General features: G+C 41.5%; 2 protein-coding genes across 4 annotated transcripts; both read left to right on the top strand.

The window, feature by feature from the left end:
- The first annotated feature begins 7357 nt into the window (after positions 1 to 7357).
- soul3 (heme-binding protein soul3) lies at positions 7358 to 29652 on the top strand. Its single transcript, XM_029688507.2, has 5 exons — positions 7358 to 8000; positions 18390 to 18484; positions 25120 to 25261; positions 25619 to 25802; positions 26392 to 29652. Exons 1-5 carry the CDS (start codon positions 7751 to 7753, stop codon positions 26561 to 26563), a joined length of 843 nt encoding a protein of 280 aa, XP_029544367.1. The 5' UTR covers positions 7358 to 7750; the 3' UTR covers positions 26564 to 29652.
- Positions 29653 to 45071: 15419 nt separating this feature from the next.
- On the top strand, positions 45072 to 64570 carry LOC115146437 (doublecortin domain-containing protein 2-like). Of its 3 annotated transcripts, XM_029688505.2 has the most exons (15): positions 45072 to 45505; positions 47315 to 47369; positions 52491 to 52561; positions 52650 to 52781; positions 53066 to 53200; positions 54535 to 54574; positions 54709 to 54774; positions 54903 to 55071; positions 55492 to 55598; positions 57408 to 57479; positions 57624 to 57677; positions 57835 to 57945; positions 62045 to 62155; positions 62309 to 62449; positions 63092 to 64568. In XM_029688505.2, exons 1-14 carry the CDS (start codon positions 45093 to 45095, stop codon positions 62429 to 62431), a joined length of 1659 nt encoding a protein of 552 aa, XP_029544365.2. In that variant the 5' UTR covers positions 45072 to 45092; the 3' UTR covers positions 62432 to 62449; positions 63092 to 64568. The 3 variants fall into 3 exon arrangements, with proteins under 3 accessions (XP_029544365.2, XP_064860410.1, XP_064860411.1); XM_065004338.1 differs by having other exon boundaries at positions 62309 to 64570; XM_065004339.1 differs by lacking the exon at positions 57624 to 57677 and having other exon boundaries at positions 62309 to 64570.
- The last annotated feature ends 7519 nt before the right edge of the window (positions 64571 to 72089 follow it).

Genomic DNA, 72089 nt, shown 5'->3' with positions numbered 1-72089 from the left:
GAATACACTGCCATCAGACACACATAACTGCACCACATATCACACTTTCACAAAATGCTTGAAGATATGGCTAAAGGTCAATCAGATTTGTGAACATGGTCCCTCGCTGTGTGTTGCCGCTTTCCATGTTGTCTGTTGTCTGTAGCTTGTGAGGTGTGGAAACACTTTGTTGCTTTTATGAATTTTGTCTTGCTGCTTTTTGTTCAATGTTGCTCTGTCTGTATACTACGTCTTGCTTGTCCAATGTTGCTCTGTCTATGCTACGTCTTGCTTGTCCTATGTTGCTATTGTCTATATTGTAATTGTTTTTAATAACCTGCCCAGGGACTGCGGTTGAAAATTAGCCGGCTGGCTAAAACCGGCACTTTTACTGAAACGTTGATTAATGTGCACTGTCCCTGTAAAAATAAAATAAACTCAAACTCAATGAGAGAACAGCTAATCTCAGTGAACTTTTACTCAGCAAAAACACATTAGCTGGAATCATATAGATGTCCTCGCAATTATGTGCCAGGCTGTTATTAGTGTCAGCCAATCACATCCTACCACTCATAAGGCACTACGGCTGGTGGGAGGGGGGGCTCACGATATCAGTGATGAAGACATGGATGACTCATGGTAAGGTATGCAAAATGGATAAACTTTGAGTACATCTAGACCTATCTCCTGAATGTGTTGGTATTCAGGTGGAAAAAGTCCTTCTCTGACCAAATATGGATGTAAGGTTTCGTTTCAATCAAAAGGGGTGCAATCAGAAACTGGTTGAATTCATATAGAACGACGCAAGAGAGACTAGACCCACTTGTTCTTTCCAAATCCCAAAAGCAAAAAAACGACTCTAAAAGTGTACTGGTTGGATTTAGCCAAGCTGAATTCTCTGTAATGTAACCTTAAATCAAACAATCATTTGGGTGCTTATGAATTATTTATGTAATCAATATCACAGATGTCAGAATTCACATTCAAAAGGCTCAATAATTTGACTAGAATGACTATTTAATGAGATATAGCAGGGGTGGTTGAGGGTCCACTCGATTTGAAGGCATTCAATTCAGGAAATGTACACCTTTGGAAATAAATATCTTCTACATTTCAGTTTATGGAGAAGTCATTGAAAATACATGCCCTTTTTCCAATTGCTGAATTGGAATGACAATTTACTTCTTTAATTGACCCCAACCCTGACCAGGAACTAATGGCACACTAATGTACGGATGAGGTCTTATTTCTGAGGGTGCCTAATTTAGCACTGGGCACTGTGGAGACATGCGCCAGCTGCGACTGATGCCTATTTGAATGCATCAAATAGGCTTTTCCACAAATCATTACAGAAAAGGATTAGGGGGTCAAATCAACCTTCCTGTAACAAACTCTCCCCTCGACCTTTCCAACAAGGCCAGGGTTAGATTTAGGGGATGGGTAAAATCATCTTCTAGACCTCCTAAACCCCCCATGGCTCTCGTCTCTGACTCACATGCTAGCTGTTAGCACACTACACTACTCTGTTGATGTCTGACTAATCGGTGACTAATACTGAAGGCAAGCTTGTTTTCATCCTGTTTGTAGTCTGTTTCATCCTGTTTGTAGTCGGTTTAATCCTGTTTATAGGCTGTTTTATCCTGTTTGTAGTCTGTTTTATCCTGTTTGTAGTCAGTTTAATCCTGTTTATAGGCTGTTTAATCCTGTTTGTAGTCAGTTTAATCCTGTTTGTAGGCTGTTTAATCCTGTTTGTAGTCTGTTTAATCCTGTTTTATCCTGTTAGTAGCCTGTTTAATCCTGTTTTATAGTCTGTTTTATCCTGTTTGTAGTCTGTTTTATCCTGTTTATAGGCTGTTTTATCCTGTTTGTAGTCAGTTTAATCCTGTTTGTAGGCTGTTTAATCCTGTTTGTAGTCTGTTTAATCCTGTTAGTAGCCTGTTTAATCCTGTTTTATAGTCTGTTTCATCCTGTTTTATAGGCTGTTTAATCCTGTTTGTTGTCTGTTTAATCCTGTTTGTAGTCTGTTTGATCCTGTTTGTAGTCTGTTTAATCCTGTTTTATAGGCTGTTTAATCCTGTTTGTAGTCTGTTTAATCCTGTTTGTAGTCTGTTTAATCCTGTTTGTAGTCTGTTTAATCCTGTTTGTAGTCTGTTTAATCCTGTTTGTAGTCTGTTTGATCCTGTTTGTAGTCTGTTTAATCCTGTTTTATAGGCTGTTTAATCCTGTTTGTAGTCTGTTTAATCCTGTTTGTAGTCTGTTTAATCCTGTTTGTAGTCTGTTTAATCCTGTTTTATAGTCTGTTTTATCCTGTTAGTAGCCTGTTTTATCTGCATGGTTGGGAAGGGCCTATAATTAAGCATTTCACTGTTAGTCTACAGCTGCTGCTTACAAAGCATGTGACAAATACATTTGTATTTGATCCATACCATCTGCCTTACTGGCAACATGCTAACATCAACATGTTAACAATGATGAAAAACTGACCCGGGGAAGGTGAATCAAATGCTGGGTTAAGAAGGTCCTTTATTGACAAAGATAGAGAGCCTAGTCACGTTAGAAGTATTTTATCTCTTCACAATACAAGATGGGGCCTATTGTTATGCAGGTAGAAAACATTTCATTACTTCTTTGACATTGGAAACATTTTCCGGCTTTGATAAGCCAATAGCTAGACGACTTGCAAGAGCCTTTTGTCTGTCCTCCTCCTTGAAATGCTACAAATAACTTGTGTCAAGACTGCTCCAAGCAACCAAGTGAAAAGTAACATCCGCATGCTGCTGTTCTTGCCTCCATTTGATGGGTCCTATTTTAAATCCTGCACTGAGCAGAAGTGGGACAGCTACAATCACAAAGACCACTGCCAATAGTATAACAATTTGTAGCCAAATCAACAAACGGCTATGGAGTTTTATGGAGAAGATCCCCAATACAGGGATGTATTCAGCCAAGACAATATATACAGGCTGTATAGGCTAGAGGAAATGTATTGTGTATACAATATACATACAATGTCTGTAGACAATAAAGTTTATAATATTGAGTTGCACTTGCACTCAATAAGTTGCACCCCCCCCACCAATAGCTTCCACCTGGTCAGTCTATGTCATGGAAGGAGCAGGTATTCTTAATGTTTGGCCACTCAGTGTAGTGTTACAATGATACACAGTGGGGAAGGTCAAGAGACACATATCTCTTTACGTGAATCTGCTGACGAAGGTGTTTTATAGGGCTGCGGCCACGTTGTCCAGCAACGGAACAATATAGATTGTCTGAATCTAAACCTGCTTCGTATTGAACCTGAGCGTTTACTCCTCCCGCGATGATGTCAAAACCAAACAGCCTGTTTTTGTTTACATTTGTATTTTCTTCCAAACAGTCTGTGTTTATTTACAGCCAGCTTTGTCTCACCTGCTCCTCTACCAAAGTTTTACATACAGCAGATGTCAGGACAGTTGGAGCAGAGTAACGGACACAACAAACACGACAGATAGACAATGCATGTTTACATTCCAAAGTCCATACGCTCTTACTACTGCAATCTAAGAACCACACTAGTAACCTGAAGAAAGCAGTATGGTCAGGTCACTGTGGCCTGCTTCTCGGTCATACTAGATTACGTGTCTGAGGCTTCTAATGGCCGAAAGACAGGTACATAATCTAATGCGCCTTGATTAAGTAAGACATGATTTGAAAGGAAGGAGCTCGCTGTTCGCTATGACAATGTACTTAACAACAAGACCCAGCAGAATCTAATGTTGAAATAAATTGATGAACTGATCATTTTTAGACTGAAATTCGAAAAAATAAGATTCCCCGAAAACCATATGGTGTCAGTTTCTCTTTCGTAGCTAATACAAATGACATAGTGATGGGAGAAAATAGCCTAAATCTAAAACTAGTCGCAGTAGCACACGACTCGACAGGATCCCTTTAATGAGGCATAGTGCTGGACAGACGGAGAGCCACCAAGCCAAATGTGCCAGTCTAATGACAAGTGAATAAAGGGCTAAGCAACAGGGTACGGTGAAATCAGATTACTACTGGGATTACAGGGGAAATGATTGGATGGGTTGGGGGCGGCTGGCTGGACAGAGCCTACATTAGAGTTGACAGGGGGGCTTGTTGTGTCTGTCAGTGTCCAGTGTTTAACTAAACAGCTGTAATACGATAATTGATGAAAAAGGGGTTTTCGGATCTGAGGGGATAGAAAATGGGAGGCGGGGGAGGGGTTACGACAAGCAACCTTAGGTGAGTGGGTAAGGCTGGAAAATAAATAACAACTTAAGTCACAAAAAAAAAAGACAGGAATAAAGAAAATAAGTTCTTTCATGTGCCGTAAGACAACAATAGTGCAAGCTTTCTCATTGGTCCAGTACTGATACTGGACTTTTGGATGTGCATAGCCTAGCCTATCTATCTCACTCAGTGATTAGTGACATTCTATGTACCAATAAGAACACAAGGAACATATTCCTCAGCGGTTAATGATTGGAAATCTAAAATAAGACAAAGGCCTTCAAACATTAGAAGATGAATGACTCACCATGTCAAAGGAATATGATTGTATGAGTGCAAACTGCAAGTGTGAAAACTATGACAAGCAGTGGAGATGAGTAAATCATTCATTGATCTAGGGAAGTGTTGTGATACTAAAACAGCCATGTGGAAAAGAAGAATAAATTAAGTCATTTATATTTGTCTGTCAGCAAGTATCATGTGGGTCTTGGATAAAGAGACACCTCATAAAGGGGGATGAGTAGAGAAATAAATCACAACTAGATCTCCTTATTCCCTGCAACGATCACCTTCCCTTTTACTGAAACACATTGCAAATGTATATACATTATCCTAATTATAGCCTATGTTATCCGTATAGCCTAACAAGCAGCTTTCCCATGAGTTCCGTTTCAGACGACCACCGGTTAGCAGACGGAAGTCATGAGGTGCAGGAATGGTGAGCACTGCAACCCACAGCACCGAGGCTTACAGAGCAGGCTCAGTGAAGGAGCTCTTTCCTCATTGGCTGAACAAGCGTGGAGTTGGGTGACGTGGGAGCCAATCGCGTTGCCCGTGGCTTCTTCTCCATAGCTATTAATATACAGGGGAGTCAGAGAGCCTACACACTCTGCCGGATGTCTACAATGGAGGCTGATGCACAGGATCTGTGCCATGGCCTGGGGAAAAGGAGATGATCCCCGACGGTGACATCATTGCAGATTCTGCGAAAAGCAGAAACGAGGTCAATGGGCTTCACTTGACAATAATAAATCAACTGTTTCAGGTTTGCAGCCCTACTTGGGGCCAAGTTACCCCAGATGACCACTGTGACTGACCAGCTGGTTGACATACTGTAATTATTGTCTTTACGGAGAATCCCAAACAAAAGACAATTCAATGCCAATGTGTCTTTATATCTAGGATAATCAAACTGTTGCTTCATAAACAAAGATGACATTTGAGGATTTTGACCGATTTCGAAACTACCAAGAATCACAACAGGCAAATTGCTAGTGCTAAAATCAATGAGACGACTGTCACGTCTTGGCGACTGCAGGTCTGTTTTCAACCATAATGTTATCCCCCCTCTGTGTTGAAGCATTGCTTTGTGTGCTCTGTGCACTACGCTGAAGGGTGGACTCCAGCAAGGTGGCAGGCATGGGCCCTATTGAGTGTTCTCTATGTGTCACACTACAGAGCAGATGATTATATAATGTACTCCTCCGTACGTTCCCCTACATGCCTAATGGGGTCTGCAGCGTGTTGGCAGGCAAAGCCGCGACGGGTGCTAACCCTGCTTTTTTTTCTGTACTCCCTCGCTCATGACAGTGGCACGAATGAGCGATAGCACAACACCCAAACACTGTCCTCCATTACAGTGACGTTCTCTCATGTCAGCATATTCTTCATCACTCTATATTAACCCTGTCCCTTCCCATCTCCCCTCCTCAATGGATTTAATAGACTGCCTTCTTGATAAGCATATTGAAGCATCAGCTGTCAGAGCAGCTTACCGATCGCTGTACCTGTACACAGCCAATCTGTAAATAGCCCAGCCAACTACCTCATCCCCATATTGTTATTTATCTTCTTGCTCTTTTGCACCCCAGTATCTCTACTTGCACATAATCATCTGCACATCTATTCACTCCAGTGTTAACGCTAAATTGTAATTATTTCACCTCTATGGCCTATTTATTGCCTTACCTCCCTACTCTTCTACATTTGCACACACTGTACATAGATTTTTCTATTGTGTTATTGACTGTACGTTTGTTTATGTGTAACTCTGTGTTTTTGTTTTTGTCGCACTTCTTTGCTTTATCTTGGCCAGGTCGCAGTTGTAAATGAGAACTTGTTCTCAACTGGCCTACCTGGTTAAATAAAGGTGAAATAAATAAATAAAATACAAATATCTGTCAGAAAATATGCAAGATAATTTGGAGTGAATTTCTGCTTTTTATCTATGTTGAAAGTACATAATTAGTGAGTTAATTTTGAAACAGAAGTTTTCCTTATATTACCATGAGAACATGATATTATCCACTAATAACAGTAACAATCACCTGCGACAAAACCTACTCTTTTATGGGTCAGGCCCTACTGGGTTGGAAAATCTGATATACACTAGGGGCTGCACTTCTCCCAGTTACTGAAAACGAACACCATCCGGCTCTGATTTATGTGCAAAACATTTGTACGTCATTTACTGTTTACCGGATTTTAAAACAAAATTAATAGGCTACTTGATGGCCAATAGAGGAAAACGCATAATTCTCTACATTTAATGTCAGTTTCATTGAGTTCTCTTTCCCCATAAGAGAATGCAAGGGAGTTCCACAACTTCCATTTCAAATGTCCACTCGCGAGTAATGAATAGTGAATTAGCCTACCTACAACTGGTAAAAAATTCAGTGTGTGCTGCTCGGTCTCCTCTCACTCATGTGAATCAGCCAATAGTGGACTATGCTGCAGCGCTCTCTCAACACACACCTCTCCGGCCCTCCACACCACTCACTCAGCAACAGCCGGCCTCACTGCCTGACAGTCAGCAGCAGCAGGTCACAGTGAAATATATATATATATAAAATAGAATTGCCATGCCGGCCACAGTGGAACTTAGTAGCCCAAAAACCTGCAACCCGTGACCAATAAATACATTTTCACCCGTGACATAGTTGTCAAAATAGGCAAATTGTAAGAAAATAGGAACATGGCAACCCTGTCCCAGGAAGAGAATTTGTACGCCATTGTTTTGTTTTGGTAAACGCTAGTAGTGATGTCACGCCCCCCAATAAGGCTCAACCAATCATCCGACGGATAATAGAGACTTTCCCTCCGCTATCCTACGAAAGGAAAGTTCGCATCCCGTATTGCGGTGGGAGGAGTGGCCCGGTGTCGGTCATGTCTTATAAACATCGAGTTCATTACAGTCCACGGAACGCGTCGCGCATGGACTTGCCAGGTATTTGTTTTGCCGTCTTCGACGAGTTAACAGTTATATACAGGTTTGAAATGGTTTCTGTAAATATAATATAGGTTGCACAGTTGTATAAGGAAAAGAACATGGCTTAATGCGTCGGAATAAACGTCAAGATTAGAGCAAAAATGGCCCTAAAGTTTTCCTAATTCGAATTTTTACCTGAGTCAGAATTTACCGCAACGCTCTCTGAACTACCACCAACAGCGGTCTTTATTTAGACAACAGTAGTCCTACTGTACACATTTGCTTTGGAGTACTTTTATATCTAGATAGCTGTTCCAATAGTGGAGAATGGAGACAGGTAATTGTCGTATGAATGGTGGTGGTGGACTTGACGGTATCGGTGGAGGCGGCGACGATTCCTCAAATGGTATGATCACGCTAGAGGACCTGGAATCTTTTTCGGAAGACCAGCTGTCAGATTCGGGCACTGGGAGTCTGGAAGAGGCGGGTGAGACGATCGAGGACGAAGAGCAACAAGACGGATTGCTGCGCTACTGGCAGGACGCCGCACGGGGACACCAAGTGGAAGTGCCTCGAGGTAAAGCATTTGGTATTAAGCGCGCACACACTCACTGTACATTTCGAATTGAAAAGTAATACGGGTTTTGAATGGGCAATTCGCTTGTGACTTTGTATAGACAGTATAAACAAAACGGTTCACACTGGTTGTGACAACAAAGTGCAATCTTGGCTACTTTGATTTTTATTTCTCGTTTCATCGATTGTTCTATTTTTTTGCGATTGAGATCAGATCAGCCAACCAGGTCGAACTAGAACTATTCAGGTAGTCGGTCTTCAGGGTGCCAGACCTTGTCATTCGCTCACACACACAAAGTATACTTGTTTCACAAGTCGGCATCCAGTGACAATATTAAATCATTGTCGACCCCAATGTCGGTCAATGTTGACGGCTGTCAAAACAAACGGTTACAGTGCATTGTAGGTAATTGCTATACACCAGCCAAGAAACTGGATACGTCGTATCACACCGAGCGCAAATATTAGACACTTTCACACCAAGAGTGCAAACATGCATGTATACAGTGACTCATACGGTACTATCTTGGTTAGTCACAATGTGTACTCCAATTGATTTAACAGAATGTACTTAATTTAATGGAAATCCTAGGCTGTGAATAATGGTCTTAGTGACTGACGTGAGAATTAGGGGCTTCATGTATTTGTAGCCTCCTAATATACATGTGCTTTCTTCACTTGTCCGTGATGTCACTTTGTGGGTGACCCGACCAAATTCACATAGGAATGTGAGTTAGATCTGTCAAGAGGCAGTAGATCTGTTCTTTGTGCACTATTCTATTTGATGCTTCCTGTTAAGTTTAGTTTTTGTGTCTTTTTACACCAGCTGAAAATACCAAGATGGTTGGTTATTGAAAATATTTCACAGTGGCTTAGATGGTACAATGATTGCTTGTTTTGTCACTTATGAAATTCGGAACTATTACAATTTTAGTAACTGGGAAATGGCAGAGCTTTTTCTTCATATTGCACCTTTTAAAGCCCCATTTACACCTCTGTTTATTTTTCTCCCTGTGGCTAGTAACGGTAGCATGGGTACCAGTCTGTTTAGCTAACATTCCACTCTGTCAACAAAAAAAATGAGTACAAAGACTGGATGATAACACCTGGGAAATCGTGACTTGTCAAAATGATCAATGAGGAAAAATCTGCACATCGGAATCAAAGATGTCATTCGCATCCCAATCTGTTGACCGATGCCAGTTATGTTACGTAGGGGCACCCGGGGTGGCACAGCGATCTAAGGCACTGCATCTCAGTGCTAGAGGCGTCACTACAGACCCTGGGCTGTATCACAACCATTGCATAGGGCGGCGAACAATTGACCCAGCGTCTTCTGGGTTATGGCAGGGTTTTGCCGGGGTAGGGAGTCACTGTAAAATGAGAATTTCTTAGCTGTCTAGTTAAATAAAAAAATAAAAAAGTTGTCCACGAGAGATTAGAGGAAAAACAATTAAACTACAATGCAAGGGTAGTTTTGGACCCGTTTCCCATTACATGAGGAGCCTTGGTTACTATAAATGAACAGTGGTTATTTTAGAATGTAAATCTTGGTGGGGCAAAAAATAAAAAGTGGGATGAATGCCTGCAAAGTCACTAAACAATACATGAATTGCTCTATAACGGTGACAAACGGTGCCCACAATCCGTTAGGGCCTACATAAAGCTGTCCCAACATCTTACCACTGCTACACCTGGCTATCAGCGGAGATTTGTCTGGCAACGAAACAGTTCAATCAGCCTCATTTACTGCCTTTATAAAAAACATAGCTGATATGACTGACTTGCTTAAACAAATGTGCTTTATGCCATAGTTTGTACATCGACAAGTGGATAAAAGGCAATCCGTAATTTTGATTAAGACATTAATGGGCGAGCCAGGACAGATGCAGTCAATATAACATGTTCAGCACTTTTGAAATGAACAGCGACAGAATTCAGAACATGGGCCATTCTTAGTGGGTTTAAAAAATAAAAACTGTACACCAAGTCAGAACTGTAGGATAAATAAAAGGGGGCATATAAGTAGACAATGAAAGCTCTTACAATATTCAATGATTACATTTTTCAAAATGAGGTTAAAGGCTACATGTGCACCACGGAGTCAGAACAGTAACATGAGGTGAAAACAGACAAAAGTATTAGGGTGAGGCACATGGGCTACTAACAGCTTATTACACAACATACACTTATGTATACTGTAGCTAAGAAAGTAATACTATCTCCCTGGCATATTACATCATTAATGCAGCAGCATATAACACATTTTTGGACTCACCTTGTTGTGATGTGCTCGCTTGAACAGGAAGGTGGTGCTGCGGTCCTTCGTGGGCAAAATTGTGTCATTAAATAGGCTATTTATAATTCTGATTTTGATTTTTTTCTCAGTCTGAGCTCGTTTATTCCCAACTTCCCAGTTGCAATGCTTGCAGTTAGCCACTGTCACTGATTCCTTCCCAACTAGTTGTGTAATGTTTATGTCTAATGGTCGATGAGCACAGATACGTTTTATCTATCATTTCTCTTCATTATTTCTCTTCATATGACAAGGATTAAAAAAGATTTGCCAGTAGATTGTCGAATTGATTCATGGTGATGACTGCTAGCTAAGATTTTGCAAGTAAAATGTTGATGTGATCTGTCCAATCAAAGCTACTGTACATATAATGTGATTTGATGTCATTTCATCTGTGGCCATTGAACTTGAGCCTTCTTGGAAGGGCACTACTAATGTAACTCTGTGGCAGGAGCCAAAGGACTTGAATTTTCGATGTCTACCCTTACTACTTGACCGTGACGTAGTGTCACCATGAGGGACAGAACACTAAGCCAATCACGGAACAACGCTCCTATTTTCTGCTGGCTTGCCCCACAAACCACTGAGCTAGGCTGAAACATCTGCATTTTGGAGCTGCCTTACACAAGAAAACAAAAGAGACCATATTTGTATATGGCTTTATTAACTCCATTATATATATATATATATATATATATTTTTTTTAAACTTTGTTTGCAAACTGATATGTGACTTGCATTAATGCCAAAATAACAGGCAATCCCCATCTGCCCTAAATAACTTGTCGCCACTGTAAATGAACGACTGGATTATGGTACTTACAACTAGGGCCGGAATGATACTCGTTAATATTGTGGCAAAATAACCAAACGTGCAGATTTCACTTCTTTAGGAAAACAGCCATAATGTTGGAAATAAAACAATTGTTGTCATCCAGAGTCACATGTATTTATTTTCCAAGCCGTAGTTTTTTTTAAAGGACAATAGGGTTTGGTCTGCTTCGTGTTTTTTGTTTTTTTTGCGATACTGGTATTGCCACAGCCCTACTTTAAACACTAACTGAAAGCATAAACAATTGAAATATTGAACTTACTCCCTCGTTAAAGAAAACAAATATTGAAAGCAATGTTTCAGGCTCTGTAAATAGCTTAACTGTTTCCTACCCTACCTCTGGGGGGGGAAATTATAACCTATACATTCCAGAATACGGAATCGTCTGAAAAATGACATATTCAAAACCCCCAGGTTAAAATAAGACACTTACGTTTACAATTTTACCATGGAGAATGTGAATATTTTGGCCTGAATTTAAAGCCCCTGCCCGAGGTTAACAAGAGGCAACACTGAGTGACCCAATTAACCCTAAGTCTAGAATGCAGATTGCAGCGGACTGAATGTACATACACGTAGTCTGGCTGGTTGAACTGCGACCAGATTTGCACCCAGAATGCCTCTGCCCGGTGCAGAGTGGAAACGGAGGCCAGTTGTACCTGACCTAATTCTAGGGCCTCTGGAATGCAGACTGGGTGTGCATCAGGCGGCCAGCCGCAGCAGAGGACTGCAAAATGTACACCCAGACTGTGTTTTCTATGTAGCTGTCCCCAGAGTAAAGTCTCAACCTCTGAGCATTACTAGTACTAATGGTGTTCAAGAAACTGAACAAAAATATAAATGCAACATGTAAAGTTTTGGTCCCATGTTTCATGAGCTGAAATAAAAGATCTCCAAATTTCCAAAAAGCTTATTTCTCTCAAATGTTGGCCACAAATTTGTTTACATCCCTGATAGTGAGCATTTTTCCTTTGCCAAAATAATCCATCCACCTGACTTGTGTGGCATATCAAAAAGCTGATTAAACAGCATGATCATTACACAGATGCACCTTGTGCTGGGGACAATAGAAGGACTCTCTAAAATGTGCAGTTTTGTCACACAACACAATGCCACAGATGTCTGAGGTTTTGAGGCAGCATGCAATTGGCATGCTGACTGCAGGAATGTCCACCAGAGCTGTTGCCAGATAATTTAATGTTAATTCTCAACCATAAGCCACCTCCGTTGTTTTAGAGAATTTGGCAGTACGTCCAACCAGCCTCACAACCGCAGACCACTTGTAACTGCACCAGCCCAGTACCTTGACATCCAGCATCTTCACCTGTGGGATCGTCTGAGACCAGCCACCCAGACAGCTGATAAACTGTAGGTTTGCAAAACGTAAGAATTTCTGCGCAAACTGTCAGAAACCATCACCGGGAAGATCATCTGCGTGCTTGTCGTCCTCACCAGGGTCTTGACTTGACTGCAGTTCGGTGTCATAACCGACTTCAGTGGGCAAATGCTCACCTTCGATGGCCGCTGGAGAAGTGTGCTCTTCACGGATTAATCCTGGTTTCAACTGTACCTGGCAGACAGCGTATATGTCATTGTGTGGGTGAAGGGTTTGCTGTTCACAACTTTGACATCAGTGTCCCATTGTAGTGGTGGGGTTTTGGTATGGGTAGGCATAAGCTACGGACAACTAACAATTTGCATTTTATCTATGGCAATTTGAATGCACAGAGATACCGTCATGAGATCCTGAGGCCCATTGGTACGACAATCATCTGCTTCATCACCTCCTGTTTCAACATGATAATACACAGACCTATGTCACAAGGATCTGTACACAATTCCTGGAAGCTGAAAATGTCTCAACAAGTATTGCAATACTGGTTTCGTCCAGGCCCTAGTTCTAAGCACCATAATTCATTTACAGTAACCCATGTAATGGGAAATTTAATGTCACCCATTGAGCATGTTTGGAATGCTCTGGATTGAGTTCCCACCAATATTCAGCAACTTCACACAACCATTGAAGAGGAGTGGGACAACAATTCACAGGCCACAATGAACAGTCAGATCAACTCTTTGCGATGGAGATGTGTAAGAGGCAAATGGTCACAACAGATACTGACCGGTTTCTCATCCAAACCGCCTACCTGTTATTTTTGTAAGTATGTGACCAACGGATGCATGTCTGTATTCCCAGTGATGTGAAATTCATAGATTAGGGCCTAATTTATTTAAATTGACTGATTTCCTTATGAACTGTAACTCAGTGAAATATTTGAAATTGTTGCGTTTATATTTTTGTTCAGTGTAGCTACTAGGTTTTCACTGGAGTCCAGTATGTTCAGCAGGACACTAGTAAAACATATGGTTGTTATTGGACAAATCCACAGCACCTCCCTAGTTGAGTTGAAGTAGGCTAGTGTCAGAGCCACAGGGTAGAAATTAATGCTATTTTGGTTGGTGTAGGCTGCTGAACATTGAGTGACGAGGACTGATGAATGATGTTCTAGGGTATGCTGCTTAATGAGTTCTGGTTAGACTGGGTCTGGGGCTCCCGCTTGTTCCCTCTCTCTTCTCAGACTAACTAATTGCATGGAGCCATCGTTGGGGCATTCTGACTCAACGGATTAGCTATAGCTTAGTCTGCTCTGTTTGAGGGAAAGCTTGGGCTAATAAATCCGGTCCTAAAATACTGTGTGGGTTAACCTCTTTGCTCACCCTCCCTGCCTCTCGTGGGCTGTGAAGCACGTTCAAGGTTTAGTTAATTTAGTACCATCGCCTTGTGGCCATTGTCACTACCACCCGAGTACGACACGGACTGTGGCCATTGTCACTACCACCCGAGTACGACACGGACTGTGGCCATTGTCACTACCACCCGAGTACGACACGGACTGTGGCCATTGTCACTACCACCCGAGTACGACACGGACTGTGGCCATTGTCACTACCACCCGAGTACGACACGGACTGTGGCCATTGTCACTACCACCCGAGTACGACACGGACTGTGTCCATTGTCACTACCACCCGAGTACGACACGGACTGTGTCCATTGTCACTACCACCCGAGTACGACACGGACTGTGTCCATTGTCACTACCACCCGAGTACGACACGGACTGTGTCCATTGTTACTACCACCCCAGTACGACACTGACTGTGGCCATTGTCACTACCACCCCAGTACGACACGGACTGTGGCCATTGTCACTACCACCCAAGTACGACACGGACTGTGGCCATTGTCACTACCACCCAAGTACGACACGGACTGTGGCCATTGTCACTACCACCCAAGTACGACACGGACTGTGGCCATTGTCACTACCACCCAAGTACGACACGGACTGTGGCCATTGTCACTACCACCCAAGTACGACGACACGGACTGTGGCCATTGTCACTACCACCCGACACGGACTGTGGCCATTGTCACTACCACCCACGTACGACACGGACTGTGGCCATTGTCACTACCACCCAAGTACGACACGGACTGTGGCCATTGTCACTACCACCCAAGTACGACACGGACTGTGGCCATTGTCACTACCACCCAAGTACGACACGGACTGTGGCCATTGTCACTACCACCCAAGTACGACACGGACTGTGGCCATTGTCACTACCACCCAAGTACGACACGGACTGTGGCCATTGTCACTACTACCTTAGCGAAACACTGACTGCATTTTGATTTGCTCCACTTTATACCAACAAAGTGAAATATTACGCTTATTGACCTTTCTGATTAAAGGTTAGGCTATATACTGTTGTAGGCTATAGCCTAGCACTAGTATGTGATCAATCCCTCTTCATACATTTCCATGGTAAGAGTGACAATAACTCAGATTTTTCACTTTAAAATACACTACTAGCCAAGGTTTTAGAACACCTACTCACTCAAGGGTTTTTCTTTATTTTTACTATTTTCTACATTGTAGAATAATAGTGAAGACATCAACACTATGAAATAACACATGTAATCATGTAGTAACCAAAAAAAGTGTTAAACAAATTAATATAAGGTTCTTCAAATAGCCACCATTTGCCTTGTTGAAAGCTTTGCACTATCTTGGCATTCTCTCAACCAGCTTCATGAATGCTTTCCCAACAGTCTTGAAGGAGTTCCCGCATATGCTGAGCACTTGTTGGCAGCTTTACCATCACTCTGCGGTCCGACTCATCCCAAAGCATCTCAATTTGGTTGAGGTCGGGGAATTGTGGAGGCCAGGTCATCTGATGCAGCACTCCATCACTCTCCTTGGTCAAATAGCCCTTACACAGCCTGAAGGTGTGTTGGGTCATTGTCCTGTTGAAAAACAAATGATAGTCCCACTAAGCCCAAATCAGATGAGATGGCGTATCGCTGCAGAATGCTGTGGTAGCCATGCTGGTTAAGTGTACCTTGAATTCTAAATAAATCCCAGACAGTGCACCCCCACACCATAACACCTCCTCCTCCTCCATGCTTCACGGTGGGAAAGACACATGCAGAGATCATCCGTTCACCCACACCGCGTCTCACAAAGACACAGCAGTTGAAACCAAAAACTCTAATTTGGACTCCAGACCAAAGGACTATTTTCCACCAGTCTAATGTTCATTGGTGTCCTTTTAGTAGTGGTTTCTTTACAGCCATTCGACCATGAAGGCCCGACTCACACCACCGCTCTGAACAGTTGACGTTGAGATGTGTTTGTTACTTGAACTCTGAGGTATGTATTTGGGCTGAAATTTCTGAGGCTGGTAATTTAAATGAAATGTATTCTCTGCAGCAGTGGTAACTCTGGGTCTTCCTTTCCTGTGGCGGTCTTCATGAGAGCCAGTTTCATCATAGCGCTTGATCGTTTTTGCGACTGCACTTGAAGAATGTTTCAAAGTGCTTGAAATGTTCCATATTGACTGACCTTCATGTCTTAATGTAATGATGGATTGTCAGTTGTCTTTGCTTATTTGAGCTGTTCATGCCATAATATGGACTTGGTCTTTTACCAAAAAGGGCTATATTCTGTATACCACCCCTAACTTGTCACAGCACAACTGATTGGCTCAAATGCATTAATTTGTGTAATTTCTTTCCTTCTTAACTTAAGGCACACCTGTTAATTGAAATGCATTCCAGGTGACTACCTCATGAAGCTGGTTGAGAGAATACCAAGAGTGTGCAAAGCTGTCATCAAGGCAAAGAGTGGCTATTGGAACGATATAAAATATATTAACACTTTTTTTGGGTTACTACATGTTTCCATGTGTGTTATTTCATAGTTATGTCTTCACTATTCTACAATGTAGAAAATAGTAAAAAATAAATACGTTTTTGAATGAGGTGTCCAAACTTTTGATCAAAAAAACAATGATTGCAAAGTCAAACAAACCATACAAATCTATGCACAAGGACTACTTGTAACAACTTCCACTGAAAAGTTTACAACAAACATTTACTTGAACCGTAACGGCAAAAAATCTAATTCTCTTATCGCAACTTTGTGTCCGAGTCTGTCACTCTATTGTGGAATTGTCCTAATCTGACAGTGTGAATAATCCCTCTAAATCCCTATTGTGCGGCTTTCAATTAGGCTGGTTACAATTCTTACAGTAAATAAGAAGCATTTTAAAATGGCCCTGATGGTAGAATATTCAGGTGTCGATGGCACCGTCAGCTCCGAGAGCCAGTACAAGGGTGCATGTAGCATACCTCAACTTCAGGCTCCATAAACAGGAAAACGTCAGCCATAATAAAAATGAGCCATCTAGATGTGGATTTCCCTAGAGCCATTGTTAGTGGTTATGTTGACATTCCGAACTGATCCCAAGAACTTAGTACGACTCAGCAATTGGACAAACAATGCATCAACAAATACACAAAACAGCACTTGAATCATTTGTCTAGACATTTAGCAATGGTGCTAATCCCCAGATATATCTGGTCTGCTAGTCTTCTGTTTTGCAAGAATGTTCTGACTACCCTAAGACATGTAAATAATAATCTCAGATGTTTGGTTTTGAGTTAGTTTCTTACCCCCTCATGGGCTGGAGGTTTGACACCCTGTAGGTCATATGTTCAGCACCCCTGCCCTAGATCCAGGCTAGTGAGACTGAGTCAGATACTGATGGTAGTATAGTGCAGGAGTACTCCAGTACTATTTGAGAAGGTCCTGTCGCACAAATTTCCTAGGTGGCAAAGGTCCAAATGGGTAATGTAATTTATCGGCCTAGTAACAAACCCCCAACCTTGCAACCCGTGTTACTGTTTTAAGTTAATTTCCTGCAATTCTATGCATTCTTCTGTCTTATGTGTGTTTATATGATACCAGAGGTTGAAACTTGACCAAGTGTAAATAAAATAAGATTTAAAAAATAAATGGTACTATGGTTTCCCATCCTTGGATTCCAGGGTATTTTTAATAACTATTATTCATACATTCATAATGGCTCTGTTTGATATCAGCGTGGGTAATGCCTACTGCAGCCAGAAATGGACATGGTGTGACCGACTAAATAGCAGGGCCAGAGGAGAACCGATATTTGTCCAGTTGGTATTCAATGCCAAGGAAGTATAGCCTACATTCATTAGTAGTCCTGCTGAATGGGAGAGGTGGGCAGCTAGAGAACAAAGCCCCTTGACGACAGATATAACGGGGAGGAAAGTCAATGGAATTTGTCATTATTAAAATTGAAGAGGTGAAGTTGTTGCTTGCTGTGTTTACAGAGAAATAGTGCAGTAGAGTAATTTCATGGCATACTGTTGGCTGTGTGTGTCTACCTTGGGCAGCTTGGCATCCCTCCCCTCTACCAGAGTGACATTTATGAGCACTGACAAACTGGCACTGTGCCCTGGCTGACATGACAAAGCCTTTCTCACGCCATCGCCAGGAGAAGCTGGCTAGTCATGACTTATTGGAGGAGATGTAACACTATGTATAGTCTTTAGACTGAACACTATCGTCTATAGACTGCAAGAGGAAACCAAGACTTCTTGTACTTCAGTCATGCCACAGGGGTCTACATTTGCCTCGACTAGTTTGACCTCTATTAGGCAGGTTGGAAGATAATACCAGTTTTTCCTGAATCTATAGAGCCCAAGTCAGGAAATGTAAGACTATAGCATTGTCAACAAGCATACAACCCCTGGCATGTTGTTGTACTTGAAGGTCCCCAAACCTGTGAAGTTTCCAGACTACGGCGACCCTACCTGAACCTCTTGATTTAACTCAATAGAAATTAACCCATTATTTTTGTTTTTCCTCACCAAAACAGACATGGCTGAGCCCATCCAGCAGATTACCAGCAACAACAATGGCCAACACGACCGGGAGCAGGTGCCCTTCACCCTCATCGCGCGTAAGGAAAAGGCAAGTCTATTATGGACTCATTCACCAATGTCTACTCTGCCGGCCAAGCAACAAGACTTTGGGCGGAATACCGTATATCGGGGTATTTTGGAATACCAACGTAATGATTTTCAATATCTAGGATGTGCTAAGTAAATGCTCTGCATTTGGTTTACTAACTTGCTAGCTTGCAATATAAAGCTTCCTGGTTACAGCAGAGACGGATCAATCCTCTCCTGTAATCAAGATTCCTACGGTCTAATATTTGTTTTTTGCGTGCAGCAAACTGAGTAACCTTTTGAGAAAGTTGTCAAACTTTATGAGCTGGGTTAGACAACCTTGCAATTTGTTCGCTTGTTAGCATTTAGCTAGCATCTGCTATGGGAATTCCTTAGTACTTTGTTAGCATAATTGTTCATTTTTAGATTGGAACAAAATGGCAGCCCTTGTGTTATACCGTATTAAAAAATCTGGATACCACCCAACCCTTACTAAGACTCATTGTAAAATGTGTGGTCCTATTCGCTTAATTCACACACCACAACACGTCACATCCGGCTGCACTAAAATGAGGCTAGTGGGGGAAACCGAGACCAGAAACCTAGGCAACGCAGTCAAACATGTCATACTGCTGCGTCCCTGGATGTCATTCCTGGAGTCATGTCGAATTAACTTTCCACTGTTTCCACAAAGACCCTGCGCTACAACGCCAATGGGTGGTGAAAATTGATTGATGTCGGGACACACTTTAAAGGTAAGATTGTTAACGTTGCTGCTTAGCTAGCTAGCCAGCTAGGCTAACACTGCCACCAGTTAGCTGAGAATGGCTAACGATGGCCAACTTAGTAGCTAGCTTTGCATCTTACCAATATAGCTAGTTCTGAAGCTTGACAACTACAGTGGATGAATATTTCCCTACATAGATAACTGATAACACTAAAGTGTGTTCAAAACACTTTGTGGACTCATTTTAAAATACAGTATGTGGGAAAGTGATTCAAAGGGAGCAGGTTGTGCAGACTGTGTTAACCTGGATGTCCACTCCAAAGCCTGGTAGGAGGACCATCATCAGAAAAGCTGCAGGGTAGGCCTATCTAGCGTATGTTTACCCTGAAACTAGGTAGACTTCTTATTAATCAACCGTAATGTATTTTTCCTGTGTTGCCCGTCATGGCAAGGAGGCAGATGAGCTAAGGTAGTTGTCTATTATGACATGCATATTTTCTGTAATTTTTCAATAGTTCATTGTCGATTTATGTAACCTAACCTTATATATATATATATATCTATGCGCATTGACTCACTGGATGAGGGCCCGGCTTGCCAAATCATGCTCAGGTATAGACTTGCTATCTGAACTTCATTAGTGTTTTTTGTGGGTTTGAGGTATTTGGTTTAACCTGTCAAGTTCCCAATTACAATCTTTCACAATGAATATTCAGTTTCTGCCCTGTCTACTCTAACTTGCATGGCCTGTATGTAGAGTTTGTCAGTTTCACTAACAGAAAAGGAACTCCCAAGTATTACTTTGCATGGCCTGTATTTGAAATAGAAGCTGTAGAGCTGATAGTATTCATTTTAAAAGCATTTTTGCCTTTTCACCTTGCAGTTCTGGCGACGAGGTGGAGGCAAGCGTACCCTAACCATCCGTTATGATCAGAATCCTCTGCCTGTGGCGGAGCCGCTTGAAGAGACACGCAAACCAGTTCCTCCTGCAACTCTTCTAGTGTGACAACAAGAAAGTCATGTTTTTTTTTTTTACACTGGATTTAGGGTCTACCGTACTCTAAAAGCAGAAACGGATTAACACACACGTAGACTTGGCTTTAGAGCTTAACCTTAATGGATCACTGCTTTCTCTTTCTGTGCTGTGTTAAACTGGACTTCCTTAAACTGGAGTTAGCTGTTTGTTTCAATGCAGCACAGTCCAGGAGGATGCGTGTCACCTGGGTGAACAACTTGTTTTCCTCTTTTAACGTCATTTTAGGATCCCTTTCAGTTTGGCCTCCAAGGGGAACTGTTCATGAGCTCATGTCCCTTTGTTTCAGGAACACATTTCCATATACCAAAGTAATACTGGACTGTACTGAAATGCATGTGCAAAGGCCTAGCTCAGAAACACTAACTATACTGAACAAAAATATAAACGCAACAATTTTTTTTTTATATACTGAGTTACAGTTCATATTAATATAATGATTAGGCCCGACTCTATGAATTTCCCATGACATCCATGCAGCTGTTGGTCGTAGATATATAAAAAAAAATGGGCCTCAGGATCTCGTCACAGAATTTTTGTGCATTCAATTGTCATCGATTAAAATGGATTTGTGTTCGTTGTCTGGAGCTTATGCCCTCTCATACCTTAACCCTTGCCTACACCATGCCATACACATGGTCTGCCGTTGTGAAGCCGGTTGGACACGCTGGCAAATTCTCTAAAATGACGTTGGAGGTGGCTTATGGTGGAGAAATGTAACATTAAATTCTCTGGCAACAGCTCTGGTGGATATTCCTGCAGTCAGCATGCCAATTGCACGCTCACTCAACTCGACATCTGTGGCATTATGTTGTGACGAAACTGCACATTTTAGAGTGGCCTTGTATTCTCTACAGCACAAGATGCACCTGTGTAAAGATCATGCTGTTTTGCTTGTTAGCAACCTGTATACAGGGTCAAAATCAGACAAGGACATCACTAGACAGTCAGGGATTCTTCCTCTTCTGGAGGGAGATGATGGCCAATAAACACTTCCTTATTAAGGACCTTCTGTCGAGTATTAAGGCGTCTTTGTTAATCCCACCATTTTTTTTAGGCCCAAACTGGGCATTTTAGCCATGGTGATAATCTAGCCCTGGATCATGACTCCCGATTCATTACATTGGACGAAGGCGTCTTCTGTACAGGGGAGTTTTAAGAGCCCCGACGCTCGGTCTCAACATTAACATGCATCACTTGCAGGATGGTTTTGGAAGCATAAGGACCTTATCTAACTTATCAGCGACAGATCAGTTTAAAAAAAAACAAAAAGGTTACATTGATACCTCTTTTTTTTTATAGAGTTCCCACACAGCCATATCTCCATGTTACAGTGTGTGTTTACGGAAGACAAATTAGCTATCTAGCATGCTCCGAACACTTGTGTAACTGAAGAAGGCCGGCAGAAAGGCGTTACAGTCTGCTGAAACTGATCCCGTCAGTTAAAACAGTAAGTGTAATATTTATTTAGCATTTATGAGAGTAGAGGGCATTGTTTCTAGAACCGTATCGCAATTTGGAATCAATTTATTTTTAGATGGAGTGTTTGTCTGTTTTGGCTCCCAGAGCCAGTCTACCTCTGAAGATCCTTTTGGTCCTTAATAAATCTTCTGAAGGATCGGCGTTCCGTCAACAGGACAGTTGTAAATCATGCAGCGCGTTGTCAAAATCGCAGATTTTAGAGAAACAACAAATGTCGGTACACGTAAGTCTTCTATCGGCTGAAAGCTTCAATTCTTGTTAATAACTGCACTGTCCAAATACAGTAGCTATTACTGCGAAAAAAAATGCCATTCTATTGTTTGAGAGCTCCTAACAAAACACATTAATGCGATAGGTTTGATAAATTCACCTCTGAAGGTGAAATATGTACTTACATTCTGAAATCTTGCTCTGATTTATCATCTAAAGGGTCCCAGAGATAACCTGAAGGTCCATCTAGCATGCATGTTCGATTTTGTATTTCCACTCGTTCAATTTGCAAAGAAAATAATAAATCTCACCCTACACGTTGTTTCAATGAGTCTAATCATATTTATCTATTCCTCAGAGATCCTAGAAGGTAACAAGACTTCACTATTTAATCAGGGGTGTAGCATGTCCTATAGGACACCATATTTGGTCAGAGAGCGACGCCTTCATGGCACGCCGATGACGCGGGCGGCCATTACTTGAACAACTGTATCCTCGTCAAACAAAGCTAGCTAGATAGCCAATGAGCTGGGCTTTAAGGGAGTGTCCGGAAACCATGTATATGTCGTAAAATGTAGCTACTAAGCTTGTAGAACAGCATTCCTTTTCATGTTGGACAAAAATTCTAAGGATATTCAGAGTTATGAAAACTGGTTTGGTTTGCAAATGTTGAACTTATATGGTTACTAATACTTGGGAAAGCTAAATCAAAGTCCAAGTATACAGATTTGACGATATTCTTGCAGAAAAATGGAATATGAATGAGACTGTCTCCTTCACGATTTGCCAAAATGTACCTGGGGACTTCACACACAGTCTTGTTGTTCACTCATAAGTCAAGTTAGTCATCTGAAATTTTGCACATACCCTGCTATCGGAATTACAACCAGACTTTTGGCTAGAATTATGACCTTTCTCTTGCATTACAAAGATGGTGGTAGAAAGACCCTTTTTTTTCTTCTACCAGATCTATTGTTATATTCTCCTACATTCACTTCACATTTCCACAAACTTCAGTGTTTCCTTTCAAATGGTATCAAGAATATGCATATCCTTGCTTCAGGGCCTGAGCTACAGGCTGTTAGATTTGGGTATGTCATTTAGGTTGAAAATTGGAAAAAAGGAGGCTATGCCTAAGGAGTATTGTAATGGAAGCCTCCTTGAGAGTACTTCTTGGGCTAGGGATAATCTAGAAAATGTACATTTTATAAATGTTTACATAAAATAATGTACTTTTTAGTTGTATAACCTATTCATTAACCCATACAAAAAAAATCAAATGTTTGTACTCTAATAAAGTATGATAAATTCATCCTGCGTAGCTGTCCTTTTTACTTGCATAGAGCTAGTATGAAATGCTGGAAAAAGAAGAATTGCCCAACTTTCGTTTCATCTTTCCCCACTTGTCTGCATTTAAAGTTTCTCTCCAGCTGATAGTTGTTGCACATCAAAGTCACACAATTTGGTTGCTGTGATACCCATTTGATAGTGGTAATTGTGAATGTTTTATTTTTTATTTTTTTATGTTTCAAGGAGAAAGCACCATCTGCATTTGAAGTGAGGTATGGACAACCCTCGTAGCTGTTCTGATCTGGCCATTTAAAAAAACAAACAAAAAATAGGACATGAGAAAGTCATGATAATGATGCTTTCCTCCACCACCTATACATAAAGGTTGATGGTAATGAAGGGGATGACTAAAATGGCAACTTAATTTTGTCATCTGAGAACTGATTACGTTCTGTATTTTCCCCAAGGACTGAATACCACTTTTGTGGTTTAAAATCCTGGTCGCAGCGCCAACTCCTTTCCACTGTCAATTACAGCTGTTTCTGTTGAGACCTGACACCAAGGCTGACTAGTTGTGTTTACAATATGATGAAAGCTGATATGACTGGGATTGCCATTTTATTTTGGATGGGGAAGAAGCAATCCCCTCAGCCAATTCAATAAGCCTCCTAGTCACTTGGTGAAAGTATATATTTTTTTAAATGGTCTGATTGGCTTTCCTCAAGTTAGGGTTTGGCTGGAGTGTAGTAACCCTACACTCCAGCCAAACAAAGGAGAGCTGTGTTATCTTTTAATGTCTGTGTCAATCAACAAATCCCATACTAAGAGCATGATCGCCATGCTGGCTCCTCACGGTACATCTGTTGGTATACACAGTTACCAAATCTTGTCAGTGGCCACTTTTCTATCCAGTTTTCATGTGAGTAAAGTCATACTGTAAAAAAAAAAAATCACGACAGCTGTGATGTAAACAGGAAGTTTCAGTACAATTGCATATATGCCGACATTTGTTCATTCGACATGGTGGATTATTTTGGTCTGTAAAATGGTGTCGGAAACACAAATACTGAACGTAACATGTTGAAAGTAAACTTGTGAGTCACGCGATGATATGGTGTGTGTGGTCCTCCCACTACGACTCGGGGAAGCATGCAGTTTATTAGGCTACAGATTAAATCAGTTATGATGAACTTCACAGGGTGGTGAAGCTTGATGCTCCTTTCCAGTAAATATTGAGGATCTTATTCTGGTGACATGATGATCGATGCTTGTCTGCTGTTTTGACAAATGTAAGATCAATCACATTTAATTTATAAAACACTTTTTACGTCAGCCGATGTCAAAGTGCTTTACAGAAACCCAGCCTACAACCCCAAACGGCAAGCATTGCAGGAACATGGTGGCTAGGAAAAACTCCCTAGAAAGACTGGGAACTAGGGAGGAACCAGGCCGAGGAGTGGCCAGTCCTCTTCTCGCTGTGCCGGGTTGAGATAACAGTACATGGCCAAGATGTTCATAGGTTACCAGCAGGGTCAAATCATAATCACAGTGGTTGTAGAGAGACCCATCAGTAGAGTTGAAAATGTGATGGAAACCCATTTAACTTGTATTTGTTATTTGGTACATGGGAATTTAACAGTACATAAAAATAAAAAAGTTTTATGTTTACTGTCATCACGCACAGCCTTTTATCGGCAACAAAAATAATGTTTGATGGAAACATCCCTGGGGGGAAATGCTAATTTCATGTAGATTTTACAATATTTGCATGAAATTCTGTCGCTAATTGAATGGAAACCTAGCTACTGACGACTGAATCTATTAACATGCTGAAACAAAGTGGTTGTTGTTACACTGCATTAGGCGTTATTAAATGCTTAGGTAGTGACCCAGTGCTCTGTTTGTGTGTACACAGTGTGGAGACATGCTCTATGAGAAGAGACACTATGAGAAGGCCCACTGGGCGTGTATCACGGTTCATGAGGACACCTACGAGCAGAGCATCTGTTACGGCTTCATGAAGCTCATGAGATACATCTGCCAGCAGAACTCCTCAGGTGAGCCCAAAGCAGCCTTCATAGGAGTCATTGGGCCTATATTCTTCTAACATTATCCTTGTTTATGTAACAGTATAACTTTAGACCGTCCCCTCGCCCATACCCGGGCGCGAACCAGGGACCCTCTGCACACATCAACAACAGTCACCCACGAAGCATCGTTACCCATCGCTCCACAAAAGCCGCGGCCCTTGCAGAGCAAGGGGAACCACTACTTCATGGTTTCAGAGCAAGTGACGTCACCGATTGAAACGCTATTTAGTGCGCACCACCGCTAACTAAGCTAGCCGTTTCACATCCGTTACATTTAGCCAAGTCTAGTTCAGACTCCTGACTCTTGGTTGTCCATGTCCTTAGGTAGCTATCTGGGTATGACCATCCCTATCCTGACTGTGATCCGTACGGACGAGAACCACTCTGTCTTGTCCAGGGATGTCACTGTGGCCTACTACCTTCCCACAGAATACCAAGTCCAGCCACCCCTGCCTTCTGACACTGAAATAAGCATTGAGGAATGGCCTGCCACCATTGTATACACAAGGTAGAAGTTTGGAATTATTTTGCTCTGCTTGGTCAATTTTATGGCAATACAATATGAAAGTAGATGAATTATAAACTTTAAAAATTGTAATCATTACTGGAACCACTGTCAGTTTGAGGCATAAACAAGTTCAGTTTCTAGTAAAACGAGTGAATTTCACATTTTTTTCGGCCTACAGTTAGTCAAGAAGTTAGCTTGCTGGTTTTCGGGTTTCCCAGAACCAAATTTCATGTACGTAACTAGCTAGCTACTCGATTAGATACAAACATTAAGTCAGTCACGTGAGGCTATTTAGCTAAAGTTAATGACATTATTTCAGTCGGTTAGCCACTAATACTTTTATGCTAGCCACCATGTTGATGCATCCTTCTTCCAAAAATGACAGTGGCTACAGTTTTGTTTTAAGTTAGCATATTGTTTTGGACAATCTCAAAGCGAGTTTTTCAAAAGCCTAGTGAATTTACATTCAGAATGAGAGTAAGGAAGTTATAATGACTCCAGTGTTAGACCTGCACCTGCAAACGCACACCTCCCTTACTTGAAATCAAATCTCATTCGATTCCTATGTGCCCTGTGTTCTACCCTCCAGGTCCTTCACTGGCGCCACAAACGAGGTGACCATCATTAATGAGATCAGCGCCATGGCGGAAATGCTGGACTCCCCCGCCATGCATGTGAATGACTCGTTCATCGTGGCCGGCTACACCAACCCTGCGGTGGCGAACCGACAGAATGAGATTTGGTTCCTTGAGCGGCCTTGAGGGTCAGCCTAACCTTGGCCCATCCTCCTAAACCTGACCCACCCAACACCCCCGTCCTTATCCCATCCTACTGATTCACCCCTTCCTGCTCTAGAGAGAAGAGACTTAGGGGCATGGCTGAAAAGGGCCCTTATTACTAGTCCTGTGCGAGGCTGCATCCTTTGGGTCCATGAACACCTTTACGATAGGGCATCTAGTCTAGATATTTTACTCTGCTGTTTTCCTCACATAGTTGGGGTTTGACATTCACTTCTTTTAGTCACTTGTCATTCGGACAAGTAGGACAGATTTTTCATTTTACTTGTCCAAAAAAAGAAAAGAAATGGGCCGCAACACTATTTTTTACATCATTGTATGATGCAAGGAACCACTTTACAAAATAAAATGGAGAATCAGACAAAAAATGTAGGAAACCATCTATCTATTGGCTTCTTTGCCTGTCTCAAAATACAAACACTGCCCCTTTTTAAGGCTCTCCTGGAGGATAGTTGGCCACCCTTCGCCTATAAAATATTGCAACGTTACAACTACAACCAAATACTTTGTCTTCGTAAAATAATTCCCTTTGCCAATAAGGTAGACTACGTCAAAGCAAGGTAACTAACAAATATGGGTTATCTTTTGACCGCGTGTGAGTTATTTGTCAATGAGGCTATTCTAATAATATTTTGAACGTTGTCAGAATGACATGGCCAATGTTTAATAGAGAGGGGAATCCCAGCTCACCAACTGTCGATGCATTTCTCAACTCACAATGTTGAGCGCTTGATAGGTTTTACAACAGGGTTATGTAGCATTGCTTTACTAATGCACCCGTTCATCAATGTTGCACTGGAGTGCCAGTGACATGACATAAATGCACGCTGAATAGTTAGTTACAGAGAACTAGCCAGGCTAAACAAGATGTTTTGAATTGGCTATGTAGTTTTAGTCTGTTGTCTGTCATTATTAAAGGTTACCTCGCTGCTATAATGTCTGTCCATGGGCCTGCTCACCCACAGGTGATTCACACACCATGACTTTTCCAGGATTTTAATGACCGTACCCTGTTTGCTGACCAAAATGAGCTATAACTGGGTAAAAAATAAACTAGCAAGGAATATCAACAAATGTGCACACGCTCGTACCTGTCAATGCAATACAATTCTACTCCGATGCGAACAGTGTGCAAAACATCGCATACGGGGGACACTTGTTTGATAGTGATTTGTGATATTTTTTTTACTTGTCCATTCGGACAACAAATCTATATTCTGCTTGCCCAACTTTTTATTTTTATTTTACTTGTCCTGGACAAGCGTTAATGTTGAGCCCTGATAGTCTTGACGACCTCCGAAGGGTGAGGAGTCATGTGACGTTTACTTGATGTTTTGTGAGAAGTGGATGGATATTAGAGCCATGCCTCTAGAGAGTTGGGCCAACTGTTAGGTTGTAAAATATCTTTCTAATTCTAGATATTCAGTGACATAGCGTTGTTTAAATATTCCCCATGTCATTTGAATGGGGACAGAGCTAACATGGCTGCCATAGAATGTTGAATATTGTTCTAAATTCTAGACAGTGACATGGTGTTTAGATATTCCCCATGTCATGTGAATGGGGACAGCTAACATGGCTGCCATAGAATGTTAGTGTCATGTAAATGCATCAATGCAGAAACCTCAATGTCCCATCTCTCTAAATACATGGTTCTGGTGGATCCTAATTATTGCGCCAGTCACACTGTAAACCTTGAAGAACTGGAATCCTTACCAGGTTATTATTAACAATCCTGAACGATGACTGCTATTCCAGTCTGCTTTAGGGGGGGATAAGTGCAGTCTTCACCATGGTAACTACCACCGTTTAGACAATTTACTGCGATAGGAGGGTGGATTTATTCGTTATGAAGTGTAAGTAAATTGTGTCATTCTCTTTCTGTCAATGAAAAACACTGAACATGACACAGACACCGGATAAATTAAACAGCCAACAGTCTGAATGTATAAGCATGGTGAGACAGAGAAAATACGTATTACTACAAACCAAAATCACTTACCTTTGTTGTATGACAATCGAGCAGCTATCTACAGCGTACTACACTTTTCTATGCTCTGAGAGTCAATGCATTCCTCATTCTTAAAGCCATGATGTTCACAAACGACCTAATTCTGTCTCTTTACCTAATGTTCCAATCCAGACATTGTTTTGTGTCCGTGTGTGTGTACTATTCGCAAGTTACCTGACACTGCTGACGAGAAACGAGTAACATTGAAAACAGAGTAAAAGCATGGATCAGTGTGATGGAACTGCCTATCATATACACGGTTATATTTGTTTATCTGAGTAAGAAAAGTGATTTATTAGTCCACAGCATTAGGGTTCTATACCCCATTTTAGTGAAAATCCATTAAAGCTCAAAATAACGAGGTATTTATCTTCAAAATATTTTGTAATGAAACCAATTACTAAGAGGATGAATTTAGCATAAGGAAAGTGATGTATCAATCTATTTTGTTGACTCAACAATATAGGAAAGTTCAAGCTCTATCAGTTGTTTTAAAGCAGAATAGGCCATTATTGCTCAACACCGGGCTGTATAATGAAGTAGCTGTGACTACACCAGTCACAGTATGTCAGGTAACTGTACTTTGCCAAATAATCACTGTGTAAAGTCTTGTTCAGGAGATCATCTTTCTCATTAATGACCAGTCATAACCATTATTTGACCATGTACCGGATTCAGCACCATGTAAACAAACAGCATCTCAATCACTTAAAATCGCCAAGTCCAGTCTGAAAGTAGTTCACAGAACCTGTCGTCCCCATGACTTCATGATCAGTGTAGTGATATAACGCGCGCCTTTTAACCGAGTTGTTTCAGTGGTGGTTAGTCTTAACTGTTTGGCCTCTGCAGCTTTTTACACTTTAGGTTAGTTGTTTTCCTGCCTGTAATCAGAGCTGATGTAGGATGTAACGTTAGTTCTCAATGTGATGTAGACACCACGTAGGATGTAACGTTAGTTCTAAATGTGATGTAGACACCACGTAGGATGTAACGTTAAAGTTCTAAATGTGATGTAGACACCACGTAGGATGTAACGTTAGTTCTAAATGTGATGTAGACACCACGTAGGATGTAACGTTAGTTCTAAATGTGATGTAGACACCACGTAGGATGTAACGTTAGTTCTCAACGTGATGTAGGATGTAACGTTAGTTCTCAATGTGATGTAGACACCACGTAGGATGTAACGTTAGTTCTCAATGTGATGTAGACATGTAACGTTAGTTCACGTAGGATGTAACGTTAGTTCTCAATGTGATGTAGACACCACGTAGGATGTAACGTTAGTTCTCAATGTGATGTAGACACCACGTAGGATGTAACGTTAGTTCTCAATGTGATGTAGACACCACGTAGGATGTAACGTTAGTTCTCAATGTGATGTAGACACCACGTAGACACCACGAGGATGTAACGTTAGTTCTCAATGTGATGTAGACACCGAGGATGTAACGTTCTAAATGTGATGTGAAACGTTAGTTCTCAATGTGATGTAGACACCACGTAGGATGTAACGTTAGTTCTCAATGTGATGTAGACACCACGTAGGATGTAACGTTAGTTTAAATGTGTTCTAAATGTGATGTAGACACCACGTAAAGGATGTAACGTTAAAGTTCTAAATGTGATGTAGACACCACGTAGGATGTAACGTTAGTTCTCAATGTGATGTAGACACCACGTAGGATGTAACGTTAGTTCTCAATGTGATGTAGACACCACGTAGGATGTAACGTTAAAGTTCTAAATGTGATGTAGACACCACGTAGGATGTAACGTTAAAGTTCTAAATGTGATGTAGACACCACGTAGGATGTAACGTTAGTTCTCAATGTGATGTAGACACCACGTAGGATGTAACGTTAGTTCTCAATGTGATGTAGACACCACGTAGAATGTAACGTTAGTTCTAAATGTGATGTAGACACCACGTAGGATGTAACGTTAGTTCTCAATGTGATGTAGACACCACGTAGGATGTAACGTTAGTTCTCAATGTGATGTAGACACCACGTAGGATGTAACGTTAGTTCTAAATGTGATGTAGACACCACGTAGGATGTAACGTTAGTTCTAAATGTGATGTAGACACGTTAGTTCACGTAGGAGGATGTAACGTTAGTTCTAAATGTGATGTAGACACCACGTTCTAAATGGATGTAACGTTAAAGTTCTCAATGTGATGTAGACACCACGATGTAACGTTAGTTCTCAAGGATGTATGTGACGTAGGATGTAACGTTAGTTCTAAATGTGATGTAGACACCACGTAGGATGTAACGTTAAAGTTCTCAATGTGATGTAGACACCACGTAGGATGTAACGTTAAAGTTCTCAATGTGATGTAGACACCACGTAGGATGTAACGTTAGTTCTCAATGTGATGTAGACACCACGTAGGATGTAACGTTAAAGTTCTAAATGTGATGTAGACACCACGTAGGATGTAACGTTAGTTCTAAATGTGATGTAGACACCACGTAGGATGTAACGTTAGTTCTCAATGTGATGTAGACACCACGTAGGATGTAACGTTAGTTCTAAATGTGATGTAGACACCACGTAGGATGTAACGTTAGTTCTCAATGTGATGTAGACACCACGTAGGATGTAACGTTAGTTCTAAATGTGATGTAGACACCACGTAGGATGTAACGTTAAAGTTCTCAATGTGATGTAGACACCACGTAGGATGTAACGTTAGTTCTAAATGTGATGTAGACACCACGTAGGATGTAACGTTAAAGTTCTAAATGTGCACGGAATTGGAGAATGCTGAATGATTTGAACTGGGTGTCCGCCATGACTCCAACACGTCTAACTAACAGACTGGTCCTTTGGGAACAATTGGAGCGAAGGCAGTTTGGGGGATTTTTGCAAATATTTTTCAGTGTTTTTCGTAAAAGTGTGCTGTACAGAAAAACATTTGAAATGCAATGACGAAAGCTACTATGGATTTCTTGATTGTTTTTGTTAATGTTGTTTCCTTTAAGAAATAAAAATGATATTAAATCTGTGGGCCTTTGTGTGATTCTAGCAAGGATGGTGGGAATAGATATTTCCCTATTAAAATATACAATCCTAATAGTAACCTTGACTACCATTTTATACAAAAAAAAGTTTCCTTAGTCAAGTCCAAACATAGGAAAACAGATCAACATCTGTGAAGTCTGGCTTTGAACCGATATGGTGCCAGTGAGCACAGAAATGGCACCAGACTACAAATGAGGCTATTGAAACCTGAATGTTTGGAGGCATGAGGTTACTAGACCCCAGCTCAGTGCTGTGCCTGAGGGAGCAGGAATCACCAGAGGGAACATCCTGAAAAATGACCCGATTCACACCCACATCAAGTGTGTACATTTCTTTCACGAGATCAAAATGCATAGTCTACAAAAGAGGGCAAGGGGCACACCCTTTTTTTTCTTGGGAACAAATATTCTTCCCCCATGACAAGGGAACAATTGGGGGCTCAGCTACAATCAGTTACACAAACCCTAACAAAAGGGAACCATGCACCATTTATCACCATACCATATCAGGCGGTCACATGGATATTATGCAATGCCCAGGGAGAGGCAAACCTATGTAGGTTACACCAGTTGCCCTCAACATTGAGTAAGACAATGAAGGAGATGCTTGCTGAGGCAAACCTATGTTGTGGCCATGGCATCTTGTCTAGACCATCATCCAAGAGACTTCCTTACAGGGAAACTAAGCCGGCCACGCTCAAATAGATCTTGCATCTATTTGAGAAGCTAGACTCAAAATCTAATTTATTTATATAGCCCTTCTTACATCAGCTGATATATCAAAATGCTGTACAGAAACCCAGCCTAAAACCCCAAACAGCAAGCAATGCAGGTGTAGAAGCACGCGCTGCAAGTCCCGCCTATCCTATCTCATTGGTTTTCACGAGCATACAAACCCAGGAGAGATTCATCAAAGATAACTAAAAACTAACTAGGTTTCCCCTTTTATCGCTGGAGTAGAGAAACACACAACTCTGTATGACTCCGGGTCAACATTCTGCAAAGAACCAGGAAAAATATCTAAGACCATAGCAGTGGAGGCTGGTGGGAGGAGCTACACGAGGACGGGCTCATTGTAATGGCTGGAATGGAATTAATGGAATGGTATCAAACACAAACATATGGAAACAACATGTTTGACTCCGTTCCGTCTATTCCATTTCAGCCATTACAATGAGCCCGTTGTATAGTACCTCCCTCCTGCCTCCACTGGACCATAGGCGTGTTGGGTTAAATAACAACCCAGCGTTCATCTCCCGACTCAAACTTAGCTAGCTAAAAGTCTATTGAATGTTTTGTGTGTTTCGACCCTTCCCGAAATGAATATAATTGATTCATAGTTGGTTTTAGTATTTCAACCTGCGTGTCATGATCACATCTGGTGTAGATGGACAAAAATCAACATGCGCATGATGGCGCATACAACTGCGTGGCCGGTTTGGTCAGGGTGTTAAGAAATGCAGCACTTCAGACTAGAGTTGGTGCACTAACTAGGGCCTGTTGTTCAGCAGCACCACAAGGGTCCAGTCTCCTCCTGGCTGATTAATTTCTCAGATTCCCCTAGCAACCAGTCACTTCAGCTCCAGTGGCTTGATGGCTGTTGACAGTGGTTGAGGAGTAGTTTATAGCCCTATAACATCTTCTCCATTTTAGTTTAAGGTTTTACTCTAAATTCCCCCCTCCCTTTTTTTTATACATAAAAACAACCAAATTGGACTTTCTAAGTCCACAATGCTTAAACCACATCGGGAGACCCCTTTTGAGGTCTGGGTCAAATCAAACATTGTAATATTTGGTTGTAGATACCCTTTAATTAAACTGTGCACCAGTCAAACACTTGTTTGGTTAGTGGTGTTTCTGTAGAAAACGTGATTGCAGAGCTTACTAAACAAATCGTCACTGAATTTATGCAAATAATCACAATATTATTGATTGATGTATTGATTGTTACAAATAATCATGATCATCATTCTGCCAGGTAGGCTATGCTTGTAGTTAGCATTTAACCGAGAAAAGCCTTTCCATCTACCAGAAGACGATTAGCATTATCGCTTACTGCTACACAAAACTCACAAACACGGGCAATACGAATCACTGATGCATTTTGTTAATGTCTTATGATAATCTTGGACAAATTAAAACACTTGAATAAATTCAATAGATTTAGTTGATTTCAATACAATTTTGAATATTGTTGAATTATGTTTTAATGTCTGGATTCCGTGAATCCATCCAAGTTCTCCACATGGCACATTTTATAGGACACTTGTAATTGCTGGATTTGGGACTTTGCTCTCGAGCCAAAGCATTCTACTACTCCAGCCATTTAAAACAGAATAGTGAGATGGGTGCTACAGTACAGAGGCCTCCACTCCAGGGATTAGTCTCTAATGAGTGAGCACTTCAGCGCACCGTGAACTCATTTGCACTTAGAAAGAATTGTTTTAATTTATTTTACTAGGCAAGTCAGTTACAATGACGGCCTACTAAAAGGCCTCTTGCAGGGACGGGGGCTGGGATAAATAAAAAAAATATGACAAAACACACCACAGCACTATATAAAGAGAGACCTAAGACAACGGCATAGCAAGGCAGAAACACCACATGACAACAACATGGTAGCAACACAACATGGTAGCAACATAACATGGCAGCAGCACAAAACATGGTACAAACATTATAGGGCACAGGCAACAGCACAAAGGCGAAGCAGCCACAACTGTCAGTAAGAGTGTCCAGTGCACCCTGGGATGTAGATTTTTGTTATATCTTTAGAATGAATTATAATGAATTAAGTCATGTCACACAGAAGGAAAATGTACTTCCAAGAAGCGGAAAAAAAAATCCTGCAATGACACATTTCAGCCACAAGATGGAGGCATACCAAAACAAATGTCATGTCCCAGGGTCAAAAGGGAGGCCACTCCTTTAATGCAGGGTTCCTTTAATACGAGCATACAAACCCAGGAGAGATTCATCAAAGATAACTAAAAACTAACTAGGTTTCCCCTTTTATCCATGGATTAATCGTTGGAGTTGGAGAAACACACAATTTTGTATGACTCCGGGTCAACATTCTGCAAAGAACCAGGGAAAATATATAAGACCATAGCAGTGGAGGCTGATGGGAGAAGCTATACGAGTATGGGCTCATTGTAAAGGCAGAATTGGAATTCATGGAAACAACATGTTCCATTCCAGCCATTACAATGAGCTCGTCCTCCTATAGCTCCTCCCATCAGCCTCCACTGGTGCTAGGATAGATACCTGGCAATAGGCGTGATTCCCTAGCCTCGTCAATCTCCACACACCTGACCAGCAGCGTGGGGCAGGTGTCTTGAGACAGGTCGTTCACCAACACCTGAGCAGTGAAGAAGAAGATGTGCCTGGACCTCCATAGTGCCCGCCTCTGCAGTGACTGAGCGCTCCGTGGTGGACAAGGAATGGAAATGTCAGAGAAGACCCTGTTCAAACATGTCTTATATCCTTACCTCGGCCCTGTTTAAACACTTAAGATACATGTGTTGCAATTTACCTGTCAACTCAGCCTGGTTTTATAGACTAGACATAACATAGTAAACGTAAATTCAGGACGCTCAAATTAGTATGATAAGTTACCTCTGCTGATGAGCTGTCAAGGCTTGGGAAGTCATTGTAATATGTTGTTCTACTTGAGGTTGTCCCTGTGAGGCTATTAGTGTTCTCAATATTTGGTATAAGTTGTTGTCCATAGCTAACTTATCAGCCTCGTAAACAGTAACTACCATTAAAACATAATGATCATCAGCAGCAGCTTCCTCAATATGTCTCTGCTCACTGTCAGTTGTGGAGCCTTGACCAAATTCACCCCGCTGAGAGTTATAGGGGGTGGCAAAGTTATGTCATTCACCTTCCGACTCTAGCCTGTGAATGCTGCGCTGCGGTTTGAGGTTGTTTTTCGCCAGCCCAACAAACTTACATTATTCGTTTTTGACTAACCTTTTGCGGTACTGATGCACCGCAAGTCATTTGGTTTGTCCCACTCATTTTCACTTGCGGTGTTGATTTCTAGCAAGAAGCCGTGCGGTGTCATAACGAAAATGGTAAACAATTAAATATATAAATAAGTACTTCCGGGGTCGCAGGTAGGCCTAAAAATCGCTTTAAATAGTTTATGAAAAAACATTTAGGTTTTCATGTCTTGCTAATACAGACGCATTTCCAACTTTTAATAGTTTTTTTTTTTTTTTTACAAATTTCACTGGGGACTTTTGTTTTTCAGTACATGTGGGCTGGGACACTGGAAAATAAATAAAAAGTTGGTTAATTTCCCACAAATGTTGACGTTAACACGTTTTCATGTAAAAGCAGCTAGCTAAGCTAGATGTTTAACCAGCTAGCTAGGTAAATCACAACGTTTCCAAAATTGTTGTTCCTCCTCTGCTTATCGTATGTGTTGTCTTGCTGTGCATATTGCTGTTAAGCAGCTTCAAAGCTACTGTTGTTAGTTAGCATTGCCAGCAGGGACTGTGTGGGGAGTGGGTGGTGTCCACCCACTGCTCAAATGGTTAAAACGCACTTTGATGATGAAATGTAACTTCCTTGTGTTATAAAATACATTTTACCAAGACAAATATGTTTATTCATGTTCTTAATCGTTCAGAGGCGTCTTTCTTTAACACAGCACATGGAATTGTTTTATGATGGTCATACAGTACCATGGATCATTTAGCTATTTGATTTAGAATTTTAGGACCCCTGTAGGTATCACATTTTAAAGTATTACATTTGGACTGTAGTACTATAGCTCATAGAAACAAATTTAAAAACACATTCATTAAATGGCAAAACAGACAGCCCCCCTAAAATCATAAGGTGTAAGGTTTTGAAGTCTCTGTCCTATATCTAGGAGATATAAGATAGCTAAAATAATTTTGTTTTTTGGACACATTTGTTGTTACAAAACTACCTCTGTACTTCCATAATTTTTTTATACCTGGTATGACACTTGTGATTGTCGTAGACCAAAACGGAGAACACCATCATGTTTGTGAGAGTAGTGGGGTCATATTAGTTTGTAGCCCAAATGGTTCAGGCACCACAGACAGAAGTTGGCACATTGGCGGTATAAACTAAAGATGAGTCCCGTGGGGGTAGTAGAGCAAAACTGGCGTTTTCGTGAGAAGACCGATTTTCGAGATGTCTCCTCCTCTGACAAACAGCACTGAAGCTCTGCCACTTTCACGCAGATGCGGACGGCCAACATAAAAATAGCGGAAGGCCGACATGCGGATATCTCCAGCTTAAATTGACGGCTTTTGATGGGGATTCTTTTATTATGTTACTTAGTTTGACACACGGTGGATCAAAATACTCTTTTAAGCACCGAGCTCTGTAGGTTTCTCCAAACCTTTGAGTATTTTACATTTTGTGGTTCATTGTCTTCAAAGTTGTTTACACGTGTCGCAAAAAGGAAAATTAGAACCATGACATGAGCTGAATTAGGAACAAAAATATATATGAAACTTGCAACGATTTCAAAGATTTTACTGAGTTACAGTTCATATAAGGAAATCAATCAATTTATATAAACTCATTAGGCCCTAATCTACAGATTTCACATGACTGGGAATACCATTTCATACCGTCCCTGGGGGGGGGGGTGTGTCACTTGAGTGGGTTGAGTCACTGATGTGATCTTCCTGTCTGGGTTGGCGCCCCCCCCTTGGGTTGTGCCGTGGCGGAGATCTTTGTGGGCTATACTCGGCCTTGTCTCAGGATGGTAAGTTGGTGGTTGAAGATATCCCTCTAGTGGTGTGGGGGCTGTGCTTTTGCAAAGTGGGTGGGGTTATTTAAGAGCGTCTGCTAAATGACTTAAATGTAAATGTAAATGTAAATGTTATATCCTTCCTGTTTGGCCCTGTCCGGGGGTGTCCTCGGATGTGGCCACAGTGTCTCCTGACCCCTCCTGTCTCAGCCTCCAGTATTTATGCTGCAGTAGTTTATGTGTCGGGGAGCTAGGGTCAGTTTGTTATATCTGGAGTACTTCTCCTGTCCTATTCGGTGTCCTGTGTGAATTTAAGTATGCTCTCTCTAATTCTCTCTTTCTCTCTTTCTCTCTCTCGGAGGACCTGAGCCCTAGGACCATGCCTCAGGACTACCTGACATGACGACTCCTTGCTGTCCCCAGTCCACCTGGCCGTGCTGCTGCTCCAGTTTCAACTGTTCTGCCTTATTATTTATTATTGGGCCATGCTGGTCATTTATGAACATTTGAACATCTTGGCCATGTTCTGTTATAATCTCCACCCGGCACAGCCAGAAAAGAACTGGCCACCCCACATAGCCTGGTTCCACTCTAGGTTTCTTCCTAGGTTTTGGCCTTTCTAGGGAGTTTTTCCTAGCCACCGTGCTTCTACACCTGCATTGCTTGCTGTTTGGGGTTTTAGGCTGGGTTTCTGTACAGCACTTTGAGATATCAGCTGATGTACGAAGGGCTATATAAATACATTTGATTTGATTTGATTTGAATACAAATATGCATCTGTTGGTCAGAGATTCATAAAAAAAAGTAGGGGTGTGGATCAGAAAACCAGTCCGTATCTGGTGTGACCACCATTTGCATCATGCAGCACGACACATCTCCTTCGCATAGAGTTGATTTGGCAGTTTTTTTGTTGTTGAATTTTCCCCTTTTTCTCCCCAATTTCGTGGTATCCAATTGTTGTAGTAGCTACTATCTTGTCTCATCGCTACAACTCCCGTACGGGCTCGGGAGAGACGAAGGTTGAAAGTCATGCGTCCTCCGATACACAACCCAACTAAGCCGCACTGCTTCTTAACACAGTGCACATCCAACCCGGAAGCCAGCCGCACCAATGCGCCGGAGGAAACACCGTGAACCTGGCCACCTTGGCTAGCGCACACTGCGCCCAGCACGCCACAGGAGTCGCTGGTGCGCAATGAGACAAGGACACCCCTACCGACCAAGCCCTCCCTAACCCGGGCGACGCTAGGCCAATTGTGCGTCGCCCCACGGACCTCCCGGTCGCGGCCGGTTACGACAGAGCCTGGGCGCGAACCCAGGGACTCTGATGGCACAGCTGGTGCTGCAGTACAGCGCCCTTAACCACGGGAGGCCGATTTGGCTGTTATTTGTGACCTGTGGAATGTTGTCCCACTCCTCTTCAATGGCTGTGCGAATTTGCTGGATATTGGCGGGAACAGGAACACGCTGTCGTACACATCGATCCAAAGCATCCCAAACGTGCTCAATTGGTGACATGTCTGGTGAGTATGCAGGCCATGGAAGAACTGGGACATTTTCAGGATTAGGTACAGATCGTTGCGACATGGGGCCATGCATTATCATGCTGAAACATGAGGTGATGGAGGCGGATGAATGGCATGACAATGGGCCTCGGGATCATCTCATCACGGTATCTCTGTGCATTCAAATTGCCTTCGATAAAATGCAATTGTGTTCGTGTGTCCGTATCTTACGCCTAACCATATCTTAATCCCACAGCCACCATGGGGCACTGTGTTCACAACGTTGACATCAGCAAACCGCTCGCCTACAAGACTCCATACACGTGGTCTGCGGTTGTGAGGCTGGTTGGACGTATTACCAAATTCTCTAAAACGATGTTGGTAAAGAACATCTTATGTGGTAAAGAAATTAACATTACATTCTCTGGCAACAGCTCTGGTGGAGATTCCTGCAGTCAGCATGCCAATTGCATGCTCCCTCAAAACTTGAGACAACTGTGGCATTGTGTAGTATGACAAAACTGAAGATTTTAGAGTGGCCTTTTATTGTACCCAGCACAAGGTGCGCCTGTGTAATGATCATGCTGTTTAATCGGCTTCTTGATATGCCACACCAGTCAGGTGGATGGATTATCTTGACAAAGGAGAAATGCTCACTAATAGAACAATAAAACAAATTTGTGCCCAACATTTGAGAGAAATAAGCTTTTTGTGCATATGGAAAATTCCTGGGATCTTTTATTTCAGCTCATGAAACATGGGACCAACACTTTACATGTTGTGTTTTATATTTGTGTTCAGTATAAAAGGCTTTGAAAATGAAAGGCTGGTATGAGCTCATTGCTCCAATGATATTTCATAGAGATGTACTGTTTTTGTGAGAAATCGTTGAAAAAAATAAGTTATTTCTAATGAATATTTTAGTGTATACTAAAATATGAAAATACTACATGTTATGTCTCATAATCAATATCCATCTTACCTCTATATTGTTTTTTGTCCTGCGGATTCGAGAAGACAAGTTCATCGGGAAAGTGAGCCTGTCAGGTAGCCAGTATCGTTAGTTCTTATACAGAATCCAGCCTAGTTCACAGATGCAATTTTCCAGATTTTTGAACACGTTTTTTTTCCTGTCCTCTATTGTTTTAGTCACCCTAATTCTGGCCTCTATTGTTTTAGTCACCCTAATTCTGGCCTCTATCGTTTTAGTCACCCTAATTCTGGCCTCTATTGTTTTAGTCACCCTAATTCTGGCCTCTATTGTTTTAGTCACCCTAATTCTGGCCTCTATTGTTTTAGTCACCCTAATTCTGGCCTCTATTGTTTTAGTCACCCTAATTCTGGCCTCTTTGTTTTAGTCACCCTAATTCTGGCCTCTATTGTTTTAGTCACCCTAATTCTGGCTTCTATTGTTTTAGTCACCCTAATTCTGGCTTCTATTGTTTTAGTCACCCTAATTCTGGCCTCTATTGTTTTAGTCACCCTAATTCTGGCTTCTATTGTTTTAGTCACCCTAATTCTGGCCTCTATTGTTTTAGTCACCCTAATTCTGGCCTCTATTGTTTTAGTCACCCTAATTCTGGCCTCTATTGTTTTAGTCACCCTAATTCTGGCTTCTATTGTTTTAGTCACCCTAATTCTGGCCTCTATTGTTTTAGTCACCCTAATTCTGTCCTCTATTGTTTTAGTCACCCTAATTCTGTCCTCTATTGTTTTAGTCACCCTAATTCTGGCCTCTATTGTTTTAGTCACCCTAATTCTGGCCTCTATTGTTTTAGTCACCCTAATTCTGGCCTCTATTGTTTTAGTCACCCTAATTCTGGCCTCTATTGTTTTAGTCACCCTAATTCTGGCCTCTATTGTTTTAGTCACCCTAATTTTGGCCTCTATTGTTTTAGTCACCCTAATTCTGGCCTCTATTTTTTTAGTCACCCTAATTCTGGCCTCTATTGTTTTAGTCACCCTAATTCTGGCCTCTATTGTTTTAGTCACCCTAATTCTGGCCTCTATTGTTTTAGTCACCCCAATTCTGGCCTCTATTGTTTTAGTCACCCTAATTCTGGCCTCTATTGTTTTAGTCACCCTAATTTTGGCCTCCTACAAATGTAAAAACTCCAATAACCTTTGAATGGATTATGATAGAGACATGAGGTTTGAACCATTGACCAATTATCCATTGGTCAAAAGATGCGTTTTTGATTGGACACCCTACACCTAGCTAATTGTGTTTAAGCTAAATGACGTTACAATGTTGTAGGCAGCAAACCTGTCATGAATGAATGCTCTGCCTAAATGGTCTGGATCATTAATGGCACAGACGTGCACAACATGACACTGGAACAACCGAGTTGCAGGTTCAAGACCTGTTCCCCTCTAACGTTACAGCGGTTATTTTCCCAGCATTCTTTTTTGGAGGGAAGCATTCCCATTTGTATTGGGGTTTGTGAGGGAGGTGACCACCCTGTATGACTGTACTACGGCCTCTGAACCGTCATGGCACAGCAGGTAGTTAGCTAACGTTCCTGCAATGCAAGGTTTCTGATTCAAGGTTTCTGTTTTCCCCTCAATTGCCTCATTAATGACAAGTTGTATCACACCTGGTTCTGTATTTAAGTGTTTCAGTGATTACCTGATCCCACAGGCACACACTCGTGAATATTTGGTGAGATAAGAGATCCACTGTTTGAAGTTTGAAAACAGTGTGGGAGATATCGACAGAGACGTGAACCATTTAGATTGGATGGGGAATATTATTCCCAAACCTCATTTCAAAGACTTTGTAAGTAGGGTCTGCCCTTCTCCCGAAGACCATGAGTTCTGCTAGTCATTTCTGCTCAGTTGGTGTCTCTAACCAATGTTATTGTACTCTACCAGCAGGATGGCACATCTTCACCAAAACACAAGGGAAAGAGGCACCAGACATGAGAAGCCTGGAACAGTCTGAGTTTAGATGTGAGCTACATTACAGCCATTTTCAGAAAGGTAAAGTCTGTGTGGGTGCGTGTGTGTCTGTGTGGGTATGTGGAAACCCAAATGTTTGAGAGATGTCTCTCTCTCTCTCTGATCCTTTATTGAATTTATGCTCATTGTTTTTATTGAATTTATGCTCATTGTTTTTATTGAATTTATGCTCATTGTTTTTATTGAATTTATGCTCATTGTTTTTAAGTTATGTAAGTTAATGAGTTGCTTCTCAATGTATCTGCCTTCTCCCATGTTCCCAGCAGTGGCGTAATCTGGCCATGGAGATGCTGTGGCTTCAGCATCATTTTCATTGAGGGAGATGATAAATATTGAATACAAAAGAAACAATGACATTCTCTCTCTCTCTCTCCCTCTCTCTCTCTCTTACAGTACCTGTCACTGAAAGAGAGACTGAATATTTCCTAATTGCAGAAGACCAAGGAGAGGCTTTTGCTCTAAACTGGACATTATTTTCTCATACTAACATTTTCCCTGTTTGGATTAAATCCCTTTACTTTGTTTGAAATTATGTAAGTAAAGTTAAGAACGTACCATAAGTTTAGTCCACAGCTAGTTTGAAATGGAGCTGATGGAGCTCTCCAATTAGTAGGGGAGAGTGGGGTAAGTTGAACCAAAGCCACCCCTGTTTCTAGGAAACCATACATACTATTAATCATGTAACCACATTTTTAGAAAGAGGTCATCATTTCATGGAGTCTGTGAAGGAAGAAACCACATGGAAAATGTGGTAAGTAATTTAGGCCCAAAATACAGATTTTCAAGTCAAATGAATTGATTGAATTATAGGTTTCATGATGTTTTTATCTAAACCAAAGTAGATCATTTTAAAATACTTTTGTACATCAGTTGGGGCCTCTATAAGCTACAATATGAGGTCCTAAAACTAGCATGAAAGTGCATCCTTGTAGCTGTGTGGGCTAATATAGTCAAAATGTTTGTCCTTGGGTAAGTTGAGACAATGGCCACCATACCCCATACAAATGAGGATTTCATTTAGTCAGTTTATGCATAACATGTATAGTATTTTTGCAATGTGTCATGCATATGAACTACAGATATGTTACAGAGCAGACATCATAATGTCCCATGTTTATAAACATAAGACAAGCAGGGTTCTAGCCCCTCTTGAGTTTCTAGAGAGAGCAGACAAGGAAGTGAGAGAAGGGAAGAAGTCCATTTGAGAACCAGCAAGGGATGTAAATAGACAGAATGACACTGAAGAGGGACATTGACGAAAAAGAAAACAAACATGTATCTGTGTGAAAGAGAGGCTATGACAGAGTAGCAGAGGAACACAAGGTCTTATCTGAAGACATGGAGTCTGAGCTGTATAAAGAGAGGCTGTGACAGAGTAGCAGAGGAACACAAGGTCTTATCTGATGACATGGAGTCTGAGCTGTATAAAGAGAGGCTATGACAGAGGAGCAGAGGAACACAAGGTCTCATCTGATGACATGGAGTCTGAGATGTATAAAGAGAGGCTATGACAGAGTAGCAGAGGAACACAAGGTCTTATCTGAAGACATGGAGTCTGAGCTGTATGAAGAGAGGCTGTGACAGAGGAGCAGAGGAACACAAGGTCTTATCTGAAGACATGGAGTCTGAGCTTGATAAACATATGAAGAATCTTGGGGACCAGCTGCCTACGAATTGGCACAGCGAAACAACATCCCTGTCCCGGACAACTGGTTAAGAACTGGAAGGTTAAGTGATATTGAACAGAGAGATCTATATCTGAATGTAAGCATGCATTTAAGATATACAATACATCACACCCCCATTTCATGAATTCAACTTTGACTCACCATCAGCATCACCCACTGTCACAGGACACCATCACCCATTTACCACAAGGCATATCAACTTACCCCGTGTGATATACTCCATACCCCATATAGCAAGAGACCACATTTTTTTGCACCAGCTATGTTTTCAAAACTGTTATGTTTACATATTTCCAGGGATACACGACATCTTGAAATATATGTAGATATCTTTGGTACATATTTCCTTTGAGGTAGTGATGCTGAATGTAAAAAACATCTCAACATACCCCACTCTCCCCTACCTTTTGTATATCTCAAAATGGTCCGTATGTTGTCCAGGAGGGCAGCCACGTGTGTTTCGAAGCAGAGGATCACTGATTTGAGCCCGGTATGGGGCAGTTGGAGAGTGGAGGAAGTTAATCTGTTAGCAGCATACTAACCCCCGTTACAGGGGTGCCTGTGGCCCGGATTGGCAGCTGGGCTCAGCTCAACGCCGGGGTAGCGAGTTTAGAAGGTGTGAGTGTCATAGAGTTAAGAACTTACCGTAAGCTCACTCCACATCTAGTTTGAAATGTTGCCGATGTAGCTATCCAATTGGTACCTTTTGTTTAGCACAAACGGTTGGTATGTTGTCAAATACACACGGTCAAATTAAATATCAATTTAATAAAGATTATTTTTGTAAGTATCCATTGACAAAATTTGCTAATGTTTTTTTTTATACTAGTTAATACTGTTGTTGCTACAGTACAAGTGAGGTTCCTCTATGTCACTATAATTGTTGTCTGTATAACTGCATTTAACTATGATGATCTCCATTGTTTTCAAAGAAGTTATGGGAAAGATTCAAGGGAACTCCCTGCCATAACCAGTTTATCTCGGGTGATTCACACAAATGTTTCACAGTGAGAGCACACACTCAACACAATCATTTAAAATAGTGCAGTAATATTATACAACATACTGTTCCTGTCTATGTGGGTATCAAAATAAACACAAATGCGGCATGTGCTTTCCTGACAGTCCATACAAGGTCAAGGGAGACTGTTTGAAATGGATGTATGGAAATGGTATTCCTAGACCCTCTTGTTCCCTCCCAGAGCATTAACTTCTATTGCAGAAGGGTTATCCCTGAGATTTTACTGTAAATACTACAGAACTAGCAGCCATTAGGCTACACATGTGAATTCAACAGGCTTTCGAATAGTTTCAAAAATATATGTAAAGATGATGCATAGGAGTTTTATGGTTTTTATAATTTATTCAGCTTACAACACTTGCATCTTCTGTCTCTCGCTCTCCCTCTTTTGTTGTCGTTCGTTGCTGCTAATGGTTTGGCCCACAAAGCCAGTCATTGCTGGCTCTGCTGCCATGGCTACCAGGAAATACTCTCGGCTGCCAGAGAGTAGTGTGTGGAGGAGAGAGAGAGAACGTGACAGTCCAGAGCTATGAGAGACCACCACACAGAACACAACAGATTAATTAGAACAGGTTTGAGTAGTAGTGGTAGTAACCAGAGCAGACAGGGACCGGAGACGGCAGACAGGAACCAGAGACGGAAGACAGTATCTGGAAAAATGGCTTACTGTGGGTCAGCAACCCTCCTCCTGCCTCCAGTCAAGAGTGTGATGGTCTACAGGAACGGGGACCCCTTCTACTCCGGCAGGAGGTTTGTGGTCAACCATCGACAGGTGTCCACCATGGAGGCGTTTCTCAATGACGTGACCCACTGCATTCAGGCTCCGCTGGCCGTGAGGACCCTGTACACCCCCCGGCAGGGTCACCGGGTCAGGGAGCTGCATGACCTCCAGACCGGGGCCCAGTACGTGGCCGCAGGCTTCGAGAGGTTCAAGAAGCTTGAGTGAGTAGCCTATCAGGTAGAGTTGTCTAGATTAGAAAGGGCATTTCCACCACTTTTCCACAGTTTCATTATCTCCAGCACAATGCCAGTGTCTAACATAAGTGAAAATGCGATGACATCATCAACATGTAAAACATTTTTAAAACAGTGATTTTCAAACACTGAGATTCGCGGTGATGTGAGTAGCAAGAAAATACTGGTTAGAAACTGGCAAAAAAAAAATCACAGTTTTTCTACTTTTAATCCTACCCTATCATATCACAGATCATGCTTTTTTAGGACCTTCTCAACTTTTTAACCATATATCATAGAAACGCACCATTTTCACATAGACACTGGTACAGTGATGGAGGTAATGAATATGAGGTTGAAAAGTGGCGGAATTTCCCTTTAAGGGACTTTTAAATTGTTCAGATATGGTCCTATAGGGCTACCATGTACTGTATGTTTGTGTAAATGTCTAGATATGATGTTGTCAAAATATTTTCTTCGATATTTATTGCTGTGTGCAGTAGATAAATGTAGATAGTAACCATTATATAAATGCAGTCAGTAATACAGTCGGTTATACAGTCGGTAATACAGTCAGTAATACAGTCGGCAATACAGTCGGTTATATAGTCGGTTATACAGTCAGTAATAGTCAGTAATACAGTCAGTAATACAGTCGGTTATACAGTCAGTAATACAGTCGGTAGTACAGTCAGAAATTCATACAGTAATACAGTCAGTAATTCATACGGTAATACAGACAGTAACACCGTCGGTTATACAGTCAGTAATTCATACAGTAATACAGTCAGTAATACAGTCGGTATACAGTCAGTAATACAGTCAGTAATACAGTCAGTAATACAGTCGGTTATACAGTCAGTAATTCATACAGTAATACAGTCGGTAATACAGTCAGTAATACAGTCAGTAATACAGTCGGTAATACAGTCAGTAATTCATACAGTAATACAGTCAGTAATAGTCAGTAACACCGTCGGTAATACAGTCAGTAATACAGTCAGTAATACAGTCAGTAATTCATACAGTAATACAGTCGGTAATACAGTCAGTAATAGTCAGTAATACAGTCGGTTATACAGTCAGTAATACAGTCGGTAATACAGTCAGTAATACAGTCAGTCAGTAATACAGTAATCAGTCAGCAATACAGTCAGTAATACAGTCGGTAATACAGTCAGTAATACAGTCTGTACAGTCGGTAATACAGTCGGTAATACAGTCAGTAATACAGTCGGTAATACAGTCAGTAATTCATACAGTAATACAGTCAGTAATAGTCAGTAACACCGTCGGTAATACAGTCAGTAATACAGTCAGTAATACAGTCGGTAATACAGTCAGTAATACAGTCGGTTATACAGTCAGTAATACAGTCGGTAATACAGTCGGTAATACAGTCGGTAATACAGTCAGCAATACAGTCAGTAATACAGTTGGTAGTACAGTCAGTAATACAGTCTGTAATACAGTCGGTAATACAGTCAGTAATACAGTCGGTAATACAGTCGGTAATACAGTCAGTAATAGTCAGTAATACAGTCAGTAATACAGTCAGTCATTCATACAGTAATACAGTCAGTAATCCAGTCAGTCATTCATACAGTCAGTAATTCATACAGTAATACAGTAATACAGTCAGTAATAGTCAGTAATACAGTCAGTAATACAGTCAGTAATACAGTCGGTAATACAGTCGGTAATACAGTCAGTAATACAGTCATGTGTTAAGCTGTGTCTCACTGAGGATGACATGTGAACCTTTATCATGTCTATTGTTTCTGTTTTTTCATGCAGTTATTTGAACACAGGGCTGAAGAAGCAGCCTGTACCCATGGGAGAAGGAGCTCGGGTAAGCTTCAATATGGTTTTCTGTCTCTGTCAGCGGTACAGTCCGTTACTCATTAATCTAACCTATCTGGGGTAGGACACACACACCCTCAAAATCAGGTAGATCTGAACTGGTAACAGTTGTAACAGAGAACAGGTTTTCTCTCACTGCGCAATGGTTGTTATTTATTTGACCACACTTCATATTCGTTGTGTTTAAATTTGGATTTCGATGATAGACCAAAGCAATAGCATAGCATTGATTTTCAGATATGTGTCATCTGTAAATAATGGTCCTCAGCACCAACACAAACTCACAGAGCATGTAGACCACACATCAATAATAACAAATCAATGTTCTGTTCCGTATTCAGTCTTACAGTGTCTCGTGTCATCCTTGGCCCATTTCAATAGATCTCTTGTTCATCATCGGATACATTCATATAAGGAAGATTGATTTTGTGTTAATGAGATCATGGACACATAAACCCATTTCAAGCGCAGCATCTCAATTGCCGTTCACACAATGGAAAGTGCTTGCTTTGTATTCAGCCCAAATGGCTGGCGGGATGGATAGAGATTAATGTATTTCATTTTCAGCTGTGGAGCGTGTAGTGATTCAGAGCAATATCATAGTCCTATCTTTTACAGCAGTGGGCTAAATCAGGGTCACACGGAGTGTTTCTTGGTAGTCTTAAACAAATCTACTTTGAAACGAAGGTATAAACCTCACACACATGGTTATGGGCTTAGAAAAAAGAAGACACCTGTACCATATCAGATATAGAGTTGAAATGTAGAACATTTTGAGTTTGCAACCCAATATTACACTATACATCACAGTTGACTGAAATATATCAAAACTGTTTGACATAGAAACAAAGGTGAAAAAAATGTGTTAATTTGGAAATTATGAAAAATCTGAAAAATATTCCACCCATGAGGCCACTACAGGGCGAATTTGTCATTTGACTGCAGGAAAGCTGTGAACAAACATTCTCCATTGTCTGACTGAGACCAGAAGGGCCACCATAACTAACCCATCAACATTCATATGAAATAGTAGAAAGGCCATTGTGTGGCACAGCTATCGTTTTGCCATTGTGTGAGTGCCCTGTCTGTACTGTACGCTCATATGGTGTTGTATATTAGCAGAGACAGAGTGATTTTTACAGCTAACAACAAACATTCTCACAACTTTAGAGGACGTTTCCTTAAAAACTCAGACACACCGGTAGGATTGTTAAACGTTTGACTGCCGACAGTACTTAGCACCTCTGTACAGTGTCAGAACTCTCTCTTTTGTGTTAAAAAAAATATAGAGATTTTTTATAACTAGGCAAGACAGTTACTTATACCGACGGCCTACCTGGGAACAGTGGGTTAACTGCCTTGTTCAGGGCCAGAATGACAGATGTTTACCTTGTCAGCGCAGGGATTCAATCCAGCAACCTTTTGGTTACTGGCCCAAAGCGCTAACAAGGCCTTGGAAGTCATCAGCCAATCAGCCTTGTTAAAATACTCCAAAATACAAGGTGGCAGTAGCGATGTTTGGCAATGCATATGTGTGGGTATTGCTTATGGTCTAGGTCAAAGCTATCTACTCTAATGTTGCTATTTTGTAGAACGCCCTTGTTGATACTAGCCAGATGCCCACAGCTAGATAACTACCTAGCAAGATTACGAAGAAACAATTTAATTCACTCTCCATAATCCCATACTGCCAGTGACAGCCCATATCCAAATATTTAGCTAGTTAGCTAACGTTAGTATATTCGCTAGCTAGCACAACAACAGACAGGCGTTTCATGAAAACTAGCTAATTCATTGTTATTTACTTAGAATGTCAATACTAGCTACAGTGGTTAGATAGTTTGGAGGAAGTATTTAGTGTTGTGTGCATTGCATCTCTGCACTTAGCTAGCTACCATCCCATATAACCTACATTGCATATGAAGTTTGACTGGCACATCTGTGAATGTACGGAGAAACAATCCTATTTATAACTTTTTTGTCGTTGTCTCTTCCATGTGGGGGTTCGTGCTGTCTGATTGGCTCAAAATCAAGTTGTTGGCCACTGACGAGCATTGGGATTCGACAAGTATCGACGCTACCTAGTCGGCACCAATGACGTGTACAAACCCTGAAGCTATGTTAGGCCATTGAGAGGCTTTGAAGCCACCAGTTGGCCATATTGGCACTTCCTAGTTGGAGCAGTCCTCCATAGGAATGAATGGAATTCTACAGTATTTCAATTAAATGTTTCAAGAACAAAGTTACACTTTAAGGAAAATGTTTTTATACATATATCATTTTAAAGTATGCATTGGCATGTCTGTTATAGATTACACGTGTCAAAAACTAATGTAGACATGAATAAATGCCTTTCTATATCTTTCAAACAATTATTATTATTCTAAAACATTTTGGGCTCTTTTTCTCCCAAATTTCATGATATCCAATTGGTAGTTACAGTCTTGTCAGATCGCTGCAACTCCCGTACAGACTCAGGAGAGGTGAAGGTCGAGAGCTATGCATCCTCCGAAACACAACCCCGCCAAGCCACACTGCTTCTTGACACACTGCTTGCCTAACCCGGAAGCCAGCCGCACCACTGTGTCAGAGGAAACACTACAGATGGCGACCGAAGTCAGCGTGCATGCGCCCAGCCCACCACAAGGGGTCGCAAGAGTGCAATGGGACAATGACATCCCAACCGGCCAAACCCTCCCTTAACCCGGATGACGCTCTGTCAACAGTGCGCCGCCTCATGGCTCTCCCGGTCGTGGCCAGCTGCGACACAGCCTGGGATCGAACCAGGGTCTTTAGTGACCAATATTTTTTTTACAATTGAGGAGGAGTACCTAGATGTCTGTGAGGTGACTTCACAGCGTCCCACTGTCAGTCATCCAGGGTTTATCCACGTCATCGGTCAGCACACAGCAGATACCCCTTGTTCTAGCAAGAGAAGGAGCAGCCTCCCACTGTGATAAGTACCTATCGGTAGTCTATCGGCAGCGAGGTTCTTGGTGTGTTTCATGCTTGAGAGTCTCATTGGGTCATTACCTAAAGTTTTCATAGGAATGTGTCAGTGAGGTGCAATGAATAAATAAGAACTTGTTCTTTAACTGACTTGCCTAGTTAAATAAAGGTTAATTTTTTTTTTTTTAATAAATAAAAAAGAACTGTTTCCAGGAGACCATTTCCTCAAACAGAACTTCGCTGCACTCGCATTAACATCTGCTAACCATGTGTATGTGACCAATAAAATCTGATTTGAATTTACCCAGAATGTGTGTGGGGGGGAGGTGGGGGGTCTCTATCCAGTACACGCACTTGCTTGTGCAAAAAAAACTATTTATAGGCCTAATAATAAAGACGCCATTTAAACAGGCAAAATGTATTACCTTTTAATGTGGCATGAACAGAACCAGTCATGTTATTTTCATCCAATTGTCAAACAAATCACAAAAAGTAGGCTACCTGTGCATGTGCTTCTTCTTTTTCTTGAGTGTGTTTTTAACAGAGCTGAGATGTATCTAATGTCAAAACATGCTAAATTGGTTCTCAGGAGGTTTTTGTCAAACATCTGGGGAACACTACAGGTAACAATACAAAAACATTCTCTCTCACTAGAATTGTTAGCTTGGTAACTCTGTTTAGAGAACTAAGTCATACAGTGGCCCCATCCTGTGTTTATAAGGTCTCTGAACAAGCCTGGGCAGGCCTGATTCCCAGCCTACTCAGCCCTTTGCTGCCAGCCCCATGCCTACCACTCTGTTTAAATACAAAAACAACGTTGCATAGTGCCACTTCAAATTGGAAACATTGTAGAAACATTTATTTTCTAGCTGTGGTTGGATTTTGTTTGAAGTATTGATTTATTCTTATATTATGTGGTCAGACACAATGAGTGATTCATAGGGCTTGACTTCATAGGGCTTGAGTTTTTTTTATAGGGCTTGACTTAATAGGGCTTGACTTTATAGGGCTTGACTTCATAGGGCCTGACTTCATATTGCTTGACTTTATAGGGCTTGACTTAATAGGGTTTGACTTCATATTGCTTGTCTTCATAGGGCCTGACTTAATAGGGCTTGACTTCATAGGGCCTGACTTCATAGGGCCTGACTTCATATTGCTTGACTTTATAGGGCTTGACTTAATAGGGTTTGACTTCATATTGCTTGTCTTCATAGGGCCTGACTTCATAGGGCCTGACTTCATAGGGCCTGACTTAATAGGGCTTGACTTCATAGGGCCTGACTTCATAGGGCCTGACTTCATATTGCTTGACTTTATAGGGCTTGACTTAATAGGGTTTGACTTCATATTGCTTGTCTTCATAGGGCCTGACTTCATAGGGCTTGACTTAATAGGGCTTGACTTAATAGGGCTTGACTTCATAGGGCTTGACTTCATAGGGCCTGACTTCATAGGGCCTGACTTCATAGGGCCTGACTTCATAGGGCCTGACTTCATAGGGCTTGACTTAATAGGGCTTGACTTCATAGGGCTTGACTTAATAGGGCTTGACTTCATAGGGCTTGACTTCATAGGGCTTGACTTCATAGGGTTTGACTTCATAGGGCTTGACTTCATAGGGCTTGACTTAATAGGGCTTGACTTAATAGGGCTTGACTTCATAGGGTTTGACTTCATAGGGCTTGACTTAATAGGGCTTGACTTCATAGGGTTTGACTTCATAGACTCTGGATGTAATAGAAAGGTCAGGGGAAGTTTTGTGGACAGAGTGGCTATATAAAGTTTAGGTATTCAATGAAGTGGAGCACTCAGTCTGTCTTTGTAGATACAGTATGTTTTTGGCCAAGATGATGATGTGTGTTGCCATGGACACAGCCCTCTGACTGATAAGCTATAATAATCATAATCATAATCATAATAATAGATCATAACCGCTTATTGTGAAATGTCTGTGGATGTTCTGTTCTGAAATTAATACAATTGGTATTTACTTTGTTTTGGTAAATTATAGCAAATGGCACACTTGTTATCAATGTTTAATTTGGCATTCACTGATCAGAAGAAGTGGTATTTCTTTCTTGTATTTTTTTCTGACCGACAAATCTATCTAAAACTACAGTGCAGTATTATTTTGTCATGTCATGTCTTTCTTTCCTAGGCAAGATTACTTCACAGACCGAATGTGTCAGCAAAATGGAGAAAGTATATTCCTCTACCCTGTATCATACAGTAAGATTCCCTGTTAACACACTCCCATTCATCATCTCAAATACTACACACACAGAAACACACGACGTATTTGCGTGTTCCTTTACAGTGTTTTCCGCAACGAAGATCTTCGCTGCTCGCCATTCCGTTTCATAATTCCCAGGACCTGGCAGCACGACCTGGATCAGATCCTTGGTCTAGTCACAGAGAAGGCCAGTTTACGCACTGGAGCAGTGCGCAGGTCAGATCCGTACACATACACACCCTCATACATGCATATATACTGTACATACGCACACACTGACACACACACACCCTCATACATGCATATATACTGTACATACGCACACACTGACACATACACACCCTCACACATGCATATATACTGTACATACGCACACACTGACACACACACACCCTCACACAGCATGTTTGACCTATTAATGGCAGCCCAATGACCCCTCAGGTACACAGATGACAGTCTCTCTGACCCCATTAGTGACCCCTGACCCTGTGACCCCTCAGGTTGTGCACTCTAGAGGGAGTAACTGTGTCCAGTGCAGACGAGCTGGTGAGTGGCCAGTTCTATGTGGCTGTGGGAGCAGAGAGGTTCAAGAAGCTTCCCTACGTGGAACTGTTGGTTCCTAAAGCCTCTGAGAGGTATGGATGGAATTATCCTAGTACAGAGATTGTTAGATAATATGAAAATAGAACAAACAGCTTTTAGGCAGCCAAGACAGAAAATACTTTTATGAACTCACTTGACTCCCCGCCCCCCTTACTATCTCTGACTTTTGCTGATAGCTACTTTAGTGAAGAACAATTTACTTACTATGACTGAGATATGTGGTTGTCCCACCTAGCTATCTTAAGATCAATGCACTAACTGTAATTCGCTCTGGATAAGAGTGTCTGGTAAATTACTAAAAGGTCAAATGTAAGACTGTGTGGGTATTATATTCTAAAGATATATTGGTCTCAATGGGACTCCCTGCTAAAATAAAGGTAAAATAAATATAATATAATATAATAAACATAATGAATATAATATGAAATTATATAATATAATAAATATCATATATTTTAATATAATATGATATAATATTACATAATAAATATAATATGATATAATATATTAAATACATTATGCTATAATCTGATATAATATGATATGAAATAATATAATTAATATAATATCATATATTTTAATATATTAGAATATAGCATGATATGATATAATATAATATGATATAAAAAAATACATATGATATAATATAATTTTTATATAATATGATATAATATAGTATAATAAATATGATATGATATAATATATTAGAATATAGTATGATATAATCTGATATAATATAATATATTTTAATATAATATGATATAGTATAATAAATAAAGTATGATATAATATAATATGATATAAAAAAATACATATGATATATCATTTTTTATATAATATGATATAGTATAATAAATATTATATGATATAATATATTAGAATATAGTATGATATAATCTGATATAATATAATATATTTTAATATAATATAATATAGTATAATAAATAAAGTATGATATAATATAATCTGATATAATATAATATCATATTATTTAATATTATATGATATAATATATTAGAATATAGTATGATATAATATAATATGATATATTTTACAATAATATGATATAATATAATAAATATGATATGATATATTGGAATATAGTATGATATAATAAAATACATACATAAATATCATATAGTACGATATAATATAATATTATATAATACATTGAATATGATATGAAATTCTATAATATTATAAATATAATATGATATCATATATTTTAATATGATATGATATAATACATATGATATAATATATTATAATATGTTATAATATAATAATATTATAAATATAATATATCATATGATATAGTATAGTATATGATATAATATAATATGGATTTCTATATAATATTTTCCAGAAATTACCCTGGAAATAGAAGACTGTCAAGGAGATATAAGGTAAGCTACTGTCTGTCTAACACCTACTGTAGGTCTAGCACTTCATAGTCTAATATTTTGTATATTTATTTTGGTCTGTAGGACAATTGATCTTGGTTATAAAAGTACACCTTGTCTCCCTTTGTCTTGCTCAGGGCAGGAAGGCAGCCAGTGGCCCTGAGGACAGTTACAGTGACTCTGCTCTCCTGGACTCTCCAGAGGTACTGTCAAAAAACTTTAGTGGAAAACAAAGTTTCTTATTGGACAAGTCCAAGTAGTCCAGCCCGGTTTCAGTCTGTTTTCTTCCATTTGGTGCCTAATGAACACGACCCTGGTGTTGTGGTCCCAGTCGGATGGGCGGAGGGTGAAGTCCACTGGGGATGAGGTGGGGGAGACGGCTCTCCCATCCATCCAGAGGAGACCAGTGAAGGAGGAGAGCTCTATCTTCTACGCCAAACCAGTGAAAGTCCGAGTGAGGAACAGAGGCCATCCCAGGCCTCCACTAAGGACTGGACCAGGTAGGAGCACACAGACACACACTCCAATTACCTGGGGGCCAGTGTCAGACTTGCTGTTCTCACTGAGGACCTGAATTTAATAGGAATTAGATACCAGAAGGGGAGCCACAAGAAAGCAGCTTGTGGGTCTGGTGTGGCCCCTGGCATATGGTCTGGTGTGGTCCCTGGCATATGGTCTGGTGTGGCCCCTGGCATATGGTCTGGAGTGGCCCCTGGCATATGGTCTGGTGTGGCCCCTGGTATATGGTCTGGTGTGGCCTCTGGCATATGGTCTGGTGTGGCCCCTGGCATTTGGTCTGGTGTGGCCCCTGGCACATGGTCTGGTGTGGCCCTTGGCAGTGTGAAATATTGCATTCATGATTGTGTCGATGCACATTTACAATGATTGATCATTCATGTTCATGTTGGTGTGTGTTGTAGCCCAGGCCAGTGTGTTTAGAGCTGTACAGAAGAAGAGAGAGGAGGTGCAGGGGGCTGAGGAGGTGCTGGAGGATGAGAACACAGCAGTAGATGTTCCCGTTGACCAGGTAGGCCGACACCTCATTCTTTCCCCCCCCACTCTTTTATTGTCCTCTTACCCAAAGCTCTCCCTTCAAGCCCTCCACTCTGAGATCCAGCTCCTACCCTCAGGTAGGACTTTAACAGCAACAGATACAACAGATACGAACACTCCTTTGTACCCACCACCATGAACATGTTAAAAAACCTCATAAGGATGTTGTGAATTTTCGCAGCTTTTTGTTAAAAATCGCGCAACATTTCAGCGCCCTGCTATTCATGCCAGGGATTATAGTATATGCATATGATTAGTATCTGTGGATAGAAAACACTCAGACGTTTCCAAAACTGGTTAAATCGTGTCTGTGGCTATAACACAACGTGTTTAGCAGTAAAAATCCCTCGAAAAACTGTTCTCCAAAAACACAAAAAATATATTACTCCGCCAGTCAATGTATTGTTAAAGACGAACGGAAATACATCAGGCCGTAATGTAAACGCCCACAGCTTCCACACGATGTCGCCAGTGCTGGCATTTTGAGCAGACTTAATCCTTGGTTCTAATTACGTTTTACCCTTTCCTGTTTCAGTTTGTCAACAGGAAGTTATTAAAATGGGAAAGATGGCCGTTGATTTCCAGACTAGCTGCTATCGAATACAAATCGCCCCGTGATGAATTGTATAGCTAATTAACGTTTATTAATACCTAAAGTTGGGTTAGAAAAGTAATTTGAAGTGTTTTGTAAAAGTATATAGGCACCTTTTGTCATTTTAAAAAGTGACGTTGCGTCTTGGAAAACAGAATATTCCTGGATCAGACCGGTCTTCAGAAAATTACATTTTGGCTATACAATGACGGATTTAATCGGGAAAAAGACCCAACTGGGATGTTTATGGGATATATAGGAGTGCCAAGAAAGAAGCTCGTCAACGGTAATGAATGTTTTATATTTTATTTCAGCGTTTTGGGTAGCGACGGATAACGCAAAATCTGTCGTTTTAGGTGACGTTGCAGTATTTTGAGGGTGCATGGTATCAGATAATAGCTTCTCATGCTTTCCCCGAAAAGCATTTTACAAATCTGACTTGGTTGATAGATTCACAACGAGTGTAGCTTTAATTCAGTACGTTGTATGTGTGTATTAATGAAAGTTTGAGTTTTATCAAAAACTATACGTGGCGCACTTGAAATTTCCGCTGATTTGATCCCCACAGCGGGAGCACTTCTCTAACAATTAAACACATGGCCCTGGTATGGAAAGGGAATCAAATGATCCTGATTTGGATATGCACTCTATTGCCTGAAATTGCATATAACCAGGGGCGCAACTTTCACTGGGGACGGGAGGGACATGTCCCCCCCCCCACATTCTGAAATAGCATTTTTGTCACCCCCCAGTTTTACCATTGGAATGTGATCCAAAACGAGGCAACGGTTTCCTTCAGGACCATGCGAACGCCTCCAACAGTCGGTTGGGCTGTTTAGAGTGTTTATCCCCAGGAAAAAATAAAAAATAAATACAATAATTATAATTAATGCCCCCCCCCCCCTTCATATAATGTTTCTGTGTACTTTGTGGGGTATTGTTGTTTTTTTTTACTTTTTGTATGTGCTCTAAGTTTTTTCATCATATTACCCCTGCCTATAACCAAATGTCCTTCTGGGTTACAATCAAGTTTAAATGGTTCTTTCTTCCCTAGTCCTTTACCAGTGCAATGGGACCATTTTCCATGTATCTCCTTGAAATAATGTATATGAGGGTTATATGTAATGTGTTGAGGTGTGGATTATAGATAAGCAAACTTTAGTATTGTGGTGTTGTGTCTTTATCTTTTAGAGAGTAGCAGAGACAGTAGAGGACGAGGACCTTATTGGGAGAAATCCTCCTCATTACAACAGCCAAGATCAGGTGTGTATCTGTATGGGATAGTCTCATTCCTTGAGTGACATGAGGTTTTGTAGAAGTCGCAGATTGTTTATCATACATGTTTATCGAGGATGTATGGTTGGTAGTGTGAAGCCACGAGAGCTTCTTTGTATTGTTCTCCTCTAGATTTTGACCAAGTCTACAAAAGATCCCCTTCCTCACCCAGAACACCCAGACAAGGTTTGTCTGGTCGAGGATCATCGCTCATGATTTGCCAAATCATTCTCAACATGTTTACCCTACTGAGATATGCTGTTACATTTACATTTGTACATTTTAGTCTGCTGTTACATGATAGAACCACTCAGATAATTGTGATTTTCGTCCAATCACAAAGTTGGAATCATCGACTGAGAAAGACAGGAACTCACCTGAAAATACCAGCTCTTCCATCTGCAAAGAGGATGACATTGATGGGAGCCCTACGCTTGATACAGAAATGCCACAGGTACAGAAGGCTTTCATTCATTAAGTACAGTGCAATTATGAAAATAGCTCATACCTTTCACTACTTTGGGGCTCACCTGTCTGTCTGTAGTTAGAGACTGAGGAAAATGTGTATGTGTGCTTGCATGAGAGAGAGAGAGAGAGAGAGAGAGAGAGAGAGAGAGAGAGAGAGAGAGAGAGAGAGAGAAACAGAGGGAGAGAGACAGAGAGAGAGAGAGAGAGAGAACAGTGATCATACCGTGTACACTGAGTGTACAAAACGTTAGGATCACCTTCCTAATATTGAGTTGCACCCCCTTTTGCCCTCAGAACAGCCTCAATTCGTCTTGGGGAATGGACTCAACAAGGTGTCTAAAGCGTTCCACAGGGATGCCGGCCCATGTTGACTCCAATGCTTCCCAAAGTTGTGTCAAGTTGGCTGGATGTCCTTTGGGTGGTGGACCATTCCAGAAACACACGGGAAACTGTTGAGCGTGAAAAAGCCAGCAGCGTTGCAGTTCTTGACACAAACCGTTGCGCCTGACACCTACTACCATACCCCGTTCAAAGGCGCTTAAATATTTTGTCTTTCTCATTCACCTACTGAATGGCACACATACACAATCCTTGTCTCAAGGGGTAAAAATGATTTAAACGGTCTCCTCCTCTTCATCTACACTGATGGAAGTGGATCAATAAGGGAGCATAGCTTTCACCTGGATAGTCAAAAGCCTTGTTCACACCGCAGTCTTTAATGTTCAAATGCATGTTTTGTTCCAAATCCGTTTCGAACTACTGATGGTCTAAACAGCAAGTTACAAGTGACCAAATCAGATGTGTGTTCAGACAGCAGTCATTTGCTGACAAGGCTACGCTAGTTGTCATAGTAACAACGGGTATGTGCGCAGTGGTGTAGGCTTATTGGTCGTGGTGCTCGTGCTTCCTATCACTCAGAAGTTACAGTGGGGCAAAAAAGTATTTAGTCAGCCACCAATTGTGCAAGTTCTCCCACTTAAAAAGATGAGAGGCCTGTAATTTTCATCATAGGTACACTTCAACTATGAGAGACAAAATGAGAAATTCAGAAAATCACATTGTAGGATTTTTAATGAATTTATTTGCAAATTATGGTGGAAAATAAGTATTTGGTCAACAACAAAAGTTTCTCAACACTTTGTTATATACCCTTTTTTGGCAATGACAGAGGTCAAGCGTTTTCTGTAAGTCTTCACAAGGTTTTCACACACTGTTGCTGGTATTTTGGCCCATTCCTCAATGCAGATCTCCTTTAGAGTAGTGATGTTTTGGGGCTGTTGCTGGGCAACACAGACTTTTAACTCCCTCCAAAGATTTTCTATGGGGTTGAGATCTGGAGACTGGCTAGGCCACTCCAGGACCTTGAAATGCGTCTTACGAAGCCACTCCTTCGTTGCCCGGTCGGTGGGTTTGGGATCATTGTCATGCTGAAAGACCCAGCCACGTTTCATCTTCAATGCCCTTGCTGATGGAAGGAGGTTTTCACTCAAAATCTCACGATACATGGCCCCATTCATTCTTTCCTTTACACGGATCAGTCGTCCCGGTCCCTTTGCAGAAAAACAGCCCCAAAGCATGATGTTTCCACCCTCATGCTTCACAGTAGGTATGGTGTTCTTTGGATGCAACTCAGCATTCTTTGTCCTCCAAACACGACGAGTTGAGTTTTTACCAAAAAGTTCAATTTTGGTTTCATCTGACCATATGACATTTTCCCAATCTTCTTCTGGATCATCCAAATGTTCTCTAGCAAACGTCAGACGGGCCTGGACATGTACTGGCTTAAGCAGGGGGACACGTCTGGCACTGCAGGATTTGAGTCCCTAACGGCGTAGTGTGTTGCTGATGGTAGGCTTTGTTACTTTGGTCCCAGCTCTCTGCAGGTCATTCACTAGGTCCCCCCGTGTGGTTCTGGGATTTTTGCTCACCGTTCTTGTGATCATTTTGACCCCACAGGGTGAGATCTTGCTTGGAGCACCAGATCGAGGGAGATTATCAGTGGTCTTGTATGTCTTCCATTTCCTAATAATTGCTCCCACAGTTGATTTCTTCAAACCAAGCTGCTTACCTATTGCAGATTCAGTCTTCCCAGTTTGGTGCAGGTCTACAATTTTGTTTCTGGTGTCCTTTGACAGCTCTTTGGTCTTGGCCATAGTTGAGTTTGGAGTGTGACTGTTTGAGGTTGTGGACAGATGTCTTTTATACTGATAACAAGTTCAAACAGGTGCCATTAATACAGGTAACGAGTGGAGGACAGAGGAGCCTCTTAACCTCTTGCCTCTACTTGGGACGCTTGCGTCCCAACTAGAGCTCTGGAAATGCAAATGCGCTACGCTAAATGCTAATAGTATTAGTTAAAACTCAAAAGTTCATTAAAATACACATGCAGGGTATCAAATTAAAGCTACACTCGTTGTGAATCCAGGCAACAAGTCAGATTTTTAAAATGCTTTTCGGCGACAGCATGAGAAGCTATTATCTGATAGCATGCACCAATACACTACAACAGAAAAGCACAGCAGGGGACGTAAACAAAATAATTAGCATTTCGGCGTTACACAAACCGCACAATAAAATAGAAAACAGTCATTACCTTTCACCATCTTCTTTGTTGGCACTCCTAGATGTCCCATAAACACTATTGGGTCTTTATTTCGATTAAATCGGGCCATATAAAGCCAAGATATCGTTATATGTAGACTGTGTGATAAACGAAAAAAACAGCGATTTCACAACGTAACGTCATTTTTTAAAATTCAAAAAGTAGACGATAAACTTTCACAAAACACTTCGAAATACGTTTGTAATGCTACTTTAGGTATTAGTAAACGTTAATAAGCGATAAAAATCATCCATAGGCGATGTAGAAATCATTAGCTGTCGTCTTGGAAAAAATTTCAGGAGAGAGCTCTTCCGGAATGATCTGGGCGGAGACCGGAGGTAAGTCGTGCCCCTCTTTCGGTTCAACCAAGAATCAAAGATGATTCAATTCACAAGACTCTAGCTAGACAACATGGGGATGCTGTGGGAGTTGAATGCTCGGTCTTATCTAATTCGGCTCACTGTTAACAAATGCTGGAAGTGGCGCAAGGATATTTATTTCCATTTTCTGTGATCAGGTTTTCCTGCGCTTTCCGATGTAACGCACGTTATGTAATAGCCACAGTCGTGATTTAACCAGTTTTAAAAACGTCCGAGGGTTTCCTATCCACACATTCTAACCATATGAACGTACTATATTCCTGGCATGAGTAGCAGGGCGCTGAAATGTTGCGCGATTTTTAACAAAATGTTCAAAAAAGTAGAGGGTCGACTGAAGAGGTTAAAGAAGAAGTTACAGGTCTGTGAGAGCCAGAAATATTGCTTGTTTGTAGGTGACCAAATACTTATTTTCCACCATAATTTGCAAATAAATTCATTAAAAATAATATAATGTGATTTTCTGGATTTTTTTTCTCATTGTCTGTCATAGTTGAAGTGTACCTATGATGAAAATTACAGGCCTCTCTCATCTTTTTAAGTGGGAGAACTTGCACAATTGGTGGCTGACTAAATACTTTTTTGCCCCACTGTATGTAGCAAGCTAAGGTGACAACAACATCGTCATGGACGTTTCCCAGTTGCTTTGAATGTTTCAAATCACAGTGTAAGAACACTATGCCTCAAACGCCTCAAACGATAAGATTTAACTTTCAAAACGAGTCCTTTTTGGCTAGCCACAGCAGTCAACTAGCTAGTTAGTTAGCTGTTTAGCTTTCTAGCAAATAAATCAGATTTGACCGTTCAGACACAAGTCACATGGCCAGGAATCAGATTTGTATCCGACTTCAAACCACCTACAAATGTGGCATGAAATATCCAATTCCATGTGCTTTTTGGCTGTTCAGAATGCAGGAAAATGAACAGATTGGAATCGGATATGCCAATGTGAACATGGCTTATGTCATGGAAAGAGCAGGTGTTCATAATGTTTTGTACACTGATGGTGTGTGTTCTTGTGCGATATACACTGATATAGTCATTCACTACCACACTGAAGATGTTGGATACATTTTCATGGTTTACATGTTCTTCGTCTAACAAAGGCCAACACATCCCTGGGGCTCTATGAAATGAACTCTACCGCAGGTCCATCTGTCCACAAAAAAGAAGACGCTGCCTTAGAGAGTTGTGTGTCTGCTACTGATACACCAGAGGTACACACACACACACACACACACACACACACACACACACACACACACACACACACACACAGTTATTCAGTACAGCATGAATACATAAATACAGAGACGAACACACTCAATGTCTAGAAATGAATTCTGTCTGTACACTCACCCCTATTCAAGGAGCCGAAGACGGAGCCAAAGCCAACCACTCCACACTCAAGGGCTTCTTCGTCATCAACATCCTCCGCATCTCAAAGTTCTCCGACAAGCGGGGGTATCCAGGGAAACCGTTCAAGTATTTGATCAGGCTCGATTGAATAGGTGAATTTAAACAGGGGCGCAAGTTTGGTTTTAGAAGTGGGGGAGGGGACAAATTATTATTATTTTTTTTATCCAGTCGGAAAAACACTCCAAACAGCCGACCCGACCGCTCGGAGGCATCCGCATGGTCCTAAAGCACACCGCTGCAGGTGAAAGTTGCGCCCCTGGATTTAAATGATCATCCTAGAGTGGTACTTTGACCCCTAATAAGCTTCTTTTTTTTTTAAACCTCCAACCTCCAACTTCGGTCTGGATGTGTCAATTTTAGTTCATACATGCATAATCTATGAGCAGAATTACTCTCAATGTGCCACAAAATCCCTAGTTTGAAAGCGACAGTTTTCTGGAAGCTGTGCAGCACCATTTGACCTACATTTACCCCCGTGTGGGCCAGCACCCTAGCAATTAGAGTTTCAACCAATGAGCTTCAGCCCATAACCATTTGAGTGACAGCTAGCAAGACGCACACATACACAGCGTGCACATATCTTCAGGTGATGTAGTACGCCATTTTCGGGGACCACTTTTTGGCTCGTGGGCGCAACTTTCAGAACTACTGGCTAAAAAGTATACAAAAGCACCAGAGAATCTCATTAAAAGAAAATATATTTTGGCCCGGTCTGATTGTTTTTCTCTTTTAAGGGAGTCCTCATACCCTCCACCAAACACCGTAATGAAGCAGTCCAGTCCCTCCACCAGACACCGTAATGAAGCAGTCCTCATACCCTCCACCAGACTCCGTAATGAAGCAGTCCTCATACATTCCACCAGACACCGTAATGAAGCAGTCCAGTCCCTCCACCAGACACCGTAATGAAGCAGTCCTCATACCCTCCAGAAGACACCGTGATGAAGCAGTCCTCATAACCTCCACCAGACACCGTAATGAAGCAGTCCGGACCCTCCAGAAGACACCGTAATGAAGCAGTCCTCATACCCTCCAGAAGACACCGTGATGAAGCAGTCCTCATAACCTCCACCAGACACCGTAATGAAGCAGTCCGGACCCTCCAGAAGACACCGTAATGAAGCAGTCCTCATACCCTCCACCAGACACCGTAATGAAGCAGTCCAGTCCCTCCAGAAGACACCGTGATGAAGCAGTCCGGTCCCTCCACCAGACACCGTAATGAAGCAGTCCTCATACCCTCCACCAGACACCGTAATGAAGCAGTCCTCATACCCTCCACCAGACACCGTAATGAAGCAGTCCGGTCCCTCCACCAGACACCGTAATGAAGCAGTCCTCATACCCTCCACCAGACACCGTAATGAGGCAGTCCAGCCCCTCCACCAGACACCGTAATGAAGCAGTCCTCATACCCTCCACCAGACACCGCAATGAAGCAGTCCGGTCCCTCCACCAGACACCGTAATGAAGCAGTCCGGTCCCTCCACCAGACACCGTAATGAAGCAGACCTCATACCCTCCACCAGACACCGTAATGAAGCAGTCCGGTCCCTCCACCAGACACCGTAATGAAGCAGTCCTCATACCCTTCACCAGACACCGTAATGAAGCAGTCTGGTTCTCAGAATGGGCCTGTGGCTTATGAGGAGAGCGGAGGAGAGTAACAAGATCATTGTTTCTATAATCTACCGTCTATTGTTTTCATTAGTAAACTGAAAATCCAAAATGCAAATGTATTCTTTATGATATTGACATATTTTACAGGATATACTGTGGTACAGTAATCAGGTAATCTATGTAATGTTTCTTTAAAATTTAATATTCATGACGCACAATGCTTTTACTTTGATGGAAAGCGGCAAACATATTGTAAACAGGAAGAAGTATTTTTGAGACAATAAGAGAACAAGTAGGATAGGGTTCTGTATTATTCCGTTATAGAACACATACAATGAATGTAAAGTATTCTGTTTTATCAAAATATACTTTAATATCTAATGGAAATATACAATATGAAATATTTCATCTTACAAAAAAACTACCGCAATGTCCTCTGTGGTTGTACAGTACAAGCATTTGGACTCAAATAATTCATATGCTATTATTTCTGAATAAAATGTGCAATACAACAGTAAACAGAATACAGTTTTTCCCACAAAATATACACTACCAACATATCACTTTGCACCTAACACTTTGCAGTTTCATATCAAAATAAGCTCTTTACATACATAAAAAAAAATACGATGTCATGTTTGTGATCTAGATGCACAGTAGCAGCATTGATTAAAACAACTGAACTCCTGTTGGTCCGTTTTCCCAAACCAACACATTGACTGTGGTCTTCTGCAGTCCTATAGTGTTTCTATGGGCATTCACACAGCATGGCATCAGAATGACTAGAATAGTTGGCTGGAATGAACCCTAATTGAACTCACAGTAATTATAAGGTATGGGATTAGCCACAGCACTGTGCATGCTGAGTTCCCGCTAAATTCATTTACATACTCATTCACACAATGTCCAATCCCTACTGCCTGGTTGGCAGAGGCCAGGGTTGTGGCAGAGGCCAGGGTTGTGGCAGAGGTCAGGGTTGGGGCAGAGGTCAGGGTTGTGGCAGAGGTCAGGGTTGGGGCAGAGGTCAGGGTTGGGGCAGAGGTCAGGGTTGGGGCAGAGGTCAGGGTTGGGGCAGAGGTCAGGGTTGTGGCAGAGGTCAGGGTTGGGGCAGAGGTCAGGGTTGTGGCAGAGGTCAGGGTTGGGGCAGAGGTCAGGGTTGGGGCAGAGGTCAGGGTTGGGGCAGAGGTCAGGGTTGGGGCAGAGGTCAGGGTTGTGGCAGAGGTCAGGGTTGGGGCAGAGGTCAGGGTTGGGGCAGAGGTCAGGGTTGGGGCAGAGGTCAGGGTTGGGGCAGAGGTCAGGGTTGTGGCAGAGGTCAGGGTTGTGGCAGAGGCCAGGGTTGTGGCAGAGGTCAGGGTTGGGGCAGAGGTCAGGGTTGGGGCAGAGGTCAGGGTTGGGGCAGAGGTCAGGGTTGGGGCAGAGGTCAGGGTTGGGGCAGAGGTCAGGGTTGTGGCAGGTCAGGGTTGTGGCATAGGTCAGGGTTGTGGCATAGGTCAGGGTTGGGGCAGAGGTCAGGGTTGTGGCAGAGGTCAGGGTTGTGGCAGAGGTCAGGGTTGGGGCAGAGGTCAGGGTTGGGGCAGAGGTCAGGGTTGGGGCAGAGGTCAGGGTTGGGGCAGGGGGCAGAGGTCAGGGTTGGGGCAGGGGGCAGGGTTGGGGCAGGGGGGCAGAGGTCAGGGTTGGGGCAGAGGCCAGGGTTGGGGCAGAGGTCAGGGTTGGGGGGGGCAGAGGTCAGGGTTGGATCTACAGCAGGAATAAAACCTTTTGAAACGGGGGAGGGAGCCTACTACCCGAACAGTCTAACAAGAAGAGTTTGTTTTCATTCTCCATTACAAAATGTTGTGAAATGTTTTGGACCCTAAGGACGACCTAAACACTACTGTAGTTGAAGAAGTATGTTATGTAGTATGAAGCCACATCTATTGATGATATAACTAAGCCTATGGAAAGTACCTTAGACTAGAAACAATACCTTGAACTAGGTTGTAGGAGATAAAACCTGTTAAAATGTGTCCAGACCTTTTTTTTGTTGTTTATTTTTGTTGTTGTCGTCGCGCAAGACATACAGAGATAGATGCAATAGGAGTGCTGCTACATATACTGTTTCTATTTGTATGGTGAGAGCTGTGTACCATTCTGCTGTCCTGTGCTTTCAGGCTCAGTGACGGGGCTCACTATGCAGAGAGTGATGCCTACCATGGTGAGAACCATTCCTCCAACAGCTCCTGCATCAACAAACAACACACACACACACACGGCATGTGAAAAATATGATGACCAAAACAACCACAGGCCAGCATTGTAAACAATCATTCTCAATGCAATGTGTACTAAAGCTAACCAAACTGCCCAGAGAGCAACAACAATGTTGTGTCATAATGTTTGGAAGGTGGTGACATTATAACAACATTTCCCTGCACCTCCTCCCCGCTTCCCAGTGAGCAGGGTGAACAGGAAGGAGAGGGAGTTGGTCACAGGCACAACCAGAGACAGATCTGTATGAGGGGACGAGGAGGAGAGATGAACACTGAACCATTACAGCAGAGCTAGAACAACATTTCCCTGCACCTCCTCCCCGCTTCCCAGTGAGCAGGGTGAACAGGAAGGAGAGGGAGTTGGTCACAGGCACAACCAGAGACAGATCTGTATGAGGGGAAGAGGAGGAGAGATGAACACTGAACCATTACAGCAGAGCTAGAACACTATTTGTGAAATGATGTAATGTGATTTTAAACTGTTTAATGAAAGAGAATCCAATTCCCTTTAAAGTTGAACTAAGTCATAGGCCCGCCCCATGAGCACAAACATTGATCTGGCGTTATGGGACAGCCCTTTTCCACAGTTACGAATATAACCCCCACCTGAAGGAATTCCCTTCAGACCATGCGTACCTCGATCACAGAGGGGGTGAAGATTGGAGTAGAGACCATAAAAAACCACAGTATAAGCTAAGGTTGTAATGGTCGTTGAAACTCTGAGACTATCGATTCCGACAGAATAAGAGAAAATCTTCGATACTAATTACTAGTCTGCAGCTAGAAGTTTTGTCGACCTGAAATGTGAAGATCGACAACCGCCGAAACATCTAATCTATAAGAACATTTCTGAATGGGACTCTGAAGTATCCATTCTAACCGCGTAAGCCTCCAGGGACGCAAAGAGAAGTTCAGATGAACTTTCCAACAGAAAGACGATTCCAACAGAGATCATAACGACACACTGAGCGTAAATATATATATATCGATTGCAATTATTCCCGAATGAGTGAGCGTTCAGGTGCAAAGGATTAGTATTTCTATCAATATAATTATCAACTGTGTAGTGTGTTCTGCCTTTTGCGCCCTTCTCAGTCCCTTTGTCTACCAAGCCGCCATACCGGTTTAGCCCACTAGGGAACATCCCCTATCATTTCCAGGTAACCATATCTACTGTTTGTTTGTTATGCATTTCTGTCATTATTTAGTTAGTTAGTAAATAAATGAATAAGACAATTGATGTATGGATGACTCATAGTGAAGACTGGGTTCGTGCAGATAACCAACAAATTATGACGTTTGGAATGAGACTAACATGAGGTAAATAATAATTCATTAATTCGAAGACTAATTGATCAGATATTAAAATATCTGAAAGTTATATTAGGAAAATTATAACTTTGTAATCTGAAGATTGTCCTTGGTGCCCTGACTTCCTAGATAATTACATTTACATGATTAGTTTAATCACGTAATAATAATGACAGAGAATTGATTTGATAAAAGAACAGTCTTCAATTTAATGATGCCAAAGACCCGACAGCTGTCAATCATGTGATTTTGAGATAAAAGAAACCTAGAGGATGACATTATGAGCCGTCGATGTGTAAAACAGTCATACTGTAGTTCAATGTGTCATATCAGTTAAAGATGTAGCTCACCTGTGGTGGCCAGAGTGAAGTAGTACACCAAGGAGCCACTCTGATGCAGTAGGAATGCAATCAGGTACAGCAAATCTAAAGGGACATGTTGTTATAGGCTACATCTGCTCTACAAAGAACAGGATAAGCATGGAAAGTGAGGTCTTCAATTAACAAGTACAACTGCATCCAGACAGTATTCAGACCCGGTCCTTTTTCCACATTTTGTTACCTGACAGCCTTATTCTAAAATTCATTAAATAAAATAATTTCCTCATCAATCTACACACAATACCCTAATGACATAGCAAAAACAGGGTTTTAGACATTTTGGCAAATGTATACAAAATAAATAAACAGAAATACTTTATTTAAATAAGTATTCAGACCCTTTGCTATGAGACTTTAGTTCAGGTGCATCCTGTTTCCATTGATCATCCTTGAGATGTTTCTACAACTCGATGGGAGTCCACCTGTGGTAAATTCAATTGATTGGACATGATTTGGAAAGGCACACACCTGTCTATATACGGTCCCACAGTTGACAGTGCATGTCAGAGCAGAAACCAAGCCATGAGGTCGAAGGAATTGTCCGTAGAGCTCTGAGACAGGATTGTGTCGAGGCACAGCTCTGGGGAAGGGTACCAAACACTTTCTGCACCATTGAATGTCACAAAGAACACAGTGGCCTTCTAAATACTTAAATGGAAGAAGTTTGGAACCACCAAGACTCTTCCTAGAGCTGGCTACCCGGCCAAACTGAGCAATCAGGGAGGTGACCAAGAACCCGATGGTCACTCTGACTGAGCTCCAGAGTACCTCTGTGGAGATGGGAGAACCTTCCAGAAGGACAACCATCATTGCAGCACTCCACCAATCAGGCCTTTATGGTAGAGAGCCAGATGGAAGCCACTCCTCAGTAAAGGGCACATGACAGCCCGCTTGGAGTTTGCCAAAATGCACCTAAAGGACTCTCAGACCATGAGAAACAAGATTCTCTGTTCTGATGAAACCAACATTGAACTCTTTGACCTGAATGCCAAGCATCACGTCGGGAGGAAACCTGGCACAATCCCTACTGTGAAGCATGGTGGTGGCAGCATAATGCTGTGGGGATGTTTTTCAGCCGCAGGGACTGGGTGACTAGTCAGGATCCGGGGAAAGATGAATGGAGCAAAGATCCTTGATGAAGGAGTGCTCAAGACCTTAGACTGGGGCGAAGGTTCACCTTTCAACAAGACAACGATCCTAAGCACCCAGTCAAGACAACGCAGGAGTGGCTTCGGGACAAGTCTCCGAATGTCCTTGGGTGGCCCAGCCAGAGCCCGGACGAACATCTCTGCAGAGACCTGAAAATAGCTGTACAGCAACGCTCCCCATCCAACCTGACAGAGCTTGAGAGGATCTGCAGAGAAGAATAGGAGAAACTCCCAAAATACAGGTGTGCCAAGCTTGTAGCTCATACCCAATAAGACTCGAGGCTGTAATTGCTGCCAAAGGTACTTCAACAAAGTACTGAGTAAAGCGTCTGAATACTTATGTAAATGTGATATTAGCCTTTAATTTTAATTTTATACATGATCAAAAATTCCTGCAAATTTGTTTTTGCTTTGTCATTATGGGGTATTGTGTGTAGACTGATGAGGGGGGGAAAAACTATTTAATCCATTTTAGAACAAGGCTGTAATGTAACAAAATGTGGAAAAAGTAAAGGGGTCTGAACACTTTCCGAACGCACTGTAGAATAATAAATGAAACTGTTTTAGTCTCTCTCCAAATACAGGTGTAAATGTACCTTAATGTTTAAAAACAGGAACTTAACCTGAGCCAGGAACTGATGAAACTTAATCTCCCTTTTAACATGTTCAATCCCCTCTGTGCTTCTCTTCGGATATGAGTTGGTGCAGCCCCACAGCACAGCTACTGTATCAGCAGGAGGCAAAGTACCTGTCTGTCAATAACCTGTCTGTCGACCATCTTTCTTAACTAGCCTAAATATGATTCAAAGTCACAGAAGTCTATGACCAACACAATTTCAGTTGAAATGGGTACTCCTATTGGACAGACAACACTGCTGGTGGTGTAAAATGTAAAAAGAGGTGTTAGACACGTGTCCCTACATTCCACATGATAACACTAGCATGCCTTACCTTAGGTCTGTTGAACTGTTAAACTGTTATAAATGTGCGAGTTGAACAATCATGTAAATATATTCAAAGTATTATAATTTATTTTCTAGTGTTATTTTTTTTTAAGTGAATACATTTTTACTTTAATCTGCTAGCTAAGTTAATGATTAAATCCAGACTGCTCGGCTTCTTTGTGAGACATAAAATATTTGAGGATTGATAGAGAGCAATACGGTAGTCTACCAGACATGCTAGCTAGCTACTTTACCCACGGACACCATAAACAAAAGTACTGAGTAGCATTCAAGTCATCTACAGTATGATAAACAGTTCTGCAACGTTGGCTGGATACTCCTTCAAAGCTAGTAATTATATCTGATAGTTCATTTCAGAAGCTAACTGCGGCTTCATAGAGCATACAACTAAAATATCTATTTTGTTCAAGTGTGATGGTCTTAATCAATTTAATATAACATCGTAAACTACGCCCAAATGCATTGCAATTGCAGCTCATTAAGCTCAATTGCAGACTCAAAATTGCGCCAATGTCTACTTTCCATCAGATGAGGGCGCCAAATCTTTCATTTGCCAGTCATCCTGGAAAAAATATAACTCCTGTTGACATGTGCCGTTTAAAGTAAATACATACTGTCTACTTTTCTATTGTTTAATGTGTGCATCTTATCATTATGCAAGTGTTATCTTTGCTTGCTGTCTGGGGTTTTAGGCTGGGTTTCTGTATAGCCCTTTGTGGCATCATCTGCATTGCTTGCTGTCTGGGGTTTTAGGCTGGGTTTCTGTATAGCCCTTTGTGACATCATCTGCATTGCTTGCTATCTGGGGTTTTAGGCTGGGTTTCTGTATAGCCCTTTGTGGCATCAGCTGATGTGAAAAGGGCTTTTTAAACACGTTTGATTGATTGATCTTGTCATCGATCTTTTCATCAAAACTGATGTTGTTCTCAGGCTTGACAGAGGCTCCAGCCATTTCGCTATTGTCGGATATAGATTTACTACATCCAAGTGAATCAGTTCATTTTCTAACAAATTTAGGCAGTGACATAAAAAGTGAATATGAAGTGAAAAATGTCACCAACTCACCTAGTTGTTCTATACAACTGTCCGCTAAAGAGTGAAATGTAGATTTAATCATGTTCAAGCTGAAACACGCAAACACTTTTAGAAATATCAACATTTATTTTCAGTATTCATTTCAATGAAAGATCAACAAACCAAACAATCAAAGGACAGGATAGGTGTAAAGTGCAAACTAGTTAGGACTTCCTATTTTCATAATTTTCTGCTATCTAGAGCTCCACTGAGTTCAAACTATTATTGACTTTTCCCAGAAACATTCGGATGATTTTCGCCTGCATGGTGATAACCATAACAACATTATTGTTACAAAACACACTCACATCAGAGTAATGTGAATCAATTCAAAACCCCTGTCAACAACTCCCTCCCGTATAATTTTACACACATAGAATAACTAGACATGTCTCCTCCAACGCTTATCCTCATGGTTGTTGGAAGCACAGCTATAAATGCACAGACAGCAGAATAATTGCTTCCATGTTCTGAACACTATAGTCAAGAAAGCAGTCGTTTATGTCCACAGGGAGTGTCCACAGATGTCCATTGCCTCCCTATGGCACCACTTTGTTCATAATTTGTTTTCAAGCATGATATGATGACATTGTTACCTGTCCAATAAATTAGAGGCCTGCTATGTATTTCCCAGTGATGGAGTATCATGCATGGTGACCACTGTCGAATTGCTCCCCGTACTCTGCTGCTCCAAGTTGTTTTGGTCCAGGCTACTTAGTTCCACTCGGGGTAGCCGGAATCCATTTTCTGACAGAGCAAAGCTGCCAGACAGATAGCTGGCTCCTAGATTTCCCAAGGGTACGCTGGTCTGCACTGTAGAGGAAGACATCTTCTGACGAGGTGGTCCTTTGGAGCCCCTACCCAGCACTCTGGAAGCATGTGTCCGCCTGATGAAAGGGAAAGACGTTTGAATATGTTACTTTTGTTTTTATCCAAACGCCTTAAAAATAATTGTCCTAAATGATTCTATCCTAAAAGTCAACTT

The sequence above is a fragment of the Oncorhynchus nerka genome, linkage group LG18 (assembly GCF_034236695.1).
Source record: "Oncorhynchus nerka isolate Pitt River linkage group LG18, Oner_Uvic_2.0, whole genome shotgun sequence".
NCBI lineage: Eukaryota > Metazoa > Chordata > Actinopteri > Salmoniformes > Salmonidae > Oncorhynchus > Oncorhynchus nerka.
The sequence above is the reverse complement of the archived record's forward strand: the minus strand, read 5'-3'. Positions and strand labels throughout refer to the sequence as shown.

Excerpts from the sequence above, each read along its gene's own strand:
- soul3 (XM_029688507.2), top strand. The coding sequence starts at position 7,751 with ATGGAGACAGGTAATTGTCGTATGAATGGTGGTGGTGGACTTGACGGT. Across the intron at positions 8,001-18,389 it reads CCAAGTGGAAGTGCCTCGAG|ACATGGCTGAGCCCATCCAG; the intron begins GTAAAGCATTTG and ends TCACCAAAACAG. Across the intron at positions 18,485-25,119 it reads TCATCGCGCGTAAGGAAAAG|TGTGGAGACATGCTCTATGA; the intron begins GCAAGTCTATTA and ends GTGTGTACACAG.
- LOC115146437 (XM_065004338.1), top strand. The coding sequence starts at position 45,093 with ATGAGAGACCACCACACAGAACACAACAGATTAATTAGAACAGGTTTG. Across the intron at positions 45,506-47,314 it reads GAGAGGTTCAAGAAGCTTGA|TTATTTGAACACAGGGCTGA; the intron begins GTGAGTAGCCTA and ends TTTTTCATGCAG. Across the intron at positions 57,946-62,044 it reads TTGATACAGAAATGCCACAG|GCCAACACATCCCTGGGGCT; the intron begins GTACAGAAGGCT and ends CGTCTAACAAAG.